Genomic DNA, 53,397 nt, shown 5'->3' on the forward strand with positions numbered 1-53,397 from the left:
GTACCTCTGGTTGTATCCCACCTGCTGCAATATATTTTCTATTTACTAAAAAGGTTTGACTGGATATTCGGAAAAAAACCCAAAAACCAATAGGCCTCGTGGGCCCAGCCAACCCAAACCTGCTCCCCATCTAAGCCCTAGGCACCCCCTGACTTCCCTCCCACTCACAGTCGCAAGGGAGAGGGGTTGTGGCATTGGGGTGGACCCCAAGACTAGGAGGGGGGCCCTGGGGGGTGTGGGGGCCCCTAGACTCCCCCCGTGTAATGCTGGTTTACTAACACAGAAATAGAGACAGTAATGCTCCTACATTATGTCTACATAAGCAGTTCTAATAGTGAGAAAGAAGCACATGGGATTAAAATTCTTTTATTTAATATAAAAAAATGTCAATGATCCTTAAAGCAAATGGTTCTGTTTATGATTATTCTCTTGTATGGCAAGTATATAGAAGACAGTTCACAAAAAACCTGACATTTTATTATTAAGAGCATAAATATTATTTTCAGTCCGTAAAATAACAAATTCACATTTTTGAAATATACCAAAACAGACATTTTTGCAGGGCAACTAATATTTTACCAAAAAAAGTTTTTTTTTGTCCTAAATGCTAAAATCTTTGTATGGCCTTCTTTTTAAAAAATAAATACAAGAATTATGACTTCATTACTCTACTGTTGTTAATTCACTACTAATGCCACCTGCCCAAAGCAATGGTGGATGGCCAGGATAATCCTCGAGGATCACAATAATCCAACAGGAGAAGGATTAAATCATTGATGAAAGCCCAAAAACAGAGAGCACAAGGTTTATGGCTCATGTGAGCAGCTGTTGCATTTTCAAGTTATAAAAGTTTCAGTGAGCCATGACCTAAGTGCTTGAGTGCAATAGCATCAATGGTAAAATATGGACTGACGTTCGCACTGTTGGACTGTCTTTAGCCTAAGTATATGGAAACATCAGTAAAAACACAATCCAAAAGAAGCAAAAACTTTTTAGCAAACTATTTAAAAGGAAACTATACCCTCATACAAGGCTTTAACAATGGGTCTTATTATAACAAAGCAGAGAGTGCAGCTCCTTGGTGATGCTAGCTGATTACTTTACCAAATTAATAGAAGCTATATATAAGTATAGTTTCCCTTTACAAACATATCTCTTCCAGACTTCAGTGCAATCACAGATGATAAACACTCATGATTTTTTAGAATAAGTCCTGCTATATTTTGTTACTGATCAGCATCCATTTCAAAAGGCTCCAGTTGTACTTCCCAAAACATATAAAGAGCACGGCAGACAGTTAGCGTCTTTCTCAGGTACCTTCATGCTTGTCCATATAAGCCTGTCCATTCACTGTCCTCTTTTAACCCTAATTCTGTTTCTTGCCATCCTCAGCAGAGTGACATGATTTCTGGAGGAAGAAGGCTGGGTTTCTGAGACAACGGTAAGCAAGCAACTGAAGCCCAAGAGTGTACAGGCTGTTAGATATCATAAACACCCACCAAGCATCACGAGGGACACGATATGTGTAGGGGGTTCGATGATAAAGTGAAGATCCCATATGAGCAAACTGGGCCTGAGGAAAAAAACAAATGTTATTGGGACAAAGTTTAGTCAAAGATGAAACACAAAACATCAATGTTTCATTTAAAGATCCAGGTCAAAGAGTTTTTTTTTTTTTAAAAAGAATTGGACCAACCATATAGTACCAGCTTTATAGAGGAAAAATAATATCATCTTACTTGTGCAATAGCCCCAGCATATATCAAAGTCCAGTCCAACATCCATGAGCATCCAGGATATAACAAAGCATAAACAGACATACAAAGAAATGGTAGGACGTAGAACATAAAGACCAGCATCTAGAAGCATGATGAACAATGATTAGTACATAATTGCAGCGTTATATATATTTTAGAATAATAGAATATAACAGAAAGACTTGCTGTAGACTCAATATACAAGCTACGCACCCTGCACAAGCAATTGCTGTATCAATATATCAGCACATTAGCCACAAATGCAGTCAGTTTCAGCACTTGATGTCAGTTTAGAACTATCACCCATCAAATAGTGCTACTTTAAAGAATAATCAAAAACACCCAATCAAATAATCAAGTTGACAATGCCCTTATCAGAGCTGCAGAAGGGGTAGTGCTTATCCAAGAATGGATGGGCTTGGATATTCCAGGGGCCTTTTTAGGTGGATTTGGGCCAGAGCAGATCAGATTCATATTCTACACCCCAAGAGGACAGATCAGGCAGAAAGATAAGAAATTAGACCCAAAGCACTGGCCTGCTAGCTATGTAGAATAAGGCCCAACATGTTGTTTGCAGCCCTGGCCTTTTATGTGTGCAGACACTTGTAACCTTTTTTGAATCTTATAGGTGATGTGTCAGACTGATGGAAGCTTAGGTGCTAAAAAAGATAAATATTAGAGGCTTTGGTAAAAAAAATAGCTGACAACGAAATAGACACATGCAGCTGAACATGGTACCTAAATGTACTATGATAAGTTATACATGTATGTATGTATAACTTTATTTATAAAGCGCCACAAGGGTACGCAGCGATGTACAAGCTTACAAAATACAAAATTACACACAGGGAGGACAAGTGATATAATAAATAAATACAATAAATATATATAAATGCACAGGGAATAAGTGCCATGAGGTATGAGACACAGTAGGAAGGAGGTCCCTGCCCCGTAGAGCTTACAGACTAAGTGGTTGGGTAACATACAGGCACAAATTGGAAGGTAAGAGTGCACTAGGTATGGGCATTTGCCCTTAAGTGCAGGACTAGGCAAAATAATGTTTTAGTGATCCAGAAGGTAACAGCTGAAATTTTTCTTAAAGAGAGTGGGTGAGTGTTCCCTACGGATGGATTCAGGGATAGAGTTCCAGAGGTAAGGAGCAGCAAGATAGAAAGGTTTAAGACGAGAGCGCGCAGTGGGTGTGGATAGTGTAAAAAGACGGAAGCTCTGAGAGGAGCGGAAGAGGCGACAAGGAACATACAGGGAGACCAGTGAAGAAATGTAGTGATGTACATGCACTACATACAGCAATGTGTACATGCATTTGAACAACTTTCAAAACATCCTGAATGATCCTCCAATGAAAATCCCAGCTGATCAACTGATAGGTGCCCTTTAATTACACATAGAAAGCAATTCAATGAGAATACTATTGACCAAAATGTTAACTTAACTGACCAATGAGAATGCTGATTCACAGTACTTTGGCAGCTATCTTACGGTTATTTTGCATGAGTATTATGTTATTTAGCTTCATCATATGACACATGAATCAGACATGGAGATAAAGGATAGAACTGTTCAGTGCTGGGAAACTGCTTTTATGCTTCCATCAAAAACAGAAACAAAGAACAGTGTTACACAATACAGCTGGGATTCTCATTCTCTTTGAGGATAAAGGTCCTCATACACGGGCCGATCCGCTCGCTTGGCGATGTCGCCAAGTGAGCAGATCTTCTCCCGATATCCCCACCTACGGGTGGGTGATATCGGGAGAATCCAGGCTACGATCAAATTATAACGACGGGTATAGGAAAAGTCGGTCCGGGGACCACATCAACGAGCCGTTGCGGTCCCCGATCCGACTAGATTTTTTAACCTGCCCGATCGAGATCTGCCCGATTTCAGGCCAGATATCGGTCGGGCAGGCCCATCGGTAGTGCCCATACACAGGCCGATTAGCTGCCGAATCGGTCTAAGTGACCGATATTGGCAGCTAGAATCGTCCCGTATATGGGGACCTTAAGAGGGAATAACAGGGTTATTTGGTCACCCAAGTGTTATGTAGTGAGTAGGAGAGGAACAAAATGCTCAAAATCAGCCTCCCATTTAGAAAAAAATAACCAGTTCCAGTGCTGTCACAAGCGTGTATCACTCAAAAATTCAGCACTGAGCTCAGAACTTCATTTCTGAGCAGTATGTGCACGACACTTGACAGTTTGTGATATATTCCCATTCACTATATGGCCACACATTCATTCGGTGTACTGGGGATTGTTTTTGTATACAGAATGTATTTTTGCAGACAAAATGTACTTAGAACAAATGGCACCCCATAAGAACGGGGGGCCATTCTGAACAATTTGTCACCTACTCAGAGCTACAAAACTCTTGAAATTGTACACCATTAACATAAATCTCCAGGGCACATTCTGCTATTATGGTGATGAAATAAGTTCTGAAATAGTTCAAATAGTCCTCTGGCTATCAGCTGCCTGACTACATGCAGGCCCGGATTTGTGGAGAGGCCACAAAGGCCCGGGCCTAGGGCAGCAGAAGTTTAGGGGCGGGCATGCCGCCCCACCGCAAGAAAATTTTTAAAATTTGGCTCCCATACGGAGCAGTCGGGACCTCTCCCCACTGCTCCGTATGGGAGTTTAAAGGAGAGCGTGAGCGAGGGAGGGGGGTTGTCGCGCACTGGGTGGCGTGCGTTCGCGCCCGGGGGGGGGACCAACAGGGGCAGCCTCGGGGCGCCCTGAAGAGAAATCTGGCCCTGACTACATGGCTCTAAAATATAGATCAGAATCTCATGCTACAAATGTACAGTACTTATTTAACAAAAAAACACTGACCTGAACCTTAGGATATGCTACCGGGTCCTTCAAATATGGCTCATACTGATAGATGTATGTAAAGCAGGAGTCAGAAGGGCAATCCAGGACAAGCTGGAAGTACAAGTGGGGTAATTATTAAAATAGGATGAGAGCTGATGCCACAACTGTCCTCAATATGTACAATTTAAAGAGGCTAAAAAAGACACATAAATGTGAAAATAGATATTACATGTTTATATCTAACAGTTAATGAAAAGCAGCATATAAAAATTAGCAAAAGAAGAGGAACATGGCAGCCTATTAGCAGATTTGTACAGCCCATGTATCACAGAGAAAATAAAGGCAGCATTAATTATCTTCTTTCTCCTAGGCACCTAAATCTAACCAATGCAAAAATGCATAAAACAAATCAAGCACAGGAAATAAAATGAGGGCAAACAAAATGACATTGATATTTTTTTAAAATGTATTGAGCACCCTTCTACCAGGAATGAAGCCTTTATTTTGTATGCTTGGGGTAGAAAAGAATGACTTGTGTAAGGTCACAAGAAAATGGCACTGTGATTCCAACCAAAGAGCTCATTCTTTGAGTCAATTTATTTCACAGTAAGAGCTGCTATCATCAGCAGCCAGTCCCTCATGACTGCATTAGTTTTGGACACAGTTCATTTACTTCTTACAATTTATTGATCGTGGAGTATGCCTTTTATGCATATATCTATTTCTATTATGATTATATAAATATTGCTGTCTTTGGTGATAGGGTTTTTATTGAACTAATAGATTTCATAATACGAGGCACATTCTCCTTTTTGCACGTAACACTAATTTATAAATCAGGGGACTGGGAGGCAGATTATTTTGCATAAATAGGTGCAGTGATAACATAACCTCTAATGAGCAGGGCCCTCTATGTTCTGGGACTGATTATTTTGATTAAGCTAGTGTCGGGTTAACCCCTCTATCTTCTTATTGATATTGAGCAGTATTTGTATCTTTTAATTATACATTCTCTAATTGTTCAGGACTGCAGAATATGTTGGAGCTTTATAAATAAAAGCTCCAGAAAAAAATATATCTTTTTTTACGCAGACATACCTGATTCCACAGACTGAAAGGAAGCCATGATACTTGCATGAGCCGTTTCTCAATCCACCTTAGGCTCACACTGTCATGCAGCTATTTCGAAGGATTCTGGGTCTTGAAGAACCTCTAGTTTCAATACTGGGTGGTGCACAGAATCTCTGAAAAGCAGAGGAACATCTGTCCCAGAATCATTGGTAAAGCATTCCTGTGGGGATCATGGCTTCCTTTCAGTCTGTGGAATCAGGTATGTCTGCGAGAAAACTGCTGATTGCCACGTTCTGGTACAGTATTAACATATTCTTATTGAGCTTTAATATGAAACAATTTCATAAATGTGGATTTTGTTCCACCTGCGGGGAGGCCTGTGTCCCCCTAACCAAATCAGAGTGAATAACAAAACTCCTTTTCTCTGTCTAAGGGGAACACAGACACCATGGGTACATTGTGAAGCTGTCCATTATGACCACAAATTCAGCAGAAGGCAGGTAAAACTTACAGCACCACCACCTGCATTACCTTCATGCTAAACATAGCGCCCTGCAATGCTAGAAATTTCCACATTGTAAACATTGTTGAACATGTGACCGGACAATTAAGTTAAAGCCTTGCAGAACTGCTCCACCAAGGCCTAGTTCTTGCATGTCCAAGACACCCCAACAGCCCTAGTGCAATAAGTCGATACCTTTATTGGAGTAGTCCAGCCCTGCACTTATATGCCTCAACTACTATAGAGCATATACATCTAGTGAAGGAAGTCTCAGATGCCTGTGCACAATTATGAGCCCCAGAATAAAGTAGAAAATCCCATCTTTCTAAATGACCATCCATATTAAGTTAAACTTAAAATGGGCAAACTAACTAAGTTCCCTTTTATATGAGTCTGCCTAGTTATTTAGCAGATTTCACAGAGGACAGAATACAATGGACAGAGACTTTGCATGCTTACCAAACCCCTGAAGAGAGTAAAAATGATAGCTCCCAGCAGGTACACAATCAGAGCAATATCCAAAGGACGCTGATGGATTCCCTGGCTGTGCACTTCCTCAACCTGTAAATTAATAATTACAAATCAGTCACAGCAGCAGAAGACAATATAATTTGTATAATCAGCAGTTTATTAATTGAGCCATAGTACCCTTACCCTTTCAGGTGATATTTTGGGAAGAGAATGACGTCCACGGAATATCCGTAACCCAGCCCAGACAGGTAGCGCCACATAGGGTACATTAAGCAGAAAGGCAGGTCGTATTTCAGTCCCATACTTTCCTGAAATACAAATACATGACTCAAAATTCTGTCCCACGCAGGAAAAAACTGTTACAATGTATCAGTTTAGGATTTTTGGGGTGTTATTGTTGCTCAGAAAACATCCAGCACTGTATTGTGCTACAAGAGCAATGACAATAATATTATTACATATATGATAAAAAAAAAAAATACTTTATTAGCCTCAACATTAAAAACATAGATGCTTCTAAATTACCTCTGGGGAGCCAGGAATACCCCTTACACATTGGATTTTGCTACCTTGGCTGATAGTGAGCTTTCCCAATACAGCAAGCACAGCATAGCAGGAATGTTGTACAAACACTGTAAAGTCTCGGTTGCTTCTTGGCATAGGGATCTCATGGTCAAAATGACCAGTTCTGTTCCAGTTGTAACAGCAGTTCAGTGACTGACACTGGGCCAATTAGTAAATTTCTTATTGATTGCTATGGGCTAGTAATTAAGTCAGTACGTCTACTCTGAATGATTGTTTTGAAATACAATAATATTTCTTTCCATTTTGGTATTCATTTCCCAAATTGCCAGACCAGATCTGGTCATCTGAAACACATCAGCAGAATATAGCACTTAGGGGCTAGAGATCTTTGTCTTACCAATCACATTTCCAGGGAGGAAAATAAGCATACTAATGCACAGGGATCCCAGCCAGAAAAGACCCACTGCTTTGTAATTTTTCCTAGAAAGGGGAAGAAATGGAACCTGCATTTTATTAGAATTCTGCAACAGAAATCACAACAAATACACTCTCTTCAGAATACACTCTCTAGTCTATAGCACAATTGTGGTATCAATTCCCTTGCATATCTATCAAAGTGGCAAAACAGAGCTCACACAGATTGGGCAAAGGAAAAAAACACAGTTCTCTATTCACTCTGGCCACAGTATAATATGTTTTTACCTTTTGATAGATGGGGAATTCCCCTCTGATGAACTGTGGTATACAGTACTTACATAATTAAAAATTATGTACACTATCTGTAAAAGCAATGTGGTATATGATAGTGCTATAAAGATAATTAATAACAGTAATAATGTGGGCCAGATAGAGAGAATTGTTATACAGGAGCAAAATAGCTAGAAATGCTCACACAAAAGCTTTACCAATCAAACCGGAAGTTTCGGTCTGTTTTTGAAGATTATTGTAGAGAATTTCAGCTATAAGTGTGGTGGTTCTATCTTTTCTTACCCTCTGGCAATGGCTGCCAACATTAAAAGGTAGAGTATGTAATGTACAGTGCCATCCCACAGACAGATGAGAAGTCCATGTGCAGTGCGGAGATATGGTTCCCCCTACAAGAAAAACATAAAATAAGTACAACAAATACTACAAATGAAGACAATAAATTACACTGAAACTTTGGAGATATTAAAGAACATTCTGTAACATAAACAGAAAAAGTTTGTATGCCTGTGCGGAACTTTGATCGATTGACAGAAGCTGTGCACCATCCTTGTTGTAGTTTAAATGCTTAGAAGGTAGTGGCCTTCATTAGAGCTGGCAGCTTTGTGATATCTCAGCATTATTCTCAAGCAGGGTTTGGGGACAAGGATGCGTGCTGGTTACTGGGCTGAGGGTATTGGTGCTGATGGGGGAGTGGGTGGTGTGAGTGGGTAAAATATGTGATTGGAATCCCCGAACAGCTCACGTCTGTGCAATCAAGTGTTAAACTTTATTTAGAGATGCATAGCACTAAATATTTCGGACCACATGGGTCCTTCCTCTGGTGCAGTTGTGTGAGTGGGTACCCTTGCCTTGGGCACCTGTATCTTCTGGCCCGGTTCTTGAGGCCTTAAATATTCAGGATAGCTATTTTTTTTTACAGAAAAAGCAAGCATCAATACAGGTATATGTGTATATCTAGCTTGCATTTTATCAGTACACCAATAGCATAATTTGCAAACTTTTCTGTCACAAGCCCCGTTCAATGCTCAGCATTAAGTCACGTACAGATTGACTAGACAGACAGAAGGATAGCTAGACCATCCTACACAGAGGATGCTGGGATTTGCGATGCCTATGTCCCAGTACTATTTGGGTAATGCTTACCTAGTTTTACAGCTCTTTGAATGTTTCTCCTTATGTCATTATTTTTGTTTGCCTGTCTGTCAGAGCAATCTGTGCTAAAACTGAATATGCAGGGCTTTTCAATAGAGGGGAAAAAAGGGACATTTGTTTATGACTCAGAAGAACAAGGGGACACTCCATCAACCATTTCGATAGAACTGCCTTCATTTTAATCAGATTAAATGGCCCTACTATATTACAAATTACCACTTTCTTACTTTTCTATTCTATTTAAAACATCCCAAAGGGCTGCTGTCTTTGCTTTATTTCACTAGGCTGGAGAGAAGAAACACTCTTATTCCTAGAAAGCACACACACGAAACACTACATGGACAGATTCAAATTACTGATTACAACTTCAACTACAGGTAAAGGATCCGTTATCCGGAAACCCATTATCCAGAAATTTCCGAATTACGGAAAGGTTATCTCCCATAGACTCCATTTTAAACAAATGATTCCAATTTTTAGAAATTATTTCCTTTTTCTCTGTAAAATTAAAACAGTAGCTTGTACTTGATCCAAACTAAGCTATAATTAATGCAATTCTATTGGGTTTATTTAATGTTTAAATGATTTTCTAGTAAACTTAAAGCATGGAGATCCAAACTACGGAAAGATCCCTTATCCGGAAGACCCCAGGTCCTGAGCATTCTGGATAACAGATCCCATACCTGTAGTTCTTAAGGATTTTCTGTTCTCTTCACAACATATATATGGATGAAGGATAAAGCTGTTTTATTAATAATAGCAAAAAAAAATTACTACTACAGATTTTACTGATTCTGCAAGGATATTGGGATGTAGTATTTTGTAAGGTTATGGATTTAGGGTTTGTCCTGGGATAAATGGTGTCAAAGGGGCCCCATATTGAAGGCACACAGACAAGGAAGCTCTCTGCAACAATAAAAGGGAGAAGCAGCAAAATGAGCTGTACAACTAATAAAATAATGAAAGCAATAACAAAAGCAGCACCTGACCCAGACAGCAGCCACAAAACTGGAGGGGAGGATGAAAGCAAGTAATGTAACCAGTGAAGGGAACAATACCACAGTTTGATGTTCAGAATAACAGGGTCCAACTATTTACAGGCTGTCAGTTCTATCTGTTGTCTAGTGAGGGTTATAGACAAAGGATCTCTTTCTGTTGTTCTGGCAGGGGTGTCTGATAATGAACCAGAAAACTTGTTAGCTGCATTGGTTCTGTGCACAATGATTTCTTCATGGAAGTTATTGATTGTAAGTTACTTTACAATAGCTTAGCCTCATTTTTGATAAAACTTGATTGTACCTTTGTATAAAGGTAAAAGCCCCAGACCTCTATAGGTTTATCTATAGAGGATCATTGTTTTAATATAATCTGGCACCACAACATGTAGGGGCAGATTTACCAAAATGTGAGATTAGAACTCACTACAGAAAAAACTCACCTACTTTCTATTTATTCCTACAGGATTTTTAGAAGCATATTTATCAATGGCTGAAAGTTAGAGTTCACCATTTCATAAATATGCTTAAATGTTTCTAAAAAAAACCCTTAGGAATGAATAGAGAGTGGTTGCAATTTTTCTGTGGTTAGCTCTAACCTCACATTTTGATAAATCTGCCCCGTAGTATAATTGTCCCACTAGAGGGAGAAGTTGGGCAGCACTGACCTATAGATTCAGTGGTTACATCAAGATGCTGCTCAGTTGCAAGCTTGTGGGGGAGAAAGAGCAAAAGTTGGTGGAGATGTGAAATTAGGATTGTGACACTAAAAATATGACATGGCATTTTAACTTTCTATTAGCCATCTGAGAGTTCTAAATCTGTGTTCAATTTGCATTTAACAGCCTGTAACCCTGTGTTTTCCCCAGCCCTGCGTCTTTCTGTGTGTTAACCAATAAAATGGGCTAGTTTAAATAAATACCCGGTTTCCTCTGTTAAACAAAATAATATGGCAAATACTATATATATATATATATATATATATATATATATATATATATATATATATATATATATATATATATATATATATATATATATATATACAGTGGCTTGCAAAAGTATTCGGCCCCCTTGAACTTTTCCACATTTTGTCACATTACAGCCACAAACATGAATCATTTTTATTGGAATTCCACGTGAAAGACCAATACAAAGTGGTGTACACGTGAGAAGTGGAACAAAAATCATACATGATTCCAAACATTTTTTACAAATAAATAACTGCAAAGTGGGGTGTGCGTAATTATTCAGCCCCCTTTGGTCTGAGTGCAGTCAGTTGCCCATAGACATTGCCTGATGAGTGCTAATGACTAAATAGAGTGCACCTGTGTGTAATCTAATGTCAGTACAAATACAGCTGCTCTGTGACGGCCTCAAGAGGTTGTCTAAGAGAATATTGGGAGCAACAACACCATGAAGTCCAAAGAACACACCAGACAGGTCAGGGATAAAGTTATTGAGAAATTTAAAGCAGGCTTAGGCTACAAAAAGATTTCCAAAGCCTTGAACATGCCACGGAGCACTGTTCAAGCGATCATTCAGAAATGGAAGGAGTATGGCACAACTGTAAACCTACCAAGACAAGGCCGTCCACCTAAACTCACAGGCCGAACAAGGAGAGCGCTGATCAGAAATGCAGCCAAGAGGCCCATGGTGACTCTGGACGAGCTGCAGAGATCTACAGCTCAGGTGGGGGAATCTGCCCATAGGACAACTATTAGTCGTGCACTGCACAAAGTTGGCCTTTATGGAAGAGTGACAAGAAGAAAGCCATTGTTAACAGAAAACCATAAGAAGTCCTGTTTGCAGTTTGCCACAAGCCATGTGGGGGACACAGCAAACATGTGGAAGAAGGTGCTCTGGTCAGATGAGACCAAAATGGAACTTTTTGGCCAAAATGCAAAACTCTATGTGTGGCGGAAAACTAACACTGCACATCACTCTGAACACACCATCCCCACTGTCAAATATGGTGGTGGCAGCATCATGCTCTGGGGGTGCTACTCTTCAGAAGGGACAGGGAAGCTGGTCAGAGTTGATGGGAAGATGGATGGAGCCAAATACAGGGCAATCTTGGAAGAAAACCTCTTGGAGTCTGCAAAAGACTTGAGACTGGGGCGGAGGTTCACCTTCCAGCAGGACAACGACCCTAAACATAAAGCCAGGGCAACAATGGAATGGTTTAAAACAAAACATATCCATGTTTTAGAACGGCCCAGTCAAAGTCCAGATCTAAATCCAATCGCGAATCTGTGGCAAGATCTGAAAACTGCTGTTCACAAACGCTGTCCATCTAATCTGACTGAGATGGAGCTGTTTTGCAAAGAAGAATGGGCAAGGATTTCAGTCTCTAGATGTGCAAAGCTGGTAGAGACATACCCTAAAAGACTGGCAGCTGGAATTGCAGCAAAAGGTGGTTCTACAAAGTATTGACTCAGGGGGCTGAATAATTACGCACACCCCACTTTGCAGTTATTTATTTGTAAAAAATGTTTGGAATCATGTATGATTTACGTTCCACTTCTCATGTGTATACCACTTTGTATTGGTCTTTCACGTGGAATTCCAATAAAATTGATTCATGTTTGTGGCTGTAATGTGACAAAATGTGGAAAAGTTCAAGGGGGCCGAATACTTTTGCAAGCCACTGTATACACACACATACTGCCACTACCCTCCTACCTAAAACACCCCTTTCTGCTGTCAGTAGTATTAAACCAGAAGCACCATGTATGAACCACACAATAGTGTGAAAAGATCAGTAACATCAGTAGCAGTCACGGGCAGACAGGGTTGTCATAACCACAATGTCTTCTACCAGACAGCAGAGGCACCCTGTGTACTATAGGCTGCCAGGTTTCTGAATTCTTGCTTTGAGAAAAACAGGCATCAGCCAGAATTCTGGTGGCCGTAAGAGATTGAAGACTTGATTGGGGCTCTAGGATGGCAGGGTATTAGGCTGTGGGGATGACACTATATAAATAGTTTAGTTGTAGACAAGTTACAATGTGCACATAACATTCATGTATATTTGCGTATAACCACATAATTATAAAAGCAATAATGTAATATGACAGCTAAGTACATTTAAGGTACATTTAAGAAGAGTGTGGGGGGGTGGAAGCCACACAGTTTGTCAGTAATTGGACCCCACTGTCGGATAAAAGCAATCACAAATGATATTTCCTGTAACTGGCTCTCACCTCTTTCATATAAAACTCCATAAACCCACTGATATAGCCACCTTCTTCCAGCCATATTATCAAGTCAATGACACTTGTGAAGGAGAAAATAGCAAAAACTAGAAGGGTTGGAAACAAGAAACATTTAAGTTAAACACATTCTGGAACATTTTTTTAAAATCTATTTTGTGTGTGTAATTTCTTGGAAACCAAATGAAGATTGCTTAAGGGAGTACCTTTTCTTTTTACTTCAAATTGTTAAAAAGTTTCTTAATACATCATCCCAAAGCCCTTGTGCAGCTGCAGTTTTAGGTCTACTGCATGGTAGGGGATGTCAAGGGTTGTTTATTAAAGGGGTGGTTCACCTTTAAGTTAATTTTTAGTATTTTATAGAATGTCCAATTCTAAGCAAATTTTCAATTAGTCTTTATTATTTACAGTTTTTGAATTATTTGCCTTTTCTTCTGATTCTTTACAACATTAAAATAAGGGTCACTGTCCCCAGCAGCCAAAATACAATTGCTCTGTGAGGTTACAATATTACTGTTACTTTTTATTATTTATTTTTCTATTCAGGTCCTATCCTATTTATATAACAGTCTCTCATTCAAACTACTCCCTGGTTGTTAAGGTAATTTGAGCCCTAGCAACAAGATAACTTGAAATTCCAAACGGAAAGGTTGCCAAACAAAAAGTGAAATAATTTAAAAAGCACAAATAAAAACTGAAGACCAATTGCAAATTTTCTTAGAATATTACTCTCTATATTAGGGGTCCCCAACCTTTCTAACTCTTGAGCCACAATAAAATGTAAAAAAACTTGGAGAGCAACACAAGCGTCATAAAAGTTCATGGAGGTGCCAAATAAGGGCTAAGATTGGCTATTAGGGGCCTCTATGCACACTATCGGCTTACAGGAGGCTTTATTTGGCAGTAAAACTTGTTTTTATTCAACCTAAACTTGCCAACAAGTCAGGAATTCAAAAATAACTCCCTGGTTTGGGGGCACTGAGAGCAACATCCAAGGGGTTGGGGAGGAACATGTTGCTCACGAGCCACTGGTTGGGAATCACTGCTCTACATCATACTAAAGGTTTACTCAAAACCCCTTTAAAAGTTGTAGGATTTCTTTTGCAATAAAGGCTAAATCTGCTTTTATTACTAATTAGAGACAGCAGATTTAGCGCGAGCACGTGGGTCAATCTCAAGGCAAACTAAGCAGCATTGGTTTCTTACCATAGAATAAAGGATCCTTAGGAGGACTTTTTTGGAGAAATAGAAATAACAGAACCAGCAAGGCAAGGAGGACAAAGGCACCAATACCAGCTATAGAGGTGGGGCTGAAGGCAAGAAACAAAATACACATTGTTAGTAAGTGATGTTCAGGGCAGGAGTCTTTCATATCCTATGTAGAATGACTGGGGATAACACCAACTAGCTAAACATGTGAGTGTGGCCAACAAATGAGAGCACAATCCCATGTCTTTGTCAATTTATAGCTGGGGATCCCACAGCCAGACTTAGGGGCCGATTCATTAAAACACGAGTTCGAATCCCGAATGGGAAAAATTCGGATTGCATACGATAATTTCTGAAGATCACAAATATCACGAAAATGCTTTCGAAAAAATCGTATTAGTCACGATAATATCGTACTGGCGATCCGAAAGTCACAAAATTTTTGTACCGAACGATTGTAAACAGTGGCAGAACCTTTCCGAATTTTTCGCGCAGGCATACGAAGAGTCGCACAAGTGCAAAAAAATTGGCAAAAGTACGCTCGGATCGTTCGTGTCTTAATTAATCTTCCCCCTAGTATATCCTTTAAACTGTAACTATTATATCACCCTTGTATCTGAGAATGCCAGTAACCTGTTGTTGACTGCATAATGTGCAATAATTGGGACTGGAATCATTTCTCCATCATTAAACTTCATTACTTTTTTTATATTCTTTAACTGACAATAACTTTTCCTCTGCAGGTCAGAGCTCCCTAATTAACTTGTGAGTTCATGCCTAAAAATGATATAATTAACCCCCTCATGCTGTAAGTATCATTATCCTAAACCTTAAGATAATTATAAAAAAAAAAAAAGGGTCAGCACCTTATTGAGCCAAACAGTAATTCTACTGGCAGTGATGTTTGTGGAATGGGTCCCCTCTAGGACTACACTATGCCATTACAAGCAATGTATTTAATTGGTCCATCACTCCTGGGACCAAATAAGTGCCAATGGGCCAATGGTAGTGACATTTACAATGAATTAGTTCCAGTTAGGATTAAACTGTGCTAAGTACCTGCGTTTTAAGGACCTTTTTTTGTGAAAAAAGGGTAGAAGAACAAGAACACATAACAAAGTAATGTAAATAAAGGTAAATATACAAGGTGCTCTACTCACAAGTATAATCAACAAAATATAATGTGTATAATTTATATTGCCCATGAATCTTAAAGGGACAGTAACACCAAAAAATGAAAGTGTATAAAAGTAAATACTATATAATGTAATGCTGCCCTGTACTGGTACAACTGGTGTGTTTTCCTTAGAAAGACTACTATAGTTTATATAATAAAGCTTCTGTGTAGCCACGGGGGCAGCCATTTACAGGAGAAAAAACACAGGTTACTTAGCAGATAACAGATAAAACCCCATTATATTCTACAAAGCTTATCTGTTATCTGCTATGTGCCTGTGCCTTTTCTCCTTTTTCCCAGCTTCAATGGCTGCCCCCGTGTTGACATAGCAGCTCATTTATATAAACTATAGTAGCGTTTCTGTTGCAAACTTACCAGTTTTACCAGCACAGGGCAACTGTACATTATATTTTAATTACTTTAAAACACTTTCATTTTTTGGTGTTACTGTTCCTTTAACAGAGAAATGCAGAGGCAAACAGGTTTGTGACTGGCCACAGGCTGATTGGGTAGTCATTGTCCTGTGTGGCCAACCACAGGTCACCCCCATAGGTTTTTGCCACAAGGACAGTTGAGCAGGCCTAGATTGGCAGTCTGTGGATTCTGGCAAATGCCAGAGGGTCTGCAAAAGATGCCATAGACAGTAACTATTTATTGGGCCTGTGGGGAGCTGTATTGGGTCTCTGTGTATTTGAATCCCAGTCTAGAGCTGCAGATGAGAACCTTTCTTCAGACAAGCATTCTACCAGGGGAAGCAAAAGCCACCTCTAGTAACATTATTTTTATAGTACACAAATTTTAGGAGCTGAGGTCAAACTACATCACTAATCACAAATTATAACTGATGACAACATTAAACTTTGCATAAGGATATATATCACAGAATTTGCATGGCTAATAATAAAATGTAAGAACTCCCAAACATACTTTGCTTTTCAGAATACTAAAAAAATTGTATTATTATTAACATTTATTTATTAAGCACCAACATATTCCGCATATTCAGCTTATCAGTTTACAATTGCTCAATATGAAAAAATTGCGACGGCGACGAAAAAGTCGCGCAAAATACGATAAAGTTGTGACGGCGACGAAAAAATCGTGCAACATACGAAAAAAACGCGACGGCGATGAAAAAGTCGCAAAATTTTCGTTTCCAATCCGATTTTTTCCCATTCGGGATTCAGATTCGTGGATTAGTAAATGTGCACCAAAGTGTTGGAGAGAAGTTAACACTTGAATTCTGGGTGTTTAATGCAACAATACACACACAAGTGTGTAACAAGGAGAGTGCAACACTGTCTATTTCCCCAACATAGATAGCCAGCTAGCTGCATCATGGTGAAATCATGCATAAAGGGTGTGTGGTGTAAGAAGGTAAAATCACATATATTTCCTTTCTTATATAAGGGCATGGATATTATTTTTCAATGCCAAATCTTATTTCAGCAGGCTTTCCACAAGGCTGAGAATCAGCTTTGTGTGGCACTAGCCTAAAGGATGATATAATCTGATATACAAACACACGCACATATACAATACAATGCCATGTCCTTGTAGTAACTAGTATCCTAGTTGAAGAACTTTTTGTTCTGAACAAAAACATAACAAACTGATGATTTATTTCCTATTAAATAATAATTGACTTATCAAATAATCTTACTGAATTGGCATATACATGTCAGTCTGTATTGCCCTGTTACATCTTTATCACTCACTGAACACCTGACAGGAAAAAAAACAGCAAGAAGAAAGGAGGTAAATGACACAGCTCTGTGAATTCACTGGGTGATGTAATTCAAAGGATGATGTAACCCAGCATTTATGCATGCCCTTTGTATCTGAGCCCAGTGCCTCATACAAGAGAGGTATGGTCACTAAAATGGTACTAATTTATTATGGAAATATAGAATGAGACACAGTAGGGCTTATTTTTTTTAAAAATCTACTATAATTAAAGGCACTTGCATCAAAATGCACTCCTAAAGTTGTGCACTGTGACAGTCCTTCCTGCCTTGCTTTCAAAATGGGCTTTGCTGCACCTACTGAGGCATCGCTTTACTGCCACCTTCTGACCAGGCGGTAGGTCCAGGGTTTTTCTTAGCGCCCTGTTTTAATAGGTGCAGCAGACTTGCGCCTAGAGAACCTTAAACAGATGTTAATCACACACCAGAAATGACGCCAGATGGACTTAAGCTCAATGGAGTCCAATTTGTCACAAAATGCACATGCAGTTGCATTAATTTTGCCACATTGCCCACAACTGTCAGGTGCAACATATTCTGCTGTACAGATGGGTATATAACAATTAGCAAGCCAATACAGGTATGGGATCCCTTATCCGGAAACCTGTTATCCCAATTACAGGAAGGCCATCTTCCGTAGACTCCAATTTAATCAAATAATTCTAATTTTTAAAAATGATTTCCTTTCTATCTGTAAAGGTAGAAAAAGTACCTTGTACTTGATAGTAACTAAACTTCATAAATCCATACTGGTAGCACAATAATCCTGTTAGAATTATGTATGTATATATGTATGTTTTAATGAATGATTGTTAAAGTATGCTGATCGAATTACAGAAAAATCAATTTTTTGGAGAACCCCCAGTCCCAAACATTCCGAATAATCGATCTTATACTTACAGTATGATATGAGGGCCCTGCCTGTAAGGCTTACAGTCTAAATTCTTTACTGTTTAGCAGGTATGGTCATCCACAGACAGTAACTGCTCCACAGCCTGCATTCTACCTGCCCTTTACTCGTTGCTGAGTTGTAACCCTAGGAGTTACAGTAATTATAACATATGAGCCCCCCTTTTATACTGGAAGTATTGTAACTACTGGGTGACAGTCTGTGCCTCTGGCTGCCCTACAGACACAACATTCACACATTTGAAGCTGCTGCTATTGCTAAATTGAAGTCGGTGGTGTGTACTCACTCTGATACGACAGAAAGGGAGTTCACCACATAGGAGACAGGCAAGGCGGTGAGGGAGAGCAGGAAGGGCCCTCCTGGCTCCGGAAGACGCATGGTAGATAATAAACGCAGGCCCTTATTACTCTGGAGCTGACTGGGAAGTGCAGGAGTCTATGCTACCCACCAGACGGGTTATACTTCTTTACAGCTGAAGGAGATTGGTTGCTGGTAGAGGGGGAACTGCCTGACTGAAAGCACAGCTTCGATTTCATCCTGTACAAAGTTCACTTAACTTTCTTATACCTCTAAGCTGACTAACATTGCAACACAGTTCGCATGCTGATAATCGGACACGGACTCTGTTAACCCCTGCACAGATTGGCGAGAGCTACAATGTGCAGGGGAAGGGAATTTCGTATAAATACGCTTTAGCATAAATACATCATACCTTAAAAGAACACTTCTGAGCTAAAAGGCCCCACCTGCATCCCTCTACTGTTGGACTACAACACACATAAACTCTCCATCTATCATCAACACCTTAGAAAAATCTCTTTTTAATCAGAAGCAGTGGCTTGGGTGGCTCTCAGCACAAACTTAGGGCTGTGACACACGGGGAGATTATTCGCACCACAACAAATCTCCCATGTCGTGTGTGACTAATCTCCCCTCAATGCCATTCCACCGGTTAGAATGTAAATTGCTGGTGGGATGGCATACGTGGGAGATTTGCCAAAGTTGCCTTGAAAGGAAACTTTGGTGACTTTGGCAAATTGTGGCGCTGCGGGATAGCATTGAGGGGAGATTAGTTGCCGGTATGTTGGGAGTTTTGTCACGGAGCGACTAATCTCCCTGTGTGTCACAGCCCTTATAAAGTCTAGACTCACTGCTTATCCTTCAGAGAGACCCTATTGTTCTTGTTGCAAGGGTCCCGTGTACATTAGCAATCTAAAAGTAGACAGAAAGATGAATTGGAGAGGGGCAGATATGACAGAAACTTTTAAAATAATAACATCAAAAACAAAATATATGGAAGCAACATAAATATGCCTTCTTGTTGCCAAGCATTTCAGACTAATGACCCCTCTGGCACAGGCAGTAAGCCAGGTGCGGTGGAGCAGAAGTATATATATAGTGTTAACTTTTTTGGTATATTCAAAATGAAATACCACTCTGCCTAATATGCTTTAGTAATACAATGTTGCATGAGCAAGTTTAATAGTAATACAAACATGTGGGTTATTTCTTAGGTGAGTCAGTTTGAATACTCTGCAGGTCATGCGTAGAGCAGGGTCACAACGCCAAGATATTATATACCATTTTTCTTTCATCAGCAACATCACAGAGATTCTATGTCTGAACCATCAGTATATTTGCAGAGATAGTTAACTACTGCAGATATGTGTTTTAGGAACCCTATTTAAAACCATACACACAAAAGGCATTCAGGCACTAATCTATTGACTCCTGTGTGGGTGCATTTGATGAGCTGTGTCTGAACTATGCCCCTTTGCTTATCACAGTTCCTGCAGACACAGGACTCCTGCCCTGACCTAGATCTGCTAACCTGTCTTTTTTTTTTCCCTGAGGGCGGACTTAAGACATTAACGTTAATAGTGCTTTTAACTCCTTTTCATGGCTTTTTTTTAATCTGGAGAGGGAATACAGCTGTAAAAAAACAGGAAGCTTTAAAGAAACCAAACCATATTTTTTTAAATCTCTCACTCAGCCATTGATAAATAAGCCCCATAAGTTCATATGGTCTCCTCTGGTGAAGCTTTAGGGCTATTACACATAGAGCTACTTATTGCAGCTACAAAATGCCAGAAAATACCCTGCCATAGACAATACAGAGAATTGTCTTTGCTAAAAGACATGTAGAGACAATGTCTTGGACAATAGACCAATTATTGTCTATTTTGTAGCTGCGACAAGCAGCTGGCTACAAGTAACTCTGTGTGTCATTGCCCTTAGGGAGGCAAAAAAACAACCAAACCATTGGATTGTAAATAAGATGCTACACAAAGTATTTAATGTAGGCAAAACTGGATGCAAGTGCAGTGACTGGAACAAAAAATAATTATTACAATAGGGTGTACAGCACCTGATCCTGCATATCAGGATAGCATAGTATTACATTATTGTGCTTATAACTGTGTATATTATGTCCTGTGCAAGTGGATTTCTTCCCTTGTACTCCAGTTCTTCAAATCCATAACACATATAGGCAGGTTAATTGACTACTGATGAAAAAGACCATTGTGTGTCAGAATGAAAGCACCTTGGATTGTACACACACACACACAACACATCAGAATAATGTAGAGTGTTCCATAAGCTGTAAGGTGGCCATACACAGGCCGATAAAAGCTGTTTATTTGGTCCTTCAGGACTATGTCGACAGCTCACTGACTGGTGTATGGGGACCCCTGATGGAAACCCTGAAAATTGGGTAGATGTTGATCAGACAGGCTTAAACATCCCCTTGGGGCAAGGACTTCATTGACGCAGTTCTCACTCAATGGCCTACATTTACTGTTGTTGTTATCAGCCTAGTATTTCCCACCTTAAGGTAGTCATATCAGGAAAGATCTTTATATTAGGGATGCACCAAATCCACTATTTTCGGATTCGGACAAACCCCTAATCCACTGTGAAAGATTCAGCTGACTCCTGAACCGAATTCAAACCCTAATCTACATACGCAAGTTAGGCCACAGAGAGAGTTATAGGGAACCATGCACTGCCCACGTGGTAAAAAAAACTCCAATTTTATGAAAAGTCATGTGATTTTTAAGGATTCAGAATCAGTTCATCCAGGCACTTGGATTCAGCTGAATCCTGCTGAAAAAGGCCAAATCCTGGAGTCGGTGCATCCCTACTTTATTTGTATGGCCAGCTTTAGACTCCTTGTGTAAGAGCATCTGGGTTCTAAATTCAGATTTATAACATGCAAATCATCTTTGGTAACTGTTTATGTCAGAAAAAAACACTCAAATCGTTATAACCTCACAATACAACATTTATTGTGATAAAGTTAGTGCAACAAATTTGCTGATTTTAACTTAGGTATGTGGTAAAAACATTTTCCTAAAAATTTTTTTCCCTATTGCAAGAATATATAAGGCCATTGCATCTCCTGATTTGGGATTTAGATGGACCGTGGAACTTGGATTTGGATTTACCCAAATGAGTTTATTTGAACCAAATCCAAACACTTAAAATCACATGACAAGACAACAGAACATGACATTTTTTCCACAATGAATGCCCTTTTTCCCCAATATTTGAATATGCAAATTTGGATTTTTACTGAAAGAAGATTAACAAGGAGGTTTTAGGCACCCAGAACATTCCCAGTCGTTAGGGAAGCTGTGATTTAATAGCCCTGGCCATTAATGCACAACCTTCTGAGTGGGGCCCACAAACCATGACTCAGTACTCCATAGCTGCCAGGAGATCCTCCCTATCACAGGTCCCTATATCTGTAGATATGGAACATTTATTTGAGCCTTGGGAATAAACTTTGCACTGTTTGCTCAGGGCTGAACAAGGTGTCTCTAGCAGAAAGGATCATTCCGTGGATTACCAGACACTCTGTGCAGCAAAGTACCATGTTACACATTACTGAAGTAAAACATGGATATGGATGCTAGCTGTTGAAATGCCCTTTATTTGTTTATTGTTGCCTAGCTATTAGTGTACCTTTTTTATTGTATAAAGGTAGCCCTCAGTATCAAATAAAAATAATATACCAACAAGTACTTATATTTAATCTTTATTTCTTTATTCTGTATCCTTATTATTATTTTTTTATTCCTTATCATTATTATGCTAATTTTAATGTATCCTTATTTCTTTATTATTTAGCCTTATTGTTTACTATTTTTGGTATCTAATTTTTGCCATGTATTCTGTGATGTTTAGTGCTACTGCCATATATTAGTCATTTTATCCTGTCCGATGTTGTTAAGAGGCAAGTTATGATAGTCAAAGGGCTTGGCTGCTCCAACTTGAATTCAGGCACAATGTATCCCCCTTTAAGTGGGGGCCACACTGTGCCTGTCATGAAATGCTGAAGGGCCACACTGTGCCATTTACATGTGCAAATGCAGTTGTGGTTGCGCTAAATTGTAGTTGTTGTGTGAAAAAAATCTCATTGATCAAAGGTACTTGCATCAAAAGGCACTCCTTGAACCTCCACATTGTTGCACTCATCACTACTCAGTCCTTCCCATCTGCCATTCTGAATTGACGCATCATTTTGATGCCTAACACCCATAGGCCATAGACACACAGGGCATATGACACATTGGCCACATTTGTGTCAGTAGAATCTCCCCCAGTGACAACCATTAGTGCACTTATTCATATATGACCCCTTATGCTTATTCCCTACCACCCATTTTAATTGAAGAACCCACTCATATGAGAGGTGAAACGGTCTTAAGAAAACTCAGAAAAGTCCAGTTGTTTTACACTTAATTCTACCAGATACTTTATATGATGACCTGGATGAAGGAGAATCTTCATAGACAGACTAAAGAGACAGTTTTTAAACTAAAAAGATTTATTAAGCAATCTGCTTTTCTAATTCTGAGGGAATGCAAAAGGTACATGTGGTTGCTATGCTCTTCAACTAATATAGGCAGAGGACTGGAGTCCTTACATACTATGAGACAGAATAGTAACTTCTAGATTAAAACCTTAGCCCAGTGATTGTTATGTACACTGTTACCTCACCAATTAAAGGACAAAACACCTCATTTGTGTATGTGACCTGGAAATGACTACTTGTTTTTACATCTGTTCTTGCCTCTTTGTTTAATTTTTTTTTTTTTTTTTTAAATAAAACGTTTTAAAAAAAAAAAAAAACCTTCAAAATCTAAACCATGTTTGCTGCTTCCAGGTCCAGGGCTTAATTTATAATCAGTGGATGAGTTCATACCCTTTCCAGCAGCCATGACCAGCACATATAATCAAGTCTCATTCAAGTGGTTTTACTATAGGAACAGCAGACTAGTGAGCAGCCAGAAGACCAGGGTTGGGATTATTAAACACATCTGCAATAAGTCCCTTTATACACCTAGGGGCACATTTATCAATCCACGAAGCTCCGAACTTTGTTTCTTTTCGTAATGATCGGTATTTTTCCCAACTTTTTAGTCGTCATCGCAAAAAAATTGGATTGTTGCGCCGAGTACGAAAGTTTCCGATTCATTCAAGCTTCGGTATCGTGACTTTCCTTGGGCCAGGTTGAAGCTGCAGAGTGCCATTTATTCCTATGGGAGGCTTCCAAAATCATGCAAAGTCGGAAAGGTTTTCCCACCGTTTACAATCAGTCAATACGATAAAGTCGCGATGGCAACAAAATAGTCATGAAAAATACGATAAAGTCGCGACGGCGACGAAAAAGTTGCGATATTTTCGTTTCCAATCTGAATTTTTCCCATTCGGGATTCGAATTCGTGTTTTGGTAAATCTGCCCCATAGTCATAGAAAAGGGCAAAAAAAAAAATACTCTTGCTTTTACACACCTTAGACTGCCTAAACAAATCTGAGCTCATTCTTCACCCCCCCATTCTTCGCCCCCCTACCCCCCTCTGTGCATGCGAGAACACCTGAACCCCCCCCCCCCCGCCGCATTCGCGAACAGTAAAAGTCCCATACGAGCAGTGGGGAGAGGTCCCCATTGCTCGGTATGGGAACAAAATGTAAAAATTTTGCTGCGGCGGGGCGGCATGCTGCCCCTAAGTATGTGCCGCCCTAGGCCCGGGCCTTTATGGCCTCGCCACAAATCTGGACTTGCTGCCGGGAAGTAATTTACAGCTATCTTCATTTATCCAAGCTATCTATTATAGCTCAGCAGGGTCATTTAAAATAGCCTCCTGGTTTGTTTCTGATGTGTCTTTCTGTAATGGCTGAAACAACACTTGTTTATTCTTTAGAGGGTACTTAGGCATTGCAATTACTAGTAATCAAGGTTCTCTATATGCAGCTTTCATTTCCTTGTTTTTTGTTTGCACCCTTCATTTACTTTGCTGAACAAGGGGCATACTAAGGTACCTGGACAGCAAAGATGCCAAGGATACACATGCCAGGGACAGAAAGCTGGCTTGGCACATGTGCAGCTTGTATTTACTTGAACAGAGCTGCTGTATGACAAAGTGTACACAGGTCTACACTATGCATAGAATCCATAGAGGGATCACTTGAAACATTAATTTTCTCTTTGACTATAACATTTATATTCCTTTAAAAGGTAACTAATTTGGCATTAACTTTGTATGGCATGAAGACTGATATTCTGAGAATTCTGAGAAACTTATCTTTTTTCTCCTAACTTCAAAAAGGTGAGCAACTACAATGCATACTAATGTTAAAATGATTGTTTACCTTTTGCAGTCCTACCAACTACAAATACATTGTCATATAAAAAAAGATGAGTTTTAAAGTAATAATTAAAGTTGGTGCATACCACTATGTGCCTCATGGCTCACCCCTGTAGAGGATGGTGTCACCTACCCCCTCCAGCTTGTGTAACTGTAAAGATCAGCAGCGGGCAGGAACCTTCTGTAAGCATAACACTGTGCTGTGCTTTACAGAAGATTCTTAGCTGCTGCCAATGTCTGCATCTTGTGTGTGGGTAAGAGCCAATTTAACTATTGATTTTAAAGCAATCCATTTTTTGAACAACAATAATGTATGTAGGAAACTATTGCTTCAGTGAACAATCCCTTTAAGGCTGGTTTTTAAAACTGGTATAAAGTTTTATACAACAACCTAAGCACCTAGAGTAAATCTGTCTGGAGGAGTATTGGGGGTGTATTGGCCCAGCATACAAAACTAGAACACATCAATCCCAAACGACTTGGTATTGCTGAAAAACTTTATTGTGAGGGGGGTGAATACATATGCAAAAGAAATAAGAAAAAAAGCTATATAAGCTAAGATATTTTAAAATAAAAAATACTATTAACAATTTTCATTGTTATTAGGTATTATATACACAGTCTGACAGTGCCCTCTAGTGGCATGTTATAATTCCATTAAACAGCCATAGCCAAAAAGGTGAACTGTAAAAATGAAAGCATCTCTACAAGATAACTTTATTGCTTTACCTTCAGGCCCCGCACCTTCTACTTCCTTTCACCCCATCCCCCTAAGCATCTGTGTTTTCCAAAGCCAATCTGAATTGTTTCTACTCAATAGTTTGGCTCCTTACCTAACTAAAGAGGTGTCAGAAGATAGCAGACTGAAGAATTGTAGTAAACAAAAACTGATTTCCAAGGTGATGTCTGACTTTCACATGGAATCAAAATGCACTTACAGGCCATTGGTACAGTGGTCTTAAAACTTGTGCGACTGTGTACTAAACTGAATTCTACATCTAGTTCGTTGGGACCTTTCTTTCAATCATGTAATTCTTGGTGTTGATTGGATACAACCGTACCCAGTGTTTGTCTAAAGAAAACTAGGGTGGGGTAAATTGGATCACAACATGCGCTTATCAGGAAAACTTGCTGACATATCTGGCTGATTCTTGACTACACAAGTACCAACCAGCCACTTAGTGTGGCTTCAGCAACCTATTTTGGTTTGAGTATGGCCAGCTTAAGTTCCTATCTTTATAGCTTTGAGCATTTTCATGAACTTGCTTGTCAGTGGCAGAAATACTTTCCATGTCCCATTTCTGTTTCTGCTCTGCCCATTCAAACAGTAAGGGCTCTGGCACACGGGTAGATTAGTTCCCGCGGCAAAACTCCCTGTTTGCGGGCGACTAATCTCCCCGAGCTGCCTACCCCCTGCCATCCCACCGGCGAACATGTAAGTCGCCGGCGGGATGGCAGACGCGGCGGGGTGATTTCGGGAAAATCGCCGAAAAAGACTCGCGAGTGAAAAGCTGAAAATATAGCCCCATTACTCCCCCCTGGTTTGTCAGTTTCCATGTGACTCCCTTGTCCCAAACTCATTGTCAACTTTTTCATCACTATCATACATTGTTGTACATTTGCTGTATCTGAGCAGGGAAAAGAAGGTGAAGGTATAAAATAGTAAAAATAGTGGCCAGCCTGAGAGAACTGCAGATTGGGACAGACTACAATTTTAAAATAAGTTATTAATTACTAAATAAACACTAAATGAAAAAGCCAAAAGTAAATAATTATAGATTGTCCATTTATATTCACAATAGCCAAATACTTTGCATTCTCTTTTGGCTATTACCAAGTTACCAGCAGTTTCCTTTTGCCATCTCCATGAACCCTTATCTCCCATTATTTCTTCGATCTTCATGATGCTATGCTGCTAGTACTGCTCTGCTTTGGGCTTCCCATATTTAGGGACAATGGCACATGGGGCGCTTCACTGCATGCATAAAACTGCACTGGCTCAAGGTACTTCTGCAGTTGAGTGAAAAGCCAAACTTTACCAAAAGGCAGACTTTTTCACTCTACTGTTAATGTGTCAGCTCTGGGGTTTTAAGGACAGAAGAAGGCAAGAAGGTTGTTCTCTGGTGCGTGCTTGCAAAGAAGTACCCCCGGGCCAGGGCAGTTTTTTTGCTAACAGTAGCATCATCTAAGGGGTATCAAGTGACAGTCACTGGGGTTCCTGACATATGGCTCCCCCAGTGATTGAAGCTTTCCTTTACCTTTAAAGGTTACGGCACATAGTTTTCACTTTCACGGCTGTCTTTAGGACAAAACACTGTCCCCCATGCCTGTCTGTCATCCTTTGTGCTAATATCAGATAAAAAATGCCACAACCACACACACATCTGTTAAGAAAAACATCCTTTGGCTTGCAGAGAGGCTACAGTGTGCATGTCTGAGACCTTTCTTGGTGATTGTTAGTTCTTGGCACACACTGGCATGAAGGGAATTATAATGGATAATGGTGAGACCCAGAGCCAAACAGAAGAGCTTAGCAGTGAAGTCTGCTGCCACCTTGTTTGTCCACATCACTAAATATCAAATACAACTGAACATGCCACTGTATGAAACAGTGTTAACATAAACAAAAATAAAAACAGGTTCATAAATATTGTATATTATATTATGTGTGTAAAGTACTTAATTGGTCATGTTTGCCATTTCCTATACAGATATAGGTTCTATTAACCTGATTTTCTGGGGTTTTCTGGATAAGGGATCTTTCTATAATTTGGATCAACCTACCTTATTCTGCTAAATATAATTTAAACATTACATAAACCCAATAAGTTTGCCTTCCTAACGGTATGCATTCATGCAGCTTAATTAGGCTCAAGTAAAATGTGCTGAGATTCTCCTTCTTTACATTTTTACTGTATTTGCATTTTCAGGGTAAATGTAAAATATCTGTATCATAATACTCTGTAGCATATTGACAGTTAAGTTACTTTTATCTAATCACATTTAGCATTACATTTATTGATACTGGGGTGGGGAAAGTATGATAGTGTTGGGGTAATTATATAGAAAAACCAGGTAAAAGAATCCAGGGCTGCCTTCATGTTGTAGCCATGGTGGTACAACATTTTCTAATTAACTGAACTACATTAAACCTTCTTGTCTATTCACTCCCAGCTTGGATTTAAGGTAGTTAATTGTATCTCAGATAAAAAGATAACAGGCAATGTTACATCTCCAGCATGGGGGGGGGGCAGGGGGACATTTTCAATAGAAAAGAAAAGCATCACTAGGGTTCGTGCAGGCATTTGCTTTTGTAAGTAATTGTTACTTGAAATCCCAAAACCTGACTGTTTTGCCAGCCTGACTGTCCCTTCTCAGCCTGTCAGTTATAACTTCTATAATGCTAACGGCCTCCTGCTGCACAAATATGGCAGCCCCCTCATAGAGGAACATGGGGGATCAGATAGGGAATGTAAAAGCTTGGGCAAATCCTTTTATGGCAAAATTATAAATAGCATGCAAAGACAATGTTATGACAGATGTAAAAATGGTTTCATTTCTGGTGTCAGTATCTCTTTAAGGATCACGAATCTGGGTAAAAAAAAACTTTATTTCAATGTCGGGGCACATGTCTTAACATTTTAGCACCCCAATGTAAAGCCTTTCCTTGTCCTTTATGACTGTGACTTGCCATTCAGGGCAGATACTGACAAGGCATGTATAGATTTATACTGTATCTTTAGTATCATAAGATAAAACAGAAGACCAGCACAAAGACCAGCACAAAGCCTTGAGGTACATCACTTAACAGGAGAATAGATTATGGGGGCATTTGGCACAAACACAGTAAGACAAGCTCTCACCTTCTTGAGTGGTTTCTAGCCTACAATTTCTTTTCCTTGGACTTTGGACAGAGTACTATATGGCACTGTTGTTCTACAGAACTACTTGCTTAGGCTTAGTGAATAGTACAAACCTCAGGAACACAATGACATCTCGTTCCTGGCCGGCTCCATAGCAGAAGAGGTATGAATCATGCTGAGGGAAATAAATGTTTGCTTCAAGCAACTTTATATCTTCAGTTGTCTCTTGGCTTCTTCTATGGCCAGAGATCCCATCAGAAATTGTGGCTCTGTACAACCTGAATGGCACCCAATAACAATTCTAGTACTTTATAAAAATAAAATATGTTTGGCTAAAGGATATGAAGCCTGCCACCACGTCAAGGTAGACTCGCTGAGCAGGTCCCTAACCTATCCTAACCATCTTATTAAATGAGTAAAAGTACTGTGGTATTTGGAATATATATTTCTATTCAACTAAACTTTTATGGCTAGCTCTTGAGAGAAACAACTTCATTCTCCCTCATGTCTAAGCGGCACTGATCAGCATAAGAGCTGCTTGGCCCTGACATAGAGAAGTTAGCCCTAAAAACTCAATATTTTATCCAAACAGGTACCAACAAGTACTAATATTTTACCTTTAGACTAATATGGCTGCAACTATTCTATCCACCTTATTAAATAATACTCTGTTGCTAGTTTGTTGTACTCCTATATTAACTATAACTATTCTATCCATCTTATTATATTTATGTCATTTATTTTATCCTAGTTAAGTTCCTCTACTACTATTCTATCCATCTTCTTAAATCTTAAACCTAGTTACTTCTACCCTGTATTACACCTACATGTTATTCTTTTCAGCTATATTTTATGATAACCTATTTTTATTTTCTGCCATCCTATGTTATATATGTTATTCTACTTGTATTCTATTTACCTTACACTGTACTCCTTCAAGCTATAAGTTCAGGCCAGCACTAGCATATTTGTCCTTAAGATGGCAGTAAGTGAAGACGATTCTATAATGAGGAAATATGTAATTATCCTTATTTATTACTATATAATCCTTATTTTCTTATTATTTTTATTACTTTATTCTGTATACGTATTATTGTATTCCTTGTCATTATTATCCTAATTTATATTTTTTATCCTTATTACAATTTTTTATAATTTAATCTTTTGTATTCTTTGATATTTAGTGCTTCTGACATAATATTTTTAATCATTTCATCTTATCCAATCCTGCTGAAATTTATCTATATACAAATATGGGATACATTATCCAAAATGTTTGGGAGTTGTGGTTTTTCTATCATTTGGAAGTATTAAAAGGTACTATCTACTTATTAAGAAGGAAAACTATGGTTCATTAAATTCCTATTTATCTTAAAGCTGATCCAGAGGAAGGAAAAAAAAACCCTTCTGAGGCTGTGTGAAATGTGCCTCAAAAGGGGAAAAAAATCCTTCCTGACTCCAATATGGTAATTGTACTGGTCCCTGGATCACTATTGTACTATGTGTAGTGGTCCTTATTTATTCTGGTAGCCTATATTCGGGTAGTCTATTTCATTTTTAAGGTTCTGTCCCTTCCTAATTATACCATATGGCTAAACAATGTAAATCTACCTCTTCATTTTTTAAATACGAGTCCTTTAGTTATATCCTTTGCCACACATAATAAATATAATCAAAGGAGCTAAATCTGGACCCAAAGGTGTAGATAAGCTGGGGGCTACTCAAAGTGTTGGGGGGCCAGTGGCAGGGCACAGAGACAGCAACCGGTGGAGGGGGCTGCAGCAGAGCCCGATGGAGTGGCCCGGTGTAAGTGGGGGCCGGTGGCAAGGCGATGGAAAGGCACAGATACTGCAGCCGGTGGAAGGGGCTGCAGTATCTGTGCCTTTCCACCAGCCCCCCCTAACACCGGCCCACTCCATCGGCCTCTGCCTGCAGCCCCTTCCACCGGCTGCAGTATCTGTGCCTTTCCACCGGCCCCCCCTAACACTGGCCCACTCCATCGGCCTCTGCCTGCAGCCCCTTCCAACGGCTGCAGTATCTGTGCCTTTCCACCGGCCCCCCCCCTAACACCGGCCCACTCCATCGGCCTCTGCCTGCAACCCCTTCCACCGGCTGCAGTATCTGTGCCTTTCCACCGGCCACCACTAACACCGGCCCACTCCATCGGCCTCTGCCTGCAGCCCCTTCCACCGGCTGCAGTATCTGTGCCTTTCCACCGGCCCCCCCTAACACTGGCCCACTTCATCGGCCTCTGCCTGCAGCCCCTTCCACAGGCTGCAGTATCTGTGCCTTTCCACCGCCCCCCCCTAACACCGGCCCACTCCATCGGCCTCTGCCTGCAGCCCCTTCCAACGGCTGCAGTATCTGTGCCTTTCCACCGCCCCCCCCTAACACCGGCCCACTCCATCGGCCTCTGCCTGCAGCCCCTTCCAGCGGCTGCAGTATCTGTGCCTTTCCACCGGCCCCCCTAACACCGGCCCACTCCATCGGCCTCTGCCTGCAGCCCCTTCCAACGGCTGCAGTATCTGTGCCTTTCCACCGGCCCCCCCCCCTAACACCGGCCCACTCCATCGGCCTCTGCCTGCAGCCCTTTCCACCGGCTGCAGTATCTGTGCCTTTCCACTGGCCCCCCCTAACACTGGCCCACTCCATCGGCCTCTGCCTGCAGCCCCTTCCAACGGCTGCAGTATCTGTGCCTTTCCACCGGCCCCCCCTAACACCGGCCCACTCCATCGGCCTCTGCCTGCATCCCCTTCCACCGGCTGCAGTATCTGTGCCTTTCCACCGGCCCCCCCTAACACCGGCCCACTCCATCGGCCTCTGCCTGCAGCCCCTTCCACCGGCTGCAGTATCTGTGCCTTTCCACCGGCCCCCCTAACACCGGCCCACTTCATCGGCCTCTGCCTGCAGCCCCTTCCACAGGCTGCAGTATCTGTGCCTTTCCACCGCCCCCCCCTAACACCGGCCCACTCCATCGGCCTCTGCCTGCAGCCCCTTCCAACGGCTGCAGTATCTGTGCCTTTCCACCGGCCCCCCTAACACCGGCCCACTCCATCGGCCTCTGCCTGCAGCCCCTTCCAACGGCTGCAGTATCTGTGCCTTTCCACCGGCCCCCCTAACACCGGCCCACTCCATCGGCCTCTGCCTGCAGCCCTTTCCACCGGCTGCAGTATCTGTGCCTTTCCACTGGCCCCCCCTAACACTGGCCCACTCCATCGGCCTCTGCCTGCAGCCCCTTCCACCGGCTGCAGTATCTGTGCCTTTCCACCGGCCCCCCCTAACACCGGCCCACTCCATCGGCCTCTGCCTGCATCCCCTTCCACCAGCTGCAGTATCTGTGCCTTTCCACCGGCCCCCCCTAACACCGGCCCACTCCATCGGCCTCTGCCTGCAGCCCCTTCCACCGGCTGCAGTATCTGTGCCTTTCCACCAGCCCCCCCTAACACCGGCCCACTCCATCGGCCTCTGCCTGCAGCCCCTTCCACCGGCTGCAGTATCTGTGCCTTTCCACCGCCCCCCCCTAACACCGGCCCACTCCATCGGCCTCTGCCTGCAGCCCCTACCACTGGCTGCAGTATCTGTGCCTTTCTACCGGCCCCCCCTAACACCGGCCCACTCCATCGGCCTCTGCCTGCAGCCCCTTCCACTGGCTGCAGTATCTGTGCCTTTCTACCGGCCCCCCCTAACACCGGCCCACTCCATCGGCCTCTGCCTGCAGCCCCTTCCACCGGCTGCAGTATCTGTGCCTTTCCACCGGCCCCCCTAACACTGGGCCACTCCATCGGCCGCTGCCTGCAGCCCCTTCCAACGGCTGCAGTATCTGTGCCTTTCCACCGGCCCCCCCTAACACCGGCCCACTTCATCGGCCTCTGCCTGCAGCCCCTTCCACCGGCTGCAGTATCTGTGCCTTTCCACCGGCCCCCCTAACACCGGCCCACTCCATCGGCCTCTGCCTGCAGCCGGTGGAAAGGCACAGATACTGCAGCCGGTGGAAGGGGCTGCAGGCAGAGGCCGATGGAGTGGGCCGGTGTTAGGGGGGGGGCGGTGGAAAGGCACAGATACTGCAGCCGTTGGAAGGGGCTGCAGGCAGAGGCCGATGGAGTGGGCCGGTGTTAGGGGGGCCGGTGGAAAGGCACAGATACTGCAGCCGGTGGAAGTGGCTGCAGGCAGAGGCCGATGGAGTGGGCCGGTGTTAGGGGGGGCTGGTGGAAAGGCACAGATACTGCAGCCGGTGGAAGGGGCTGCAGGCAGAGGCCGATGGAGTGGGCCGGTGTTAGGGGGGGGGGCCGGTGGAAAGGCACAGATACTGCAGCCGTTGGAAGGGGCTGCAGGCAGAGGCCGATGGAGTGGGCCGGTGTTAGGGGGGCCGGTGGAAAGGCACAGATACTGCAGCCAGTGGAAGGGGCTGCAGGCAGAGGCCGATGGAGTGGGCCGGTGTTAGGGGGGGCCGGTGGAAAGGCACAGATACTGCAGCCGTTGGAAGGGGCTACAGGCAGAGGCCGATGGAGTGGGCCGGTGTTAGGGGGGCCGGTGGAAAGGCACAGATACTGCAGCCGGTGGAAGGGGCTGCAGGCAGAGGCCGATGGAGTGGGCCGGTGTTAGGGGGGGCTGGTGGAAAGGCACAGATACTGCAGCCGGTGGAAGGGGATGCAGGCAGAGGCCGATGGAGTGGGCCGGTGTTAGGGGGGGCCGGTGGAAAGGCACAGATACTGCAGCCGGTGGAAGGGGCTGCAGGCAGAGGCCGATGGAGTGGGCTGGTGTTAGGGGGGGCCGGTGGAAAGGCACAGATACTGCAGCCGTTGGAAGGGGCTGCAGGCAGAGGCCGATGGAGTGGGCCGGTGTTAGGGGGGCCGGTGGAAAGGCACAGATACTGCAGCCGGTGGAAGGGGCTGCAGGCAGAGGCCGATGGAGTGGGCCGGTGTTAGGGGGGGCCGGTGGAAAGGCACAGATACTGCAGCCGTTGGAAGGGGCTGCAGGCAGAGGCCGATGGAGTGGGCCGGTGTTAGGGGGGGGCGGTGGAAAGGCACAGATACTGCAGCCTGTGGAAGGGGCTGCAGGCAGAGGCCGATGAAGTGGGCCGGTGTTAGGGGGGGCCGGTGGAAAGGCACAGATACTGCAGCCGGTGGAAGGGGCTGCAGGCAGAGGCCGATGGAGTGGGCCGGTGTTAGGGGGGGCCGGTGGAAAGGCACAGATACTGCAGCCGGTGGAAGGGGCTGCAGGCAGAGGCCGATGGAGTGGGCCGGTGTTAGGGGGGGCCGGTGGAAAGGCACAGATACTGCAGCCGTTGGAAGGGGCTGCAGGCAGAGGCCGATGGAGTGGGCCGGTGTTAGGGGGGCCGGTGGAAAGGCACAGATACTGCAGCCGTTGGAAGGGGCTGCAGGCAGAGGCCGATGGAGTGGGCCGGTGTTAGGGGGGGCCGGTGGAAAGGCACAGATACTGCAGCCGTTGGAAGGGGCTGCAGGCAGAGGCCGATGGAGTGGGCCGGTGTTAGGGGGGGGCGGTGGAAAGGCACAGATACTGCAGCCGGTGGAAGGGGCTGCAGGCAGAGGCCGATGGAGTGGGCCGGTGTTAGGGGGGGCCGGTGAAAAGGCACAGATACTGCAGCCGGTGGAAGGGGCTGCAGGCAGAGGCCGATGGAGTGGGCCGGTGTTAGGGGGGGCCGGTGAAAAGGCACAGATACTGCAGCCGGTGGAAGGGGCTGCAGGCAGAGGCCGATGGAGTGGGCCGGTGTTAGGGGGGGGCGGTGGAAAGGCACAGATACAGCAGCCGGTGGAAGGGGCTGCAGGCAGAGGCCGATGGAGTGGGCCAGTGTTAGGGGGGGCCGGTGGAAAGGCACAGATACTGCAGCCGGTGGAAGGGGCTGCAGGCAGAGGCCGATGGAGTGGGCCGGTGTTAGTGGGGGCCGGTGGAAAGGCACAGATACTGCAGCCGGTGGAAGGGGCTGCAGGCAGAGGCCGATGGAGTGGGCCGGTGTTAGGGGGGGGCCGGTGGAAAGGCACAGATACTGCAGCCGGTGGAAGGGGCTGCAGGCAGAGGCCGATGGAGTGGGCCGGTGTTAGGGGGGGGGCGGTGGAAAGGCACAGATACAGCAGCCGTTGGAAGGGGCTGCAGGCAGAGGCCGATGGAGTGGGCCGGTGTTAGGGGGGCCGGTGGAAAGGCACAGATACTGCAGTCAGTGGAAGGGGCTGCAGGCAGAGGCCGATGGAGTGGGCCGGTGTTAGGGGGGGCCGGTGGAAAGGCACAGATACTGCAGCCGGTGGAAGGGGCTGCAGGCAGAGGCCGATGGAGTGGGCCGGTGTTAGGGGGGCCGGTGGAAAGGCACAGATACTGCAGCCGGTGGAAGGGGCTGCAGGCAGAGGCCGATGGAGTGGGCCGGTGTTAGGGGGGGCCGGTGGAAAGGCACAGATACTGCAGCCGTTGGAAGGGGCTGCAGGCAGAGGCCGATGGAGTGGGCCGGTGTTAGGGGGGGGCGGTGGAAAGGCACAGATACTGCAGCCAGTGGAAGGGGCTGCAGGCAGAGGCCGATGGAGTGGGCCGGTGTTAGGGGGGGCCGGTGAAAAGGCACAGATACTGCAGCCGGTGGAAGGGGCTGCAGGCAGAGGCCGATGGAGTGGGCCGGTGTTAGGGGGGGCCGGTGAAAAGGCACAGATACTGCAGCCGGTGGAAGGGGCTGCAGGCAGAGGCCGATGGAGTGGGCCGGTGTTAGGGGGGGGCGGTGGAAAGGCACAGATACAGCAGCCGGTGGAAGGGGCTGCAGGCAGAGGCCGATGGAGTGGGCCAGTGTTAGGGGGGGCCGGTGGAAAGGCACAGATACTGCAGCCGGTGGAAGGGGCTGCAGGCAGAGGCCGATGGAGTGGGCCGGTGTTAGTGGGGGCCGGTGGAAAGGCACAGATACTGCAGCCGGTGGAAGGGGCTGCAGGCAGAGGCCGATGGAGTGGGCCGGTGTTAGGGGGGGGCCGGTGGAAAGGCACAGATACTGCAGCCGGTGGAAGGGGCTGCAGGCAGAGGCCGATGGAGTGGGCCGGTGTTAGGGGGGGGGGGCCGGTGGAAAGGCACAGATACTGCAGCCGTTGGAAGGGGCTGCAGGCAGAGGCCGATGGAGTGGGCCGGTGTTAGGGGGGCCGGTGGAAAGGCACAGATACTGCAGTCAGTGGAAGGGGCTGCAGGCAGAGGCCGATGGAGTGGGCCGGTGTTAGGGGGGGCCGGTGGAAAGGCACAGATACTGCAGCCGGTGGAAGGGGCTGCAGGCAGAGGCCGATGGAGTGGGCCGGTGTTAGGGGGGCCGGTGGAAAGGCACAGATACTGCAGCCGGTGGAAGGGGCTGCAGGCAGAGGCCGATGGAGTGGGCCGGTGTTAGGGGGGGCCGGTGGAAAGGCACAGATACTGCAGCCGTTGGAAGGGGCTGCAGGCAGAGGCCGATGGAGTGGGCCGGTGTTAGGGGGGCCGGTGGAAAGGCACAGATACTGCAGCCGGTGGAAGGGGCTGCAGGCAGAGGCCGATGGAGTGGGCCGGTGTTAGGGGGGCCGGTGGAAAGGCACAGATACTGCAGCCGGTGGAAGGGGCTGCAGGCAGTGGCCGATGGAGTGGGCCGGTGGAAAGGCACAGATACTGCAGCCGGTGGAAGGGGATGCAGGCAGAGGCCGATGGAGTGGGCCGGTGTTAGGGGGGGGGGCCGGTGGAAAGGCACAGATACTGCAGCCGTTGGAAGGGGCTGCAGGCAGAGGCCGATGGAGTGGGCCGGTGTTAGGGGGGCCGGTGGAAAGGCACAGATACTGCAGTCAGTGGAAGGGGCTGCAGGCAGAGGCCGATGGAGTGGGCCGGTGTTAGGGGGGGCCGGTGGAAAGGCACAGATACTGCAGCCGGTGGAAGGGGCTGCAGGCAGAGGCCGATGGAGTGGGCCGGTGTTAGGGGGGCCGGTGGAAAGGCACAGATACTGCAGCCGGTGGAAGGGGCTGCAGGCAGAGGCCGATGGAGTGGGCCGGTGTTAGGGGGGGCCGGTGGAAAGGCACAGATACTGCAGCCGTTGGAAGGGGCTGCAGGCAGAGGCCGATGGAGTGGGCCGGTGTTAGGGGGGCCGGTGGAAAGGCACAGATACTGCAGCCGGTGGAAGGGGCTGCAGGCAGAGGCCGATGGAGTGGGCCGGTGTTAGGGGGGGCCGGTGGAAAGGCACAGATACTGCAGCCGGTGGAAGGGGATGCAGGCAGAGGCCGATGGAGTGGGCTGGTGTTAGGGGGGGCCGGTGGAAAGGCACAGATACTGCAGCCGGTGGAAGGGGCTGCAGGCAGAGGCCAATGGAGTGGGCCAGTGTTAGGGGGGGCCAGTGGAAAGGCACAGATACTGCAGCCGGTGGAAGGGGCTGCAGGCAGAGGCCGATGGAGTGGGCCGGTGTTAGGGGGGCCGGTGGAAAGGCACAGATACTGCAGCCGGTGGAAGGGGCTGCAGGCAGAGGCCGATGGAGTGGGCTGGTCTTAGGGGGGGCCGGTGGAAAGGCACAGATACTGCAGCCGTTGGAAGGGGCTGCAGGCAGAGGCCGATGGAGTGGGCCGGTGTTAGGGGGGCCGGTGGAAAGGCACAGATACTGCAGCCAGTGGAAGGGGCTGCAGGCAGAGGCCGATGGAGTGGGCCGGTGTTAGGGGGGCCGGTGGAAAGGCACAGATACTGCAGCCGTTGGAAGGGGCTGCAGGCAGAGGCCGATGGAGTGGGCCGGTGTTAGGGGGGGCCGGTGGAAAGGCACAGATACTGCAGCCGGTGGAAGGGGCTGCAGGCAGAGGCCGATGGAGTGGGCCGGTGTTAGGGGGGGCCGGTGGAAAGGCACAGATACTGCAGCCGGTGGAAGGGGCTGCAGGCAGAGGCCGATGGAGTGGGCCGGTGTTAGGGGGGGCCGGTGGAAAGGCACAGATACTGCAGCCGTTGGAAGGGGCTGCAGGCAGAGGCCGATGGAGTGGGCCGGTGTTAGGGGGGCCGGTGGAAAGGCACAGATACTGCAGCCGTTGGAAGGGGCTGCAGGCAGAGGCCGATGGAGTGGGCCGGTGTTAGGGGGGGCCGGTGAAAAGGCACAGATACTGCAGCCGGTGGAAGGGGCTGCAGGCAGAGGCCGATGGAGTGGGCCGGTGTTAGGGGGGGGCGGTGGAAAGGCACAGATACTGCAGCCGTTGGAAGGGGCTGCAGGCAGAGGCCGATGGAGTGGGCCGGTGTTAGGGGGGGCCGGTGGAAAGGCACAGATACTGCAGCCGTTGGAAGGGGCTGCAGGCAGAGGCCGATGGAGTGGGCCGGTGTTAGGAGGGGGCGGTGGAAAGGCACAGATACTGCAGCCGGTGGAAGGGGCTGCAGGCAGAGGCCGATGGAGTGGGCCGGTGTTAGGGGGGGGCGGTGGAAAGGCACAGATACTGCAGCCGGTGGAAGGGGCTGCAGGCAGAGGCCGCTGGAGTGGGCCGGTGTTAGGGGGGGCCGGTGGAAAGGCACAGATACTGCAGCCGGTGGAAGGGGCTGCAGGCAGAGGCCGATGGAGTGGGCCGGTGTTAGGGGGGGCCGGTAGAAAAGCACAGATACTGCAGCCGGTGGAAGTGGCTGCAGGCAGAGGCCGATGGAGTGGGCCGGTGTTAGGGGGGGCCGGTGAAAAGGCACAGATACTGCAGCCGGTGGAAGGGGCTGCAGGCAGAGGCCGATGGAGTGGGCCGGTGTTAGGGGGGGCGGTGGAAAGGCACAGATACTGCAGCCGGTGGAAGGGGCTGCAGGCAGAGGCCGATGGAGTGGGCCGGTGTTAGGGGGGGCCGGTGGAAAGGCACAGATACTGCAGCCGTTGGAAGGGGCTGCAGGCAGAGGCCGATGGAGTGGGCCGGTGTTAGGGGGGCCGGTGGAAAGGCACAGATACTGCAGCCGGTGGAAGGGGCTGCAGGCAGAGGCCGATGGAGTGGGCCGGTGTTAGGGGGGGCCGGTGGAAAGGCACAGATACTGCAGCCGGTGGAAGGGGATGCAGGCAGAGGCCGATGGAGTGGGCCGGTGTTAGGGGGGGCCGGTGGAAAGGCACAGATACTGCAGCCGGTGGAAGGGGCTGCAGGCAGAGGCCGATGGAGTGGGCCAGTGTTAGGGGGGGCCAGTGGAAAGGCACAGATACTGCAGCCGGTGGAAGGGGCTGCAGGCAGAGGCCGATGGAGTGGGCCGGTGTTAGGGGGGCCGGTGGAAAGGCACAGATACTGCAGCCGGTGGAAGGGGCTGCAGGCAGAGGCCGATGGAGTGGGCCGGTGTTAGGGGGGGCCGGTGGAAAGGCACAGATACTGCAGCCGGTGGAAGGGGCTGCAGGCAGAGGCCGATGGAGTGGGCCGGTGTTAGGGGGGCCGGTGGAAAGGCACAGATACTGCAGCCGGTGGAAGGGGCTGCAGGCAGAGGCCGATGGAGTGGGCCGGTGTTAGGGGGGCCGGTGGAAAGGCACAGATACTGCAGCCGTTGGAAGGGGCTGCAGGCAGAGGCCGATGGAGTGGGCCGGTGTTAGGGGGGCCGGTGGAAAGGCACAGATACTGCAGCCGGTGGAAGGGGCTGCAGGCAGAGGCCGATGGAGTGGGCCGGTGTTAGGGGGGGCCGGTGGAAAGGCACAGATACTGCAGCCGTTGGAAGGGGCTGCAGGCAGAGGCCGATGGAGTGGGCCGGTGTTAGGGGGGGGCGGTGGAAAGGCACAGATACTGCAGCCTGTGGAAGGGGCTGCAGGCAGAGGCCGATGAAGTGGGCCGGTGTTAGGGGGGGCCGGTGGAAAGGCACAGATACTGCAGCCGGTGGAAGGGGCTGCAGGCAGAGGCTGATGGAGTGGGCCGGTGTTAGGGGGGGCCGGTGGAAAGGCACAGATACTGCAGCCGGTGGAAGGGGCTGCAGGCAGAGGCCGATGGAGTGGGCCGGTGTTAGGGGGGGCCGGTGGAAAGGCACAGATACTGCAGCCGTTGGAAGGGGCTGCAGGCAGAGGCCGATGGAGTGGGCTGGTGTTAGGGGGGCCGGTGGAAAGGCACAGATACTGCAGCCGTTGGAAGGGGCTGCAGGCAGAGGCCGATGGAGTGGGCCGGTGTTAGGGGGGGCCGGTGGAAAGGCACAGATACTGCAGCCGTTGGAAGGGGCTGCAGGCAGAGGCCGATGGAGTGGGCCGGTGTTAGGGGGGGGCGGTGGAAAGGCACAGATACTGCAGCTGGTGGAAGGGGCTGCAGGCAGAGGCCGATGAGTGGGCCGGTGTTAGGGGGGGGCCGGTGAAAAGGCACAGATACTGCAGCCGTTGGAAGGGGCTGCAGGCAGAGGCCGATGAGTGGGCCGGTGTTAGGGGGGGGCCGGTGAAAAGGCACAGATACTGCAGCCGTTGGAAGGGGCTGCAGGCAGAGGCTGATGGAGTGGGCCGGTGTTAGGGGGGGCCGGTGGAAAGGCACAGATACTGCAGCCGGTGGAAGGGGCTGCAGGCAGAGACCGGTGGAGTGGGCCGGTGTTAGGGGGGCTGGTGGCAAGGCAGAGAGACAGCAGCCGGTGGAAGGGGCTGCAGGCAGAGACCGGTGGAGTGGGCCGGTGTTCGGGGGGCCGGTGGCAAGGCAGAGAGACAGCAGCCGGTGGAAGGGGTTGCAGGCAGAGGCCGATGGAGTGAGCCGGAGTTAGGGGGGGCCGGTGGAAAGGCAAAGAGACAGCAGCCGGTGGAAGGGGCTGCAGGCAGAGGCCGATGGAGTGGGCCGGTGTTAGGGGGGGCTGGTGGCAAAGCACAGAGACAGCAGCCGGTGGAAGGGGCTGCAAGCAGGGGCCGATGGAGTGGGCCGGTGTTAGGGGGGGCTGGTGGCAAAGCACAGAGACAGCAGCCGGTGGAAGGGGCTGCAGGTAGAGGCCGATGGAGTGGGCCGGTGTTAGGGAGGGCCGGTGGCAAGGCACAGAGACTGCAGCCGGTGGAAGGGGCTGCAGGCAGAAGCCGATGGAGTGGGCCGGTGTTAGGGGGGGGTGGTGGAAAGGCACAGAGACTGCAGCCGGTGGAAGGGGCTGCAGGCAGAGGCCAATGGAGTGGGCCGGTGTTAGGGGGGGCCGGTGGAAAGGCACAGAGACAGCAGCCGGTGGAAGGGGCTGCAAGCACAGGCCGATGGAATGGGCCGGTGTTAGGGGGGGCCAGTGGCAAGGCACAGAGACAGCAGCCGGTGTAAGGGGCTGCAGGCAGAGGCTGATGGAGTGGGCCGGTGTTAGGGGGTCTGTGGCAAGGCCGAGAGACAGCAGCCGGTGGAAGGGGCTGCAGGCAGAGGCCGATGGAGTGGGCCAGTTAGGGGGGGCCGGTGGAAAGGCACAGAGACTGCAGCCGGTGGAAGGGGTTGCAGGCAGAGGCTGATGGAGTGGGCCGGTGTTAGGAGGGGGCCAGTAGAAAGGCACAGAGACAGCAGCCGGTGGAAGGGGCTGCAGGCAGAGGATGATGGAGTGGGCCGGTGGAAAAGCACAGAGACAGCAGCCGGTGGAAGGGGCTGCAGGCAGAGGCCGATGGAGTGGGCCAGTGTTGGGGGGCTGGTGGCAAGGTCCAAACTTTGGGTTTTTTTTTGATGAAATACTGCAGACATATACTTTCTACTTCTGGCTCTGAAGTATGGTGTTCTTCTTTTCTAGATTGACCCAGTCTATGGAATGAAAGAATGGGTGTTCCCGGATGTTCCCATTACAGCCAAGTCGCTCCTCAGGATCTTTCTTCAGAAGCTGAAGTACAAGATAAAATGATCAGGTATTTATATATTGCTAAACTTAAGCTAAACACTTGCCATTCATATCACAAAGAGCCAATCCAAGAAAAAAGTAATCAAAATTCAGAACAGATTAAAACAAGCAGTTGGCACATTTTATGTAAATATATTGCCTTTTGACACATGCAGTTCATCCTAATTATACCTTCCTATACCCATGGCCACAAAAAGTGCAGTTTTCCTGAGCTCTCAGCTCACCAAACAAATCTGCACATCTGTTATCTACATATTTAAAACCACCATCACCTCACAATCCTATTTATTGGCATTTTTCCGTCTTGGAACATATTTTTGCACAAATGCTAATGAACAGCTCAGCTCTCTTTCTTTTGGCTGAAGCGTTTTGAACTTTTATGGTTAATTTGTTTAATGATTATTAATGTGGGAAGTTATCACTGGATGATCATTTTCAGGTTTTTAACAGGAGTATCCAGTAGGATCTTTTATTTATTGTTATTTCATGCAGGAGTCTATGTATCAAGCTATGTAAAAGAAAAAAGGTGATAAAACACTCCAAACATAAATCTATAGATTAGAAAACCCATCATTGTGCAAACCAATCATTATTTACTAATTGGAAACAATGATGAAAACTCTTCTCCCAAAGGAATCCATTTATAGGCAAAGACTTACATGGATTGTTCATATCCTTGCCTCCCTAACTGCACTCACAATTTGTTTTCTTAATCTATGGTATCAGTAAGTAGTTTAAAACATTGCTTTAATGAATTGCACAATATATTTGGGTTTGGGGATAATATATGAATTTATACTTATTGCGATGTTGATATTTAATGATTTTTTATGGTTAATGGTTGATATTTATGAATTAAAGGGTAAATAATTTTGATGAAATCTGCTTATCTTGGATTGTTTTACAAGTAGTTAATAATGACCGGTTTGCACTCATGCGGTCATTAAGTAATAATTTTTATGTGAATATTTCTGGTAATTATTCAACATTTTTTGCTCTGCTTTTTACCTCTGGGATTTACTTGGTGCCTGAATTATTCCCATTGACTTGAATCGATTCACAACTTTATAAACATATACAGCCTTACGCATATATTAATATTGGGTTTTCGCACATGTGCACACTTTTATATGTACAATTTCCAAATGGGGATGAACTATACATGCACAAAGGCTAGGATGCACAATAGGCAAGAGGACATGAAGTAAAAGAAGAGGCACAACAGATGCGCGCAACAGTTTCCAACAGCTATAGGATTTTGCACATGCGCAGTACATAAACACCACTTTTTTGCTATATATAAGCCCAGAGAGTGCGTTTTTTTGTGCTTAACTATATATGTATGTATTCCCTGGGAACTGAACTCTTACATGTAAGTGCAGAATATAGGGACTATGATCTGTTCCTCTTTTTGTAACTAATATACTTTGTGCTGTTTTTTATATTAATAGTTTCCTGTATCTATGCTGTGTAATTAATGATATATGGATGGTCACTATGGCAATGTTTTTTGGATGATGTAATTTCCTGTGTATCCCTTTAAATGTGATTCACTAGGTGGATTGATAAAGGGCATGTGTTTTGCCCGAAATGTTGCATATGTGATGTGATTCCTCTTTTTTTAATACACTTTTGCAATTAATCCAAGTGTTGCTTCTTTTTCAAATGTATATATATATATATATATATATATATATATATATATATATATATATATATATATATATATAATAACGAGTTGCTGGAAAGCTGCACACCATAAGAACAAGATAATACCTGGGTGCCCGTGCAGAAAGCGTAGATACACGAAGAATCACAAAGGTTTAGATAAATAAATGTGAGGCTTTATTCAGTCCGGACTGAATAAAGCCTCACATTTATTTATCTAAACCTTTGTGATTCTTCGCGAAAAACTTCCTGCGTGTGCTGTCAACCCAACCCTGTGTATATATATATATAATGATACCTTAACCCATATGTTGCTATACTCACCTGTCTCAGGAGATCCCGTAGTTCCTCACTGAGCCATAGTGGGATGTGTGGCTTCTTATGGATAATGGCTTCCATGCAAGCCTTGCTGTCATCAACCGCTGTGCAGAAAGGATGGGATCTGGTGGCCATTTCATATAAAACGATTCCAAAAGACCACCAGTCTATTCCTGCATTATACTCCATCTTTTTCAGCACCTAGGAAACAAAAAATAACCTTCTGCCTCTTCACATTCATTTCTTTTTGATATTAAAGAAATACAAAAATGAATATTTCTGGAAACGCTGTATTTTTTATAGTTAGGGGTGTATTTGCTAACAATAAAGACAAACATCCCAGGTGATATTGCCCATAGCAACCGATCAGCAATTAGATTTGAACGGTCACCTTCAAGCTAGAGAACAAAATCAAAGATCTGATTTGTTGCTGTAGGCAACATCACTGATTTGTCTCCAAAGCTATTAAATATGCCCCTAAATGTCTTTCTAAAACAGGCAAGAAAGTACTTAAAGACATTAGTAATTATTTTGCTTCATAAAACACCTTGGTGCTACATGCATTTGCTTTGAGTTTCTTACCTCTGGGGCCATGTAGAGAGCTGTTCCTATTACCCCTCTGGTTTTCTTGTTTCCAAAGATGCCCTCAACTGCCACGCCAAAGTCGCAAATCTTTACATGTCCCTCGCTGGTCACTAGGACATTTGCTGGTTTGAGATCCCTGCAAGGTACAGATTAGGCTTGAAAAAATTCAAATGGAAAGATGGCCAGGGATTTTGAACCCGCATCTTGAAAGCCTGTTCAGGTATGGGAACCCTTATCCGGAAACACATTATCCAGAAAGTTCCTAATTACGGAAAGGCCATCTCCCATAGACTCCATTATAAGCAAATAATTCTAATTTTTAAAAATGATATCCCTTTTTTCTATAATAATAAAACAGTACCTTGTACTTGATCCAAACTAAGATATAATTAATCCTTATTGGAGGCACAACAATCCTATTGGGTTTAATTAATGTTTTAATAGTTTTTTGGTGGATTTAAGTTATGGAAAGATCCCTTATCCGGAAAACCCCATGTCCCGAGCATTCTGGATAACAGGTCCCATACCTGTAATTCGCATAGCTATCAAAAATGACACTTTGTAATGGATCACTTTCTACCTGGTCTTAAATATGAAATTGTGCAATCAACTTTATACATATATATATATATATATATATATATATATATATATAAAACAGAGAGAAATAGTTACTAAGGTGCAAATGAAAGAAATTGAAACACTCCCCTTATTATCATATACACACAAATACTTACATGCAAAGGTAAAGCCGCTATCAGGGAGTAAAGTTCTGTCGAGGACCCAGGTGGGAACTAGGCTGTCCAACCTTTTTATTAATATTTTGTGATTGAATTGGTCTCCCAATGCACACTTAGGCCCCCTGGTACCCTGCAATAAAGGGACACCTGATGCTCAGGTAGCACAGGGCCTGGAGGCAGTGGGCAAACTGATGCTGGTAGCATGGTTACAGGTGCAATGTACCACCCCACAAACCCTGGTTACAGACAAGCTCCATGTTGTTCCATCAGGCAGAGCAGGTAATTGAGACCCAGAAATATAAAAAAAGAATTTTTTAAAAATCTTACATACCGATGGATAATCCCATGGTTGTGTAGAAACTGCAAGCCACACACGATCTCTGCAGCGTGGAGCCTTTGGAATAAAACAAAATATTTAAAAATGTTATAATAAATAAATATCTCTCATTAGTGTTCTCTCTAAAAGCAAGTGCTGGAGCACCAAGAAGAGCAAAAAAGCCTTCCATTAGTGCTCATTTTCTAGGAACTTTTATCCAGAGCCATGATGCACTATGCACTGTGCTCCAGATTAAACGTTTGGTGCAAGGTACAGAGCATTGCACTGGTGGGCACAAGGCAGCATTGTTATTACTGTCTGCCTTAGGCTTCTGTCATTACACCCATGGGCCGTGTTCAAGAAGGGAGTGCAGATCTTCGCACTACTACAGCACAAAATTTTCCTCCTGTGATATAAAGGTGGTCTGTGCCAGTTTTTTGCACCCTGTCACAACTTTAAAACTGACCCCAAGAATACAGACCTCATTAGATTCTTGATTTTATATGAAATTACAAACAAGTTGCTTCTCTTGGTCTCTTGGTTATGCCTTATTCCTATCACTCATTTTGCCACTTACATTACTGTGTCCATCTCCAGTCTGGCATCCTCGATCAGATTCTCCAAGGTCCCTCCGCTGACATACTCCATGACAAATATACCATTCCACTGAATGCAAAAAGAAAAGGGAAAAATCTGAACCACTTGCACATATAAAAATTAGACACATAAATGACTGCAGACTGCACAAAAGGCTAACACAAGATAGAAAGAGTAACTGTATAGAGTTGGTTAAATATAGACAAATAGATTAGAGACCGGTAGAGAAATTCAGATTAATTACATACAGATATGCAGATGTAGACATTTGGGGATAGATGGATGGAACAGGATACCAAGTTTATATGAAGGGAGTATAACAAAGGAAAACCAGTACTTTTTTCCACAAAAGAAGGCAACCCTATTAACCTGCTATATATATAGTTTGAGTACAGACAGCTACCTGCTAGTCTGAGCCAAAAACGTTTGTGAATAGAAAAATATCAGAAGAAATTATGAAGAGAGTATGGAAAATGTTACTTGAACAAAAGGTTGAGTATGAATAGAAGTATGGTTTACAATATGTCAAAAATCCTGTGGTGGCATGATCAACTGGGGAAGACTGGGTATTCATTAAAAACTCACTTTAGTGCTGACTGACCAAAGGAAGTAATAGAACTCACCACAACTTTCTATTCAGTTGTATGGGATTACAAGAGGCATATTTATCAGTGGGTAAAATTGAAAGTTCACCCTCTATTGTATATGGCCTTTCATAAACATGACACCTTAAGTTGACACTATCTCGTACCTGAGTTTGGAATGATCCATAGGCATGGCAAAGGTAGGGGCACCCAGCAGCCAACTTCAGCACACGAGCCTCTTTGTTGAGGTCAGCAGGATTGGTCTTGTTATTTTTAATGATAGCCTTTATGGCTACCTGCTGGCTTTTGTTGGGCAAAGATGCCAAAACTACCTGTTAAAAAAGAGAAATGATTAAGAGATTGTTTCCAAGGTCCATGGCTGGATTTACCTGTAACACCACACAGGCCACTGTTTTGAGGCAGTGACACATGGGCAGAATCCTAAAATTAATCCTAAATAAGCATATGATTCATCCCAAAATCAATTCTGAATAAAATAATAAGTTTGAAAAGCCATTAGGTTATTGGTATTAGAAAAGGAACAGAAACATTGTGGTAACTGCTGAAATTCTGTTAATTCAGTCTTTATCCATATGAAGATATTTCACTAGAAATTTCAGTTCAGTTGCTGTTAATGTTTCAGTAAAGATATTTGGGCAATCATTTCACATTTCCTACCAGACATAAATAGGAAAAAACAGCTATCATTTCCCAGATGAACATCACTTACCTTGCCAAATGTACCACTCCCAAGCTTTGCATGGATCTTACACTTGCTGACTGCCTCTTGGAGAGGCATCTCATCTTCATCCTCCAAACGGGGCCTCTTCACGTTACCGCCTCCTTCTGGGAGTAAAGAGAGAAATGTAAACAGAATTAAAGTAGTTACTGGAAAATATAGAAACTAATTGGGGTCCAATTTGGCATTTCTTTAATATGACATCTTATCAGTCAACAGGCTATTGTGATACTAATATCTACAGTTAGTATTAATGTTTGTATATATAGTTAAGGTCTTTCTGAAGCTCTCCACAAGTGATCCTTTGCTCTTGGACAATTGTTCTGTTTATTCTTCAATACTTATTCCCGGTGTCATTCCACTTTATTACACATAACTTAATTTAAATACTTATTTCTTTTGATTTTTTTGTATGTGTGGATTACTTTGGTTGTTGCAAACGTCTGGTGTAAATTGTCTGGTGTAAATGTCAATAGCCCCATTAGAAATATATTTACTGAGAAAAGCCAATCTGTACTTAGTATATATGTATGCACCGTCTGTTTTCTGTTAGTTCCATCAAGTTCAACCCTTCCAAGTAAAACCAGCACACACGAACCTATACTGACCTATCTATACACTCACATACATAGAATTAGCAGGTATAGTTGTTTTTTTTAAAAAAAAACAAAAATAACCACACTCAGCTGACATGAGGGTTGATTCACTAAAGTGCGTTAAAATGAGCGCTATTTATAGCATGAGTTAAAAATGTTATCGCGTCTAATTTTTCGCGTCTTAACGCACAATTCATTAAAAGGATACTTGTGTTAATTTAGACGCGATGCTGTTTGCGTTATTTAAGTCACGAAGACTACTTTTGTGCAGTATTTCATGCAACGGTGCAACAGTATTTGATGCAATCGTCCATTTTAACACAAAAAAAGCATGCGATAACGCATATCGCACTTTAGTGAATCAACCCTATGGCCTCTATGCATGCTCACTGCACAAGACTCCACATGTTAAAGCTTATTTGCACAACATTTGGACAAGCCAATGAAATTCTGGGAGAATATAGTCTGGTTAGATGAGACCAAAATTGAACTCTTTGAAAGCCATTGCGCACCATATTTGGAGGAGAAATGGTACTGCACATCACCCCAAAAACACCATACCAACAGTAAAGTTTGGAGGTCGGAACATCATGGTGTGGGGCTGTTTTTCAGCATATGGTACTGGCAGACTTCATATAATTAAAGGAAGGATGAATGGAGAAATGTACCAGGACATTCTTGAAGAATTTGCTGCCATCTACCAGGATGCTGAAGATGAAATGAGGGTGGGCCTTGAAACTGTTATTTTCTAAGTATTAAATACATTTCACTAAGCATATTTAATACTTATTCTCTGTGTCATTCCACTTTACTACACATAATTTATGGACTTGTTTTGATTTCATTGTATGTGTGGATTACTTAGGTTGTTACTGACATAAATTAAATTTCATGTCAATAGCCCCATTAGAAATATGGGCTGTATATTTATATATCTCAATCATATCTGTATACTAACAACTTTACATATATTATATATAATATGTTCAAAACCATAATTATATTTTGCTTTTCTGTAAGGGATGCTGCTCCTATATTAAATGGCAGATATCTTTTTATTGAGAGGCATAATATTCTGATGGTGTTTTATCCCTAAGTGAATTTAGGGCTCAGTGACATCAGCATCCATCGCCCACCACTACCCCAAGCAATTGAGCCTAAAGTCACTCAGTGACAACAGCATCCATCGCCCACCACCACCCTAATAACCCCCCAATCAGCCCAACCCGTCACCCCTTCCCACGAGCGGAAGGCCCTGCCTAACCAAACCTAAAAAGCGCCTAGGCACTTCCATGGTCCGTGGTTTGTAATCCTTTAGCCATGTGCATACGTAGAGATTAATTTTGACAACCAATTTGAGTTTGGAAACTGATACAGTACACATAATGGCTGTTTATTTAACTTGCCAATAAGACAGTTAGATGGTCCTTGCCTGACCAATATTAATTTTGATTAAATTTTAATTAATTTATTTCTCTGCAGTAATCTGTAGATATCAATAAAAGTTAAATATTAATTGTGTTATTGAATTCATTCCAATGTGGCATAAGAGGGGGAGGTGCAATATTTATAATAATAATTATTGTCTACTGTTACATGGGCACTCACTGCATAGACAGAATATAATCTATATGTTTGGAAATATAGTAAGAGATATAAAAGGAGAGACACAGATAGATAGATGATAGATGGATAGATAGATAGATATAGATGGGTACCAACACAGATAGATCAGACCTGACCAACTGACAAGTAGGAAGACAGTTACACAGACAGAATAGATACACATGTGAGGGTACAGCATTTATATACAGCATTATATTTTAGGTTTTGATAAGGTCTTGCCTCTTGATGCCTTCATTAAAATGCACATTACAAACTGTGGCACATAAATACAGAATAACAGAATCTCAACTGTAACTTAATTTTTAGGTCCATTGTCAATTTTTACCTACCTTCTTTGATGCTGTCTTCATTGCTTCTGGGCCTTTTTCTTGCTTCTTCCTTCTGTTCTTTTTCCTTTTCTTCCTCCTTCCGTTCTTTTTCCTTTTCTTTCTCCTTCCCTTCTTTTTCCTTTTCTTCCTCCTTCCTTTCTTCCTTCTTGCTGTCACTGCAACTATGAATCTTGACCTTTTTCTTCCTCTTTCCACCACTTTCTCTCTCGGCGCTGCCTTCAGTGTCCATTTTTCTCTTCATCCTGATGTTACCACTCTTCTCCTTTTCCATCTCTCCCTTTGTAGCTGGTTGTATTTGCTTTTTTTCCTCACTCCTTATTGGAGGAGTACTCTTTTCCATTACTGGAGGAGCTTTTTCACCCATAATTGGGGATTTCGCTCTTTTAGAATAAAAAAAATCGCAAGAAGACGCTTCTGAATCTCAGAGATGCACGCTGGTCTGAGTCAAACCAATGTACTGGTTTTAACTGTCACTCTCAGGACTGAGCTGTGCCCAACTGTCACAATGTCATGTGGCATGCATCAGGGAAAACACTCACTAGAACTTAGAAGACTAACTATGACAGTTGAACTATGTAGGACACAGATACAAACATGAGCTTTTATAAATGCAGAAAGTGTTCCATTTTATGTGGAACAGTACTGAATTGGGGACCCTAAATAGGATTGATGAGTTTTTCTTTTTTAACAGTACAATTGACATTTTGGAAACATGTCCTATAGGGATGCACCAAATCCAGGATTCAGTTCGGTATTCGGCCAGGATTCGGCCTTTTTCGGAAGGGTTCGGATTTGGGTGCATATGCTTATTAGAATTTGGAAGGGTTAAATGTTGTCATGTGAACACGCAAGTGGAAAATTTTTCACCGCACGGCGACATTTAACTGTTTCAAATCCTAATTCGCATATTCTAATTAGGATTCAACCAAATTCCTTACAATGGATTCGGGGGTTTGGCCAAATCCGAAAAACTGGGTTAGGTGCATCCCTAATGTCCTAATAGCTCTGCATTCTAATTGGCAAGTCCATTTTTGCAAGCAAGCTTTTAAATATGCCATTTTAATTTTAGGAACTCCCTATGAAGGGGCATTTAGGGTCTTTTCTGACCCTTCAAATAAAATCCTATTGTCAGGAAGTGAAAATGTCCTCTAAGTGCTTAAAGAGCTTAATGGGTACATGGTGTAAATAGTCATAGTTGTGCAATAGTTGCATAAATGGACCCTGTCCATTTTGTGAAATTTTTTGTATAGCTCAACCTTCCATCTGTAATATCTTAGGCCAGTGCTGTCCAACTTCTGTGGTGCCGAGGGCCGGAATTTCTCTAGCATACATAGTGGAGGGCCGCTAATGGAAGCCGGTTTTGACCACTCCCCTTTTTAAATTAATCAATTAATGGTGGTAGTGCAGCAAAAACCGAAATGCTTGGTGCTCACTGTGGGGATATCAACTATGATTCATATGTGAAAGAATTATATTATATCATATTAAGACACACCCTTAATTCTATATGCCTCCTCCTTCTCCCCTGTGGGAGCAACCACCAGCACATAACTACACACCTTTGGGATCATATAATGAATATTTACAAATGCTAACAAACTCTCAGAACAAACCCCTGCCAGGTTGACCTCCCACAGGCAGCATAGGACAGACAGAGTATGGCACACACAGGCAGCATAGGGCAGGCAGGGTATGGCACACACAGGCAGCATAAGGCAAGCAGAGTATGGCACACACAGGCAGCATAGGGCAGGCAGGGTATGGCACACACAGGCAGCATAGGGCAGGCAGGGTATGGCACACACAGGCAGCATAAGGCAAGCAGAGTTTGGCACACACAGGCAGCATAGGGCCGGCAGGGTATGGCACACACAGGCAGCATAGGGCAGGCAAGGTATGGCACACACAGGCAGCATAGTGTGCCATACTCTGCCTGCCATACCCTGCCTGTGTTTGCCATATTCTCCCTGCCCTACCCTGCCTGTGTGCCATACTCTGCCTGCCCTACTCTGCCTGTGTGTGCCATACTCTGTCTGCCCTACCCTGCCTGTGTGTGCCATACTCTGCCTGCCCTACCCCACCTGTGTGTGCCATACTCTGTGTACCCTATGCTGCCTGTGTGTGTCATGCTCTGTCTGCCCTATGATGCCTCTGTGTGCCATACACACCTGCATAGGGCAGGCAGTATATACAGTGACACAATGCTGGCACTGCTCCTACAGGGGGATTACATCCTGAATCTGAGGTGTAAACCATGCAGGGGGGCCAGTTAATCTCAGTACTGATACCATTTAAAACTTACACACTGCACTATATTATCAGAGCCAATGAGACAGTCTCAAATGGAGTTGTTCAGAAATTCTTTAAACAGCAAAAATACACACACAATAAAATACTCTCACCTATATTTTGCTTTATTGTTTCTCTATTCCTGCACAATACCAATATCAATTACATATAAAATGTGAATTTGTTGGCACTGGTCATTCAAAATGTACCTAGGTTTAGATGTCACCATAAGAATATACATAAACAGCATATGCCTATTTAAGGACGTGTCCATTTTCCATAATTTTACAATTATAACAGTGAATTTGGCAGCATAAGGCTACAAGGATCAGCATTTTTATATTAAAAAATTGCTTTAAAAAGGAGAATTAAGCAAAATCAAGCAAAGGTCGCCCTGGGGATTGTAATGGTGAAATATGCATGTTTTTTTTGTACTAAATTAAATAATAATTAGATGATGTCATCCATAGCAAGTCTGATAAGGATTATACTTTGATAATGACCTTAAACTATACTATAAAAAGACGTAATGGCTGGGAAGGGCAGAGCTCTCCTGGCTTCTAAATGCATCTGTATTCTGCAATGTAATATCTCAATCAAATTAACCTTTTTTTACCTGTTGCTATTTCTGACATAATTCCTTTTTAGTGAAAGTTTTGTACTGCTCTTCCATCTGATAATAATGCCAAGTATTCATATAATATAAGAGCACGTGCAGCCCTTGAAAATATTTGCCTTAAAGTGACACTTTAGTGCTGCAGGTAATAAAGCTATCAATTCTATCTTTCAAGAATGAAAATGGCAGGGCAATAGGTTTAATTAGGTGAAAAAGCCTTACAGCATGTCTGGAAAAAAGTCACAAGAAGTATTATTTTTTTTTTTATTTTAATCATTAATACATGATTGTATTGACATATGGTGTTTTCTACTATAGGCCTCTTTTTAGTTGCATTTTTGTGCCTGGAGATAAAACATAATACTGTTTTGCTATGAGCAAAGTAGGGGCAGTTATGCTAGAGAGAAAGGTAAATGCACCCTATGTGGCTCCCAAAAAAGTCATCTCTGGAGGTTATGTTACTGCCACTGAAAATCATATGATCTCTAATTTACTTCTGTCCTCAGTGATTTCTTTTTACCTAGTAATACTTTTACCCCATAATATTTTTTCTGTAAACTATCATATGAATTGTAAAGTGGTTTGCACACATTTTCTCCCACCACATCATTTACAAATATTGTTCTAACTTCTGATCTGATTTTACACATTCCGTTGCATGTTTAAGGCCATGTAAAAAATATCATAAACTCACATTGCTATGCACTTGAGAAAACTCTAAAATGTGCTGGTAACAGCATAGCGTCTTTCAGAGTCACTTTATCTGGTTTGTGTATATCGGCTTGTTACATTTACTTGGTTTCAGCGTTTATACCAGTGTTGAATCTTTTCCCACTACTCCTGGTTTTCTTGGTACCACGTTTCTCATCTCCTGAGTTAGTCCATTCCAGGGTTTGGAGTTTGGC

At 44.4% G+C, this 53,397-nt stretch overlaps 2 protein-coding genes across 2 annotated transcripts in view; both read right to left on the minus strand.

Annotated features, from left to right (window-relative positions):
• Window positions 1-350: 350 nt before the first annotated feature.
• tm6sf2 (transmembrane 6 superfamily member 2) lies at window positions 351-18,700 on the minus strand. The gene is made up of 10 exons (NM_001128019.1): window positions 18,558-18,700; window positions 14,437-14,540; window positions 13,222-13,319; window positions 8,151-8,254; window positions 7,558-7,640; window positions 6,819-6,943; window positions 6,624-6,725; window positions 4,610-4,702; window positions 1,740-1,859; window positions 351-1,573 (listed from the first exon to the last, which is right to left on the minus strand). The coding sequence occupies exons 1-10, from the start codon at window positions 18,647-18,649 to the stop codon at window positions 1,367-1,369; spliced, it is 1,128 nt and encodes a 375-aa protein (NP_001121491.1). The 5' UTR covers window positions 18,650-18,700; the 3' UTR covers window positions 351-1,366.
• A 33,280-nt stretch (window positions 18,701-51,980) lies between these two features.
• Window positions 51,981-53,397, minus strand: part of tmem221 (transmembrane protein 221) — an 11,533-nt gene continuing 10,116 nt past the window's right edge. The window contains exon 3 of the mRNA XM_004911025.4: window positions 51,981-53,397. This exon is cut by the window's right edge and continues 451 nt beyond it. Within this exon, the coding sequence (XP_004911082.1) occupies window positions 53,301-53,397 (97 nt within the window). The 3' untranslated portion in view covers window positions 51,981-53,300.

The sequence above is a fragment of the Xenopus tropicalis genome, chromosome 1, assembly GCF_000004195.4.
Source record: "Xenopus tropicalis strain Nigerian chromosome 1, UCB_Xtro_10.0, whole genome shotgun sequence".
Lineage (NCBI taxonomy): Eukaryota > Metazoa > Chordata > Amphibia > Anura > Pipidae > Xenopus > Xenopus tropicalis.

What these genes read in the sequence shown, in the direction of transcription:
- tm6sf2 (NM_001128019.1), bottom strand. Translation starts at nt 18,649, where the DNA reads ATGCGTCTTCCGGAGCCAGGAGGGCCCTTCCTGCTCTCCCTCACCGCC. An exon ending in TTGGCAGCCATTGCCAGAGG is followed by an intron (nt 7,641 to 8,150) that starts GTAAGAAAAGAT and finishes TCCCCTTTCTAG; the next exon opens with GAAAAATTACAAAGCAGTGG. An exon ending in TTACTCTCTTCAGGGGTTTG is followed by an intron (nt 4,703 to 6,623) that starts GTAAGCATGCAA and finishes TTGTACTTCCAG; the next exon opens with CTTGTCCTGGATTGCCCTTC.